The sequence below is a fragment of the Juglans microcarpa x Juglans regia genome, chromosome 1D, assembly GCF_004785595.1.
Source record: "Juglans microcarpa x Juglans regia isolate MS1-56 chromosome 1D, Jm3101_v1.0, whole genome shotgun sequence".
Classification (NCBI taxonomy): Eukaryota; Viridiplantae; Streptophyta; class Magnoliopsida; order Fagales; family Juglandaceae; genus Juglans; species Juglans microcarpa x Juglans regia.
In genome coordinates, this window is record NC_054594.1 from 18,953,718 (window position 1) to 19,012,039 (window position 58,322).

A 58,322-nucleotide genomic window follows, 5' to 3' on the forward strand; every position below is an offset into this window, starting at 1 on the left:
TCTTACAGGACCACTTGGAGATTTCTTCACTTTCTCACGTTTTTTTTCCAAACAAACACGAAAAGCATTCTTCTCTACATACAAGGAAGGGCCATGACACCAAGCTGAACAAAGGATTCCAAGGTGAGGACCTCGTTTTTTTTTTTTTTTTTTCTTCACACTACTCACACCTCACTCGAAAAAATGATAGAATCTCCAAAGAGCTTGAGATTTTCAAAGGACACACACGATTTCAAGGTTATTTCATCTTGGAATAACCGAGGGTTTCCCAAGGAAGGGAGAAGCTGAAACATTGAGGACTTACATCCTCTAGACAATTAGCCAAACACACACACACACACTACTCACATGTTCGTGACCTAGCCATGGTCACATGAACTTAAAGGGTTTCCATGTTCAAAAATCCGAGAGCCGAAAGGTTGAGGTATTTCTAACAACAAGTGATGAATCCTAGAAACCTCACACACTCATGCACACAGATTAGGGTTCAAAACCCTTGTTCTAACAAGTTATACTTCCGTTTACAGCTTGCTAGTGCTTTCGTGATGGATTTTTGTAAGTAAACACTAAACTTAGGTTGGTTAACATGTATATATATTTGCATAAATCTTTTCTTTGTTAATGTACTTTTGATTGTTATCTATGCTTTACTTGGTTGAATACTTTATTGTGATTTTGGATAAGATCATTATAAAGGCTATATGTTTCGGATCCATGTTAAAAATGTCATGATTCAAATGCACATGTTTTGGTTTTGCTGATATTTCATGTGTCATGAAGATTCGGTTATTGCAAGGTTAAGTGTTTCGGATTCATGTGATCTTGTCATGATTTTATGCTTTGATTCACCCTTGCCATGACTTTTATCTATTATACTTCAAGTTTGGAACATGTTAAATTGAGATTTCTCCATGTTAATATGCCTTTGATGTTTTGGCCAAGTCATGTTCTTCTATGTTCATGAAGTTGTTTTGATATTTCATGTGTCCTATGTTATCATGCCATGATTTGAATATGTTATACTTAATTATCTCATGCACAGCATTTCATGTGTCACATGTCAAGTGTAAGAAGAGTATGTCTTAAGTCTCATGTCATATGCATTTGGGTAAATGGTCTTTAAAAACAAAATTGTCTGAAAATATTTTATCATGACCCCAATTGCTAGGATGGGAGAATGTCCTGGTGGAACTCTCTTGTCCACTCTAGAGTGCTTAAAAATAGAGTGGTAATCCCTGGGTCCACAAAGAACGTCGACATGCCTCAAATGGATATTTTTGAAAAGAATGTCTGAGCGAGGTAGCATCTAATGCTAGTAGGTGTCATGACTAAGGCAAACACCTAGATGAAATACTGTCATGTTATAATGATTATTAATAAGACGTATTCACCATGGTGTATGGATCATTGGTGGTGCGATAACTAGCAGGAACACACGGTGCTTAGGGGAGTCGTGTTGTGTCCACCATGTATTATAAAAACAAGGCAATAAGCAGGAACACGCAGTGCTTAGGATACAAAATGTCAACCGACTCATTTCTGTGGTACTGCAGCTCATTGACGAGCTGAATAAATTAAGGAATTAGGACAAATATTGATTTTTGGAGGAAAGAAAAAAGCCCGACTAGTTGTGAGAAAAAAAAAAAGGGACCGTTTTCCTATGCCAGTAAATATGTTTTGGATTTCTAATGAATTAAGGCCTTCGGTGATCGATCCCTTTGTTTTGGAAAAAAATGTTTTGTTGGATACCCATGTTTTGGGAGATAATGAACATATTTTTCGTTTGGTACTTTTGACATAAATGTTATGTTAAATGCAATGTTTGGGTTATGCTTAGTCTTATGGTACCATGTGCTAAGGCAATTTCTTTAGGCGTTGCCTAGTTTCATACGAATTTTATATTTTCTGCTGCATTATTTATTGCATACTACTAGTATACATAGAAGCATTGCATCTTACCTGTCATGTACTTGTGTTGCATGTCTCAGCATTTCAGTCACTATCCAATCCTAAGTGGGGGCTCGGGGCACAACATTAATTCTATTTGGCTACCAAGAAAATAAAAAAAGGGCCAGAAAGTGATGGAAGATTAAAAGGTAACGACCCTTCTAAATTATAGACCGTGTTCTTTAGCTCAACTTTTTGAACTCAAAACCTATTTTTTATTTTCTTTTCGGTCGCGCTTTTATTCCTTTGATTCCTTATAAACCAAACAGACCATATCTCTAAAAAATGTGTCTTTGCGGCTCCCAAATTTTGTAGTGTTTTGCAGCATGGTGTTAAAAGGTATAGTAGAGAATTTTGTAGGACTTGAATGATGAGATATAGATATTTATATATATATGAAATTGAGCCCAAAAAAGATGCTTTCTTTGTTTTCCAGTAAAAACTCGATTTTTTTTCCTGTTTCAATCTTATATCACAATTTAGTTTTTTATTATTTGAGTACTATGTTCCATATGGTTTAAAGCAACTCATGGCTAAAGAATCTCCCATCTATAGACTAAAAAATAGTACTAAAATAATTTGTGATCATATGGTTGTTTTCATTCATCATATCTAATCTCTCTAATAGATATAGTATGCAGTTTTTAGTAATTATGTTCAAGTATTGGAAATCTTAAGTCATAAAGTAGGATAAAAAAAAGTTTTCATTCAAGATAGGCTTTAATTAGACAAAATTATGTACCTTCTTTATACCATGAAATTATGAATAAATGGGGCAAAATCACAAGTTCATTTATTTTATACACACACAAGGTTGCATCTCAGGCTTCCTCTTCTCTGCAACAAATATTTGAATCATCTACTTACAGGTAACTGCTTTATACCAAATCAATACTATTTGGTTCAACTTTACGCAGATGCTGTAGTTATCTGGGTTAAATACTATGCATGTTTTTAAATATCGGATCATTAATGAAAGTTTAAACCTTTTTTCAGGATGTTTTTAATGTTTTCTCCTTATTTTGTTTTGTTGGCTTTTTGGAATGTTGTTGTTTTTACCTCCTTTTATTTTTCCTGCTTCTTAGCTAGTCTTATTGTACCCCTGCAATTTCAGTGATGATGAATACCCAAATGTCGACTAGGATAGTCTTGGCTTTTGCATGATGCGTACTGATTACATGTACATGACGAAATGCACTAAAGGAGAGTGTTTTGAACAAGGACAGCTTAGTCGATATGGAAACATTGAGCTGAGCCCTATTGCTGGAGTTCTAAATTATGGGCAAGTATGCTGCAGTTGATGTTTGCTTCAAAATTTAATTGTATGTAAACAAAGGATGTCTTGTTTGATTGTTTTTATTTTTCAAAAAAAGGGTTTTATTTCGTTGAATTTAGGAACTTTGAGGGTAGCTTTGTTTTACCCTTCACTTCTGTAACCTAAAGGAAACTTATAATCAAGTGAAAAATCTGACTATGGACTGTTTGAAGGCACAAAAGCATACAGGAGTGAAGATGGACGCCTTCTTCTCTTTCATCCAGACCAAAATGTAATTAAAATGAAAATGGGGGCTGAAAGAATGTGCATGCCATCACCCTCCATTGTCTTGAAGCAAACTGCCATAGCCAACAGGTGTTGGGTGATCTCTCTTTGTCTTGAAGAAAATGCCCAAGACTTATGCTGCATTGAAACTTCTATTATTTTTTAAGTTACTTCGGTCAGTGGAAGTTAAACATATTTTTAAAGATATGAATTTGCGACATTGAACACAAACACAGGTTCCTCCTGCGGGGAAATGGTCTCTGTATTTCAAGGTGGTGATATATACACATATCTTGCTTTTTTCTTTTGGCTTAAATTGATGCTTAATTTTTGCTTCTATTAATGATAGAATTGATGAAGTCCATTTCTTTGGTGTCTTGGAAATGAGGAATCATAATTCTTGGAGATTTCAAATAATTTGAGTTTCTATTTTTGGCTTGGACCTTTCATCCTTTTTTTTTTTTCGTGATTATTTTTTCTTTCTGAGTGGAGTAAAGATTATAACTTCTATATGCAAGATAGTCATTAATTAATGCATATCTTTCTGGTATTGATTTGCAGCAATTTACATTTTAATTGACAATTTCATAGGAGCTAAGAACTTTAGCAGTGGGGCAACATGGAGGCATGTTTACTCGATTGAAAAAGTGAACTTGAGTAATATGCATAATCTTTTCTTTTTTATTTCATCTTTTCAGTCTTAGTTTCTCTTACATATTTATTTGTGTGCAAACTTTTTAGGGAGTTTCAACCTTTTGTTAAATTCAAACGTGATCATGAGGCCGACACTGTTTTCAATGTTCTTGATCAATTGATGTACAAGGGTGGATATTTGTTCAAGAAAACACCAATAGATTCTTAAGTTGCTAGAGAGTTCAACCATCAGAAAATGAGCTCCTGAATTTTAAACCTTCTATGAATACAAAATCTAATAATTTGGAGTGACTTTCACAGCTTTATGGTGAACAAAAGAAAAAAAAAAGATAATAACAAGAAATAGAGGGCATGGGAAATAAGGCTCCTTATGTTCTGAACAGTTATGAACTATATAATCTTGTTTGCCAGCAAGACAGATACTGGCTTGCCCACTACTCCATGCAAGCTAGAACTCCTTAAGGATGTGCTGGGTAAGAATGGGAGATCCAAATTCTGTACCAGGTGTATGCAAAATGGGATTAGGAAAGGAGAGGAACCCCAAATTTACTTTTGTGGTTAGTATTATAAGATTAATGTTTATTGTCCTATATATATTTTAAAGTTCCTCTTGTTCCTACCATTTTCACAAGTTCTTTATTCTGTAGAAATATTGCCTATTTTTCAATAGAACTCTATGCATGAATTATTTAGAATGGCAATCAACTGTTATCTTTTGTGCACTGAAAACAGTTACTACCTCGGTAAGGTAAATACCGACCGGTACGATACGAAATTTAAAATATTGGCTGGGACACAGTATATATGAACATGTGTGCGTTGCAGCATATTTTTTTTTCCTCTTACTAAATGTGTGATATATAAATGATGAGTTTAAGAATTCAATAAGTTTAAGAAAAATAAAATAAAAAAAAATTAAAAACAAAAAAAAAATGTGATATATAATATATAAGGATGATGAATAGCAAAAATCATATTTTTTGGGGTGGTTTACCTCATTTGCATCATTAAATTAGTTGATCGATCGATCCTATCATGTTTCTTCAACTTTCCTTTACATTAGTGTTAATTAGTAATTCCAATATATAAGATAATGCTTTTTGAAGTTACGCCTTGGTTTTGGGGTTTTCCCCTATTGTATATGGTATATTTCTATGCTAAAAGTGAATGCGATCGAATAATCTCGTTTGGATGGTTTTATCTCATCATTATAATTTTTTCAAATTCTCATATAAAATATAATAAATAATTTAATTTTTTTAAATATCAAAATATAATAAGATTAAGAAAATAATATTCTAATAATATTTTATTCAACTTTTAATTTTCATCTCAACTTACTGTCTAAACGACACCTAAATAAGAATTGAGGTACCGAAAAAACGGTGAGTATTGAAATCTATTGATATTTCTCCTTATTTATAGTAGATAAAATTGCCAGCTAACTTGATTAAAACTAGTCTCTTTTTAGAGTTATATATACAACCGGTTAATGTATAAATTTGCAAAATAAGTCAGAGTGGAGGAAAGAATCATTCTCGACCTACGATGGTGATTCGAACGTCGATACGGTGTTATTGGCGTTCATTCATAAAAATAAATAGTATATAAGCAAATAAAGGATAAATAGATAGATACAAATATTTACGTGGTTCGACATAAAGTTTACATACATAAGTTGTTTTAGGGCGAAATCCACAATTAAGAAAATTTACAATATCTTATGACCTCACATATAACTCAATACAATAAAAAAATTTAGGATTTCGAGAGGTTGAAGATGATGCTTCCCTTGAGAGAAGATTCTTTGGAGTCACTGTGTGTAGTAGATGTTGTGCCTAGAGAAGTCGTAGAGAATTTTCTTTTTATAGAGGTCTATTTCCTTCTTTGAAATAGTTGTATCCTACTTGTCTTATGTCACTTTCACCTTTTTATATGAGTCAACCTCTTTTATTTATCTTTTCTTTACATTATCTCTTAACATATATATTCTTTTATTATTAGTGATAGGTTTTCATGGGCTAGACTCACTCACTTGTATCCCTAATACCAGGGCCGGCTAGAGGGGTAGGCAACTAAGGTCACTGCCTAAGGCCCCCCACCTTGAGTAGGCCCCCAAATTAAAAGAAGAAAATAATTATTATGACCCTAAGAAATAAATTATAGAAAAAATATTAGTTAGCATAAAAGATGAAAAGTTTTTGCCTAAAATAAAATCAATCTTAAATGGTAAGATTTGGTAAAAAAAAAAAAAAAACCAGTCAATATAAAAGTTTTACTAAAAAAAAAAAAATTTACTGTAAAATTTTTAGACAATAGTAAAATTGGAATAGAAGTAGCAAAATGATGATATATTACTGTTGAATATTTGATAAAATATTATGTTTATTTTGATATTGATGGCCTTATTTGTTTTCAAAATGAAGTATTAAAGGAAGTATATATGGATAAGGGATAATACTCTATGTACAGAAAAATTAGATTCTCTTTCAAATTGTTATAGGACTTTCAGATATTTTTAATCAAAACAATATTAATATTTGTTTTGCATCTCATAAATTTTCAAGAAATTTTATTATTTAATATATAAATATTATTATCATTTTTAAATTAAAGCATCATGTACTTAATAATTGCCTTAGGCCACAAAATATATTGAGCCGCCCCGCCTAATACAATCCGTTTTGTGATTCTTCAAGATAATCAAGGCTAGTGACGAGATTTTTATATATATAGCATTATGTAAAACGAAAAATGTAAGAGCGTGGTTCAATGTTTTGAATACCGTATCGGATGCTGTACTGGTCAAGATATTGGAACGAAATATTTCGGTACCGGTACCATTTCGAAATAGCGTTTCAGGATAACGTTTCGGATAGTCGATATATAAATAAATTATATATAAATACATATATATATATATAAATTATAAATAGTCTAGTCTGAATTGAGGGTTAAAAAATAAGTTTATAGTTTAAAAAAAGGAAAAAAAAAAAGTTTGTAGTTAGCATTAATTAATCGAAATCATTTTTAGATTTTAATTCTATTTCTCTGGTTTTCTCGGTCCGACTTTCCTTTCAAACAAATAATGTGATCATGATTTTCGTTATTTACGATTGGGAAAGATATTCTAACGAGTAATAATTTAGAGAAGTTATTGTAATAGTATATATTTAGTATTCACTATATAATTATTTTTAATTCTCTATTTTTTTATTTTAAATTTAAAAGATATGTAGTTTAGATGATAACACATTATATATACAAAATAGTTACTCTAAACAATAATTTTTATCTATATTTATTCCATTCTAATTCATTTCTTTTCCATTTTAGTGTTTGTATATATCTTATGCATCGGATACACGTGGATGATAATAATTGGCTTCATTGGACGGTGTAGTACGGTCGAGCCAACCTTCCACACAAAAGAATGGCAATGGTACTGATACTGACGATTTGCAAGAGATTTGGTATCAGTTGGTAAAAAACCTTTCCGAAAGTGCATCACGAGATTTGGTATCATAGTTTTTAAGTACAGAGAAACACAAAAAACTGTAAAGCTGACCGATTGGTTTCTCTGTCGTCAAGCACGCATGCACGCATCTTATGGGAATGAGCGATTAAACTGGAGATCAGACTCAGTACAGTACTCTAGCAACCAGTCTCGCCATTTTTTCTATAAATATTCAGTACTCCTAGTTCCCATGGTTTGCTCCAAAGAACACTTGCTTGCCGCCGGCCTACTTCACAATTGAGTTTCGTAGTTATAGTTGCTCTCTGCATATTCTTCAAGTTTGATTCGTTTTCTTTGCTTGAAAATTCTTGTCTATGGCTCTTCCCAATCTATTCCCTCGGCTTCTTAGCGCTGCGGCTGATCCCTCGGATCAAACTAAGTCCGCCTCTAGATTTTCCTTGTCCCCACACCGAAGTCTCTGTCTAAATGGAATTATAACCATTCTCTCTGATGTTCCCAAGAATGTGACCCTCTCAGCTTTCTCTTCATTACCCCATGCAACGTATACAGACTCTCCTCCCCCTCATAATATTCTTGAATCCGTTGAAAGCAAGTCTCAAAACGGGGCCTTCCTTGGTTTATCCGTTGAGGAACCCCATGATCGGATTCTAAACCCTATCGGAAAGCTCCTTGACCGGAAATTTTTGAATATTTTTCGGTTCAAGACCTGGTGGTCGACGATGTGGGTTGGTTCTAATGGATCCGATTTACAGATGGAGACCCAACTGATCCTTTCACAAGTCCCCGAGATGAACTCCTACGCTCTCGTTATCCTTTGATAGAAGGAAGCTTTCGCTCAGCAATTCACCCCGGGGCTAATGGAGACGTGGTGTTATGCGTCGAAAGCGGCACGATGAAAGTGAAGGGCAAGACCTTCTCGTCTTGTGCATATCTGCACGTCGGGGACAACCCTTATGACCTCATGCGGGATGTCTTTGCCGCTGTGCGTGTCCACTTGGGCAAGTTCAGGCTTTTGGAGGAGAAAATTCTGCCAAAAATCGTTGATAAATTCGGATGGTGCTCTTGGGATGCGTTTTATCTGACGGTGGAGCCTGTGGGATTGTGGCATGGCGTTAAGAGCTTTGTGGAGAACGGGTTTCCACCACGGTTTTTGATTATAGATGATGGGTGGCAAAGCATAAACATGGACCATGAGTCTCCCTTAATGGACTCCAAGGATCTATCGGGACTTGGGTCTCAAATGCTTTGCAGGCTCCACAGAATCGAGGAGAATGACAAGTTCGCAAAGTACCAGGCGGGTGCTATATATGCTAAAGCCCGATGCACCAACATTTGATCAGGAAAAACATGACAAAATGTTCAGAGAAATGGTTGCCTCAGGCCCTCAGCAGAGAAAAAATCGAAGCTGAAGATAGAGACTAATGGTGATCATGACCCTGATCATGACGATCACTCGAGCCATGCAGATCAGGGAACCATCATAGAGTATTTAAACGAAGAAGACGGAGTAGAGAGAGGGGGTTTGTAGGCAATGGTGAGTGATCTAAAGACAAAATTCCCTAGCTTGGATGATGTGTATGTGTGGCACGCTCTGTGTGGAGCTTGGGGTGGATTTAGGCCTGGGACAATGACTGGGTTGGATGCCAAAGTGACTTGTGCAAAATTGGCTACAGGGCTCGAGAAGTGCATGTATGATTTGGCAGTGGTTATGATTGTTAAAGGTGGAATTGGGCTTCTGAATCCAGACCAAGCTGCAGACCTGTACGAGTCCATGCACTCATATTTGGCTGATGCTGGTATTTCTGGCGTTAAAGTGGATGTCATCCATGTAAGCGTTTATTATTATAATTTCCAGTACTTTTTTTTTTTTTTAATAAGAAAACAATTCTCATTGATACTAGAAAGTTACAGACATTTTTCAAGCTAATTGGCTTGAGAAATAAAGTCTGGGAAACTATCCCACCACATAGATATGGTTTCAACATTCCATGCATAACGTGCAAGCTTATGAGCTGCCTCATTTACTTCTCTATAAACATGTTGGACTACACATTCCCCAAACATATGTTGTAATTTCCGAATTTCCATCACAAGAGAGTCCAACATCACAGCCGTGTCCCCATCTGCTTGAATAGCTTGGAAAGCCAACAAACAATCATTCTCTATTATTACTTTTTTTTTTCCTATGTTTACACATAGCTGTAATCCTCTGAAAATGGCTGGTAACTCAATAGTTTCATATACTACATTTTCCACTTTACTAGCTGCCCAAACAATCTCACCTGCAGCATTTCGTAGAACCAATTAATACCACACCAGCCCTATTTAGTTCACCAAAAACTGCTCCATCAACATTGAGCTTCAGGAAATCAATAGGAGGGGGTTTCCAACTTAAGAACTCTATAGCCTTTGCTTTTGGAACCTGTTTAATTTCCTTAAACCTTCGTAACAGAGAAAGGGCATTTTCAACCACCTGTTTTGGTTCAATTTGCTCCTTATCATGCATCATTTTATTCCTTCTCCACCAAAATCCCCAGGCTATAGAATAAAACAAAGATAAGTCCCCTGTTTTACCCTCTTTCAGCACTTTCAAAGCAATCTCCATTATAGTCGTGTTCCCTTCCATCATATCCATCATAGGCACATATTATTATAATTTCCAGTACTTATTTGATCATTTGGGGTACAAATTTATTCACACCACAATGTTCAACATCAACTTAATCATCATCATCATCTACTACATGTTATCATTATGTCACGATCTAGTACTCTTTTAGATCTATTTCATAAGTTTCTCCCAAAACGGTCACTAGTACTGTACTGTATGTATGGCAGTACGTGCTAATTTTATCAGTTATATATATATATATATATTGTTGTGAAAAACGATGGCAATAAAGTAAATTCAAACAAGGAAAAAATAAGCAATCACACACGACACAGTATTTACGTGGTTCGGCAAATTGCCTACGTCCACGGGAGCTGCAGAGGATTTGTATTACTTGAGGAATCACAATACAATGTATGTAGAGCGGCTACTGTTCACTCTGATACAGTACAAGTCATAAAATATCAATATATATATATGTTATGCGGCGGAAACCCTAAATTCAGCAGAATTAGTGATGTTCGCTCGAGCAGCGTGTCGAGCCCGCATCGAGCGAACCTGTTTCCCGTAACTGCTCAAGCTATGTGTCGAGCGGCTTCTCAAGCGAAGTTTTCTGACTTCCCTCCGCTCGAGCCATGTGTCGAGCGGCTCCTCAAGCGAAGCTCTCTGACTTCCCTCCGCTCGAGCTGTGTGTCGAGCGGTGTTGAGCGAAGCTCTCTGACTTGCCTTTGCTTGAACGATCTGTCGAGCTATCTTTGAACGAAGCTCTCTGACTTGTATTCGCTCAAGCGGCTAGACGCTCCGCTCGAGCGCCGTGGACCAGACTCCAAATACTCAACAATTCTCCCACTTGGAGACTGGTACACCCACAGTATCGCCCTCTGCCTCAAACATGATATCCTCCACCTCTGCAACTCACAGCTCCTGTCTTCATGCAAGAAGACCAATTGAAGTTGCGCACAACTTCAGTTTCTCAAGTGTAACACCCTTTGTCAACATATCAGCAGGGTTCTTACTTCCACAAATTTTCTCAAGTAGCAATTGTTCATCATCTAACAATGATCGTATAAAGTGATACCTGATTTGAACGTGCTTAGTCCTGGAATGAAATGCTGGGTTCTTGGCAAGGAATATGGCACTCTGACTGTCACTGTAGAGAATGCCCTTCTGATTCTTTTTACCCAATTCCTCCAAGAAGCCCTGTATCCAAACCATCTCCTTTGCAGCTTCTGAAACTGCAATATACTCAGCTTCTGTAGTAGACAAAGAAACTATCTTCTGTAGATTGGAACCCCATGAAACTGCAGTACCACCCAGAGTGTAAACAAACCCTGTGGTACTTTTTCTGCTATCAGTATCTCCAGCTAAATCAGCATCAACATAGCCTTGCACCTCTAAGCCCTCTCCTGAGAAACACAAGCACGTTTCTGAGGAGCCTTTTAGGTACCTCAAAATCCACTTCACTGCTTCCCAATGTTGTTTTCCAGGGTTACTCATGTATCTACTCACAACTCCCACTGCATGGACAATATCTGGTCTAGTGCAAACCATAGCATACATAAGTGAACCAATAGCTGAGGCATAAGGGACCTTACTCATATAGTCTTGATCCTCTTCTGACTTTGGTGCCTGATCCTTGCTGAGTCTAAAGTGACTACCCAAGGGTGTGCCAAAGGACTTGGCCTTGTCCATATGGAACCGGTTGAGTACCTTTTTCACATACTCAGCCTGTGAGAGTCTCAACGTGCCTCTGACTCTGTCTCTGACAATTCTCATGTCAAGGATTTACTTTGCAGCTCCTAAATCCTTCATTACAAAATGCTCTGACATCTACTTCTTCAGATTATTGATCTCATCAATATTTGCCCCTGCAATAAGCATGTCATCCACATATAGCAACAAAATAATGTAAGAATTGTCAAACAGCCTGACATAGCAGCAGTGATCTGCCTGACTTCTTATGTACCCTGCACTGCACATGAAACTGTCAAACTTCTTATACCACTATCTAGGAGCTTGTTTCAGGCCATACAAGCTCTTCTTCAGTCTGGAAACTGAACCTTCCTTTCCCTGTACCACAAACTCCTCAGGTTGGTGCATGTAGATGTCTTCTTCAAGATCTCCATGAAGAAAAGCTGTCTTCACATCTAGCTGCTCAAGAAATAGATCTTTAGTAGCAACCATAACCAAAACTAACCTGATGGTTGTGATCTTTACCACAGGTGAAAAGATCTCAGAGTAATCAATGCCCTGTTTTTGCTGAAAGCCTTTTTCAACAAGTCTAGCCTTGTATCTCTTACTGCCATCATGCTCAATTTTTACCCGGTACACCCACTTGTTGTGTAAAGCCTTCTTCCCTGATGGAAGTTCTGTCAACTCCCATGTCTGATTCCCTAATAAGGAATCCATTTCATCCTTCATGGCCAACTCCCACTTGCTAGAATTTTCATCTTACAAGGTTTCTTGATAACTCTGCGGTTCTCCACCATCTGTCAATAGAATATAATTCAAAGTAGGTGAGAAACGCTGTGGAGGATGAATAGTCCTAACTAACTTGCGAACTGCAGCTGTAGGAGTGGACGGCGCTGGATCTGACTGCGGAATAATAGGAATGGGTGCACTGTGCCCACTCTCCCCGTCACTCATTTCCCTACACTGCACTGTGACCTCTGGTAGATCATCCAAACTCACAAAGTCAGACTCCTGAGGAACTGCTTCAGCAACTGTGCTAGACTTGTCCTTGTACATAATCTTCTCATTGAAGATCACATTCCTGCTTCTTATAATCTTCCGACCCTGATCATCCCAGAAACGATAGCCAAATGCCTCGTCTCCATAGCCAATGAAATAACATTTCCTTGACTTAGCCTCAAGCTTACTACGAGCATCAGAATCAATAATAACATAATAAAGATAGCCAAAGATTTTAAGATGAGAAAATTTGACCTCTTTCCCGCTCCAAGCCTCCTCAGGCAATCCACAATCCAATGGAACTGATGGCCCCTTTGTTTATCAAGTATACTGCAATGCTAACTGCATCTGCCCAGAAAGTAGGTGGTAAGCCAGCATGCAGCCTCATGCTTCTAGCACGGTCATTTATGATTCTGTTCATGCGCTCAGCAACTCCATTTTACTGTGGTGTCCTAGGAATGGTCTTCTCCATTCTAATACCCTGAGTAGCACAATACTCCTTGAACCCACTATCAATGTACTCACCACCATTATCAGACCTTAAGCATTTCAACTTCAAGTCTGTCTCTGTTCAACCATGGCTTTCCAAATTTTGAACATATTAAATACATCAGATTTGTGTTTCAGAAAATAGACCCATACCTTCCTACTGTGGTCATCAATGAATGTAACATAGTAACGAGAACCTCCAAGAGATGCTACTGGGGAAGGTCCCCATACATCAGTGTGCACAAGATCTAGTCTCTCTGACTTTAGTGTTCTGCCACTCTTCAAGAAACTGACCTTCTTCTGTTTTCCCATAATGCAACTCTCACACATATTGAGATCAACTGACTTCAGTTCTGGTAGCTTGCCTCTAGACAGAAGTTCTTTCATGCCCTTCCGACTCATATGGCCAAGCCTGCAATGCCACAAATCTACTGTACTCTCTGCAACAGTAGCAGCAATAGTGTTATCCAAACCAGTAGTCATATAAAGTGTACCAGTTTTCTTACCCCGAGCCAGTATCAATGCCCCTTTGGTGACCTTCCAGGTGCTATAAAACACTACTGAATGTCCACAATCATCAAGCTACCCAACAGAAATGAGATTCTTTTTCAACTCAGGAATGTGTCTGACCTTTTGTAAGGTCCATTTGTTCTTGTTAGGAAGAGCAATATCAATATCTCTCATCCCTACAACATTCAAAGCCTCTCTATCAGCCAAATACACCTTTCCAAAATTACCTGTAACATAATTCTGCATTATCTCCCGATGGGAAGATGTATGAAAGGAAGCCCCTGAATCAAGTATCTAGTCATCAACTGGATTATGAACTGCAAGTAATAGTGCATCATGTACTTCTTCAGTTACCACATTAGCACTATCATTCTCGGTCTTCTTTGGATTTCTGCAATTCTTCTTTATATGGCCAGCTTTGCCACAATTCCAACAAGTTGCCTGCTGGCCAGGCCTTGACTTGCTATTGCCCCTGTTCTTTGATTTTGATCTGCCTCTGTTTGAGTTTCTGTCTTGTGCTCTCTCCCTAGAGTCAACATTCAATGCTAAACTCGAACCTAAGGTCTCACCTGAATCTTTCCTGCGCACCTCCTCAGCTAAAATCAAATCACGAATATCATCATATTTCAACTTTGACTTACCGACAGAATTACTAAAAGCCATTCTCATGGCTTCCCAACTATTTGGCAGTGATGCCAATAGTATCAATGCACGTATCTCATCATCAAATTCAATTTCAACAGACGAAAATTGATTTGTGATAGTATTAAAATCATTCAGATGTTGTGCAACAGACGTACCATCTGCCATCTTCAAATTAAATAGCTTTTTCATCAGATGTACCTTGTTATTTGCTGACGGCTTTTCATCTGACAAAGCCGCTATGAGATCCGCAGTCGTCTTCTCCTTGATGACGTTGTGAGCAACGGATCTCGACAGGGTTAATCGGATAACCCCCAGGACCTGTCGATCCAATAGGGTCCAATCAGCAACTGACATGTTGTCCGGCTTCTTCCCCAACAAGATGAAGTTTCTTCCCATAGAGGTAGTCCTCTATCTGCATCCTCCAGTATCCATAATCCGTGCCATCAAACTTCTCGATTCCCGATATCTTCACTTCCTCTCCAGCCATTGTTTTTTCTCAGACCCGAACCTTGGCTCTTGATACTAATTGTTGTGAAAAACGATGGCAATAAAGTAAATTCAAACACGGGAAAAACAAGCAATCACACACGACACAGTATTTACGTGGTTCGGCAAAATGCCTACGTCCACGGGAGCTGCAGAGGATTTGTATTACTTGAGGAATCACAATACAATATATGTAGAGCGGCTACTATTCACTCTGATACAGTACAAGTCATAAAATATCAATATATATATGTTATGCGGCGGAAACCCTAAATTCAGCAGAATTAGTGATGTTCGCTCGAGCGGCGTGTCGAGCCCGCATCGAGCGAACCTGTTTCCCGTAACTGCTCGAGCTATGTGTCGAGCGGCTTCTCAAGCGAAAAAAACTCTTTGACTTCCCTCCGCTCGAGCCATGTGTCGAGCGGCTCCTCAAGCGAAGCTCTCTAACTTCCCTCCACTCGAGCTATGTGTCGAGCGGTGTCGAGCGAAGCTCTCTGACTTGCCTTTGCTTGAGCGATCTGTCAAGCTATCTTTGAGCGAAGCTCTCTGACTTGTATTCGCTCGAGCGGCTAGACGCTCCGCTCAAACGCCGTGGACCAGACTCCAAATACTCAACATGTGTGTGTGTGTGTGGCATCTTTCATATAATGAAAGAGGTTATATGTGTTTTTGGTATTCTCTATTAGGAAACAATGTGTTAGGTCTGTATATGTTTATATATATATATATATATATATATATATATATATATATATATGTCCACTCAATTTTCAACTTTACGGTGCACGTAATTGACACTACATCGGCATCATCATCATAATCATCATCGTCGTCGTCGTCGTCATCGTCATCATGTTGTTTATATTGTGGTTTATTAGTCATAGACAATAAAGTTGATCGTAGATACGATTATCCTTTCGAAATCACCAATACTATATCAATTGACAGAGGATGGGATGCATATTTTTCTTGATTACTGCAGAGTATCGTATCAGGTGAGCACCCTTAATTTCTTACTATTCTTAATGGTATACATAATTTCTAGGTTAAAGATTGAGCTAATTAGAGAGGAGGGGGGAGGTTCTCTGTATAGGGTAAGAGCATTCAATCAGTTTATTTTCTTTGCATAAGGAGGGTGGTAATTTCATATTGCAAAAAGTAAAAAAAAAAAAAAGAAATTAAAGGAGAATATTTCTCTGTTTTTGTTTTCTTATAATCTTAATATTCTAAACAAGCAAACACATACGTATGAATAATAATGCAACCTACGCATTGCTTTTCTGCAATTTTTCCTCCCAAACAGAAGTAATGGGCGGTCAAGTTTACCAGATTGAAGGAGTGCCCAAATCCAAATGTTGTGACTTGAAATTACTATCAGACTGAAAGGCAAAACTACATATCTTAGTTATAATAACAAGATCCATGTATTTTCCCCCTTGTGATCCCTGCTTTTCTTTTTCAACAGACTCTGGAGTATGTGTCTGAGGACCATGGTGGCCGAGTTCAGCTTGCCAAGAGGTACTATGACGGCTTAAGCCGGTCCCTGAAGAAGAATTTTGGGGGAAGTGGGCTTATTGCTAGCATGGAACAGTGTAATGATTTCTTCTTCCTGGCCACAAAGCAGATCTCTATTGGCAGAGTTGGTATGTTCCTAGCAGAAAAAAGCTCGTGTCATAAAATTGGATTCCAGAGGCAATTTGGCCATTAGAAGAAGCCTGCATTTTAAGTGACTTTTCTTCCAATAATTTTCTTCCAAACTCATTAATTCGAGTGTCTTTTGATGTGAGTGCAGGGGATGACTTCTGGTTTGAGGATCCAAATGGGGGATCCCATGGGAGTGCTGGTTACAAGGAGTACACATGATACACTGCAGCTACAACAGCCTTTGGCAGGGGCAATTCATACAGCCTGATTGGGACATGTTCCAATCTGATCATTTATGTGCTGAATTCCATGCTGGTTTTAGGATCAACCAGTCTATGTTAGTGACAAAGTTGGACGCCATAATTTCCATCTCCTGAGGAAGTTGGTTTTACCTGATGGAACCATACTCAAGTGCCAGCATTATGCCCTCCCCACCAGAGATTGCCTCTTTCAGAACCCATTATTCGATGGCAAGACCCTGCTCAAACTCTGGAACCTAAACAAGGTAATTCAAATGCCCACAATTAACATGTAACTAGTAATCATTTAGTGTAAAACTTACCAACATAATGTGAAATGATCAAAATACTTCCTGTTTTAAACTAAATGGATACCACCCATTTCAAATTTGGAGTAAAAGGTTCAATTTTGTAACCTAGGCGTGCAGCCAAGTGAGATATACTAAGTGTAATAATTGCTAATCCTAATCTTGAAAACGACAAAGCTCATTGAACCATATCTCAAACGTTGGATGCAGTATTCTGGGGTGGTTGGAGTATTCAACTGCCAAGGTGCTGGATGGTACCCAAAAGAGCACAAGTGCAAGGCGTACCCACAATTCTACAAGTACATAAATGGGGTGGTGTCTCCAGATGATGTTGAATGGGAGCAGAAAGACTTAACAGCACAGTTCCGGAGCACCGACCAATTTGCTGTCTACCTTCAGAAAGCTGATAATGTTCAAGTGCTGAGATCCAAAGACCAAATTAGCATCACCGTGCAACCTACTTCTTTTGAAATATTCACTTTCTGTCCCGTCCAAAAACTAAATGGGAGAGCTAAATTTGCACCCATCGGCCTTGAAAACATGTTTAACAGTAGAGGGGCAATAGAGTTCTTGGAATATGGAAGCAAAACAGACATCTCTAGCGTGACGATCAAGGTTAAAGGATCAGGAACACTGTTGGCTTACTCAAGTGAGAAGCCTAAGAAGATCACTCTGAATGGAGAAAAGGTGGAATTTGAGTGGTCAACCAATGGAATACTGCGGTTTGCAGTCCCTGGGATTGCTGGGGGCTTATCTGATACCTTCATTTCCATAAGCTGAATTCATATTAACGTCTGCAAAATAAGCTGACTAGGGTTTGGTGTCAGTTGTCTTTGCTTTAGGAATATCTCTAATTCTGTCCTCCACACTTGGGTAAATGTTAAGCGATTGACTGATAAATGAAGTAAATCTCTCTCTCTCTCTCATTAATATACATAATAATCATTAACATGTAACGAGCTAACAGACCAAAAGCAAAATAAAAACCATAGACAGCAATAATTTATTTATGTACCAAAGTGTAGTTAGCCTTTATATAAAGTTGTCATGTACAGTCTGGGTTGGTAAATTATGTACCTTAATCATCTCCAGATTCTCCACCCCAAAACCTACCCCTAGAAAAACATAATGGGTTGGGTCCTAGTTCTTCATGGATCAATATTTTTCTATAATTTCTTATTTCAGATATTTTTTTATAATTCAGGGAGACAGAACGTAAATATGGTATTAAATACAGTACGATTCATGAATTACGTTCTGTCTCTCTCCAAAATATAAAAAATATTTAGAGAATAAAAATTATAGAGTATATTGATCCAATTCTCCCCTTGTTTAAGGTGATGCTATACAGAAATCAAATCCCAATTATGTCCCCCTCTCTCTCACACTGACACAGAGCATTGCGAACGAGCACCCCTTTCGAGAAAACTTCTTTCCGGTCGCATCCGCTTTGATTTTTCCACGCCTCTTCAATCCCAAGATCTTCGTTATTCCCCCGAGGACTTTCTTTGCAATCCCAACACCGCGCTGCAAATTCGCAACCTCTTGAGCTTTCGACGGCGGCGGCGGCGTTTGGATTTCCACCTTCAACCGTTCGACGAAATTCCCCACTGAAGCCCCGACCCTATGAAAAGCAGTAACGAGCTCGGGGTAAAGCTTCTGCACTGACGCTTTGAATCTGTCCGACACATCGATGCTCGTTGACGACGAAGACGACGATGACGATGACCCAAAATCTCCATAGTACCCAACTCTCACGGTACCAGTTCTATAAGCATTACAAGCCCTTACTATCCTATCCCCAAGGTCCCTAAAATGCCTGGCCACAAATTCCTCGAAATTCCTCGGTGGCCTTCGGAGCAAAAAGAGCATTGTCTTGCACGATAAGATGAACACGTCCTCGTTATACGCCTGCGACTTCTTTTCCCAGATAGATCGACCCAGCATCCCGTTACCCGGTTCGTTAAAATATGGTTTTTCGTTGAGAACCAGCGCTTGGATGGAGAGCAAGACCTGGAGCACAGTGGACTCAGACGGGTTCCACTTCTCGCTCTTCTTACCGGCCCAGGTGTTGAGCAGGGACAAGCACACCCGCCCGTTGGCGTACAGATTCGGGTTGAGCCTCATCCCGTACGAACGGTAATGAACCTGGGGCGGTCGAGCCGGGTAATCGGGTGGGAAGGCGAGGTCGAAGAAGAAGAGCCCATCGTGGTACGGTGTGCCGGAGGCGCCGACGATCACGGCTCTGAGCAAATCGATGCGCTTTTCGTAGACACGCACGAAGATCGACTCCGGGAGGTTCTTCTCTAGGATCCTCCACTCCTGCACGATCTTCTTGTGCGTCTTACTGTTCTCATTGACGAAGCAATCTCCGGCGTCCTTTTTGGGTCGGTTCAGGAGGAAGTAGGAGTGATCGGACTGATCCGAGACGACGTCGAATCGGCTGAAAGATGCGCCCGTCACTTCAATCTCGCCGTTCTCAGACATTGGGCATGCGTTTCGAGTGTTTTTCTTGTTTGGATAGTTTAGTTAGGAGATTTTAAGAAAGAAAAACCTTTCACATCATTAACTATTTACTATCTCATAACACATTCTCACATCCTAAAAAAAATATTTTAATATCTTAAAAAAAATAGAATACATAAATATAAAAATTAATAATAACTGATACATAAATTTTTTTTTTAAAAATTATTTTTTTATGACTCAAGTTAAGTACAGTGATAAGAGTTCTGTTGTTAAACTGAATAATACTTTATACAATTATAAATTTTATAAATGTTGGATAGCTTTTTTAAAAAAGTAAAATTTATTATTAAAAGATTTAAGAGTTCTGTTGTTAAACTGAGTAATACTTAGTACAATTATAAATTTTATAAATGTTGGATAGCTTTTTTAAAAAAGTAAAATTTATTATTAAAAAATTAATTAATTTTTTTACTTAAATATCAAATTTATTAACTTTTTAAAAAGAAGTACACGGTATTTACATACTTTATAACTATAAATATCATTTTTTTAATTTAAAATAATTAAAATAATTATATGAAATAATTTAATTTAAAAATAAATTTTAAATTGCAAATAAAATTTAAAATGTTATATATTTACTCGAGAATAGAATAACTCAAGATCTTCCGAATGATTAGAAAATTAACGGTGATCCAAGGGCTAGCTCGAAGGCCTCATGTGTGAGCGGATGTTTTGAAGGGCGTGTGCTATGGTTCCGTATAATTGCTTTCCAAATTAGAATATTTTCATATTGATCCAAAGAATATGAGTATTATAATAAGAGAATAAAAGAACACTTTCATTTGGTAGCTTAATTATTTGGATTTGGGTTAAAAAACGAGAGAGTTGCTTGGATATGAATTTGGGAGATTATACAAGCGCTTTGATAGATAATATCACTTCAACGCAGTTAAATAAGAGTACGTAAAGATGTAATAAATAACATTTGAATACAAGTTGGGTTTAAATATAGAGAAATTTTATTTGTAATATTGATTAGGGTACTGTGTGTGCCATCCTATTGATAAATATGGATAAAAAGAAAAAAATCATCATTTTAAAAAAGATATTATTATAATTTTAAATTTTTTTTAAACACTACTGTATGAACCTACATGAGCTGTCTCTATTTAAGAAATGTATGTAGATTAACTCTTAAATATACAATTTCTGTGCAAGTATTTTATAAAAAAATGAATATATATTATCATAAAATATGTGAAAAACTCAATAGTTAATAAAATAAAGATTTTATTAAACTATAACAGATTACAAATGGGTATCTAATCACTCACAAAGCAGCTTTACATTTAGAGAGACGAGAAGACCAGCAACCTTTTTTTTTTTTTTTTTGAAATCAACATAACACTGCCAATATAAAATATCACTCTTTACAAAGTTTTTCCAGCAACACACATTTATATGCTCTCTTAACAATGAAATAGCTAATATAATTTAGCAAACTGATGTGTAGTCAAGTTTGTCTCTCTGTAATTGAATGGCACTTTCCGTCCCAATCTGTACTTCAGCAGTCTTAATATCATGAATCAAAGAACTCGAGAGCTTTCATGTGAAGAGTTGATTGCATTAATAATTTTTTGGCAGTTAAGTAATGTTACGCAGTTGTGAAGTGTACAAACGTCGTGTAATCATTTCAAAAAATAATAAGATTTACTATTAAAAAGTTAATTTTTTTTTATCTGGGTCTCACTTATATTCATTTTTTTAAAAGTGATTACGCGACATTTACACACTCACAACTGCAATTATCATTTCTCCCTTCAAAAACAACCTTTGAGAAGCTAGATATATCTATGCTCTTCTCAACGCCAATGCTTCTGCAACTACTGCAAGTTGTAATTTAGCATCTATGTTGCAGCACAGTACTGAAGCGTGGACTTCTCCGCATCTCTAATTAATTAGTTGGTAGAGTAGGTTTAAGGAAGCAGGTAGATCATTAGGCATATAATTACTGACTTCTAATTGTATAAATATATTTAAAATTTAAACTCATTTATTATTTTCAATAGCAACATGATATGAGTTTAATATGAATGCAATTCATGTATCTATTGTCATGTATAGTTTTTTTTTTTTTTTTTTTTTTTTTTTTTTTGGTCTTAAATATTCTTTTTCATGCAGAAGATGAGTAAGGTTAGATTATAAAGTAAGAAAAATGAGGTTTACCATCAGTTACTACTTACCAATAAAAAATACATTTTAGAATTATAAAATGATTTTTATAGTACTGTTTTGTCATTCTTTTTTATTTTTTTTTATTATATATTAATTAAGTTGTGAAAGGATTGGACACGAGTTGGTGGAGTATCATTATTCATAAAGTAACGGTAGCAATAATTAGTGATTTTTCATAATTTTAGTACAAAATTGCTCATTTCTCTCACAATGTTTTATCTTTCAACCAAATAAAGTATAGAATTTAGATTTTATCCCTTTAACTTTTCTATCATTCTTGCTAAAAAAAAAAAATCTTTCATATATATACATATCCAATTCTTTCATATTTTCATTAATTGATATATGCAACATATGCCAAAAAAATTATACAGTTTTGAATTGGGAAAATGATGGATACAACCGTCTGATGCAACCGGCTTGCAACCGGCGTGTCCATGTCATCTATAATGTATTTTTTTTCATTTTCTACTTCCTCTCTCCCAACCCGTTTCGTTCCCAACTTCCTCTCTCTCTCCTTAAAAATTTCATTTCTCCCTCCCTCCCTCTCCCTCCCTACATCTCCGTCATACCTCTCCCTCTCCATTTTGTTTTCTCCTCCCACTTACTCTCAATATCTTAACCCTAAATCCATTCCCCTCCTAGCTTTCAACTGTCTCCCCTCCATCTCTTCGTCTTCAGCTGTCCCACGAAATCGAATCTCCATCATCGTCATCCTCGCCTTCATCATCGTGTTCATCGTCATCATCAGAGAAGAATGAACAAGAACACCATCATTTAAGACAACATGAGAGAGTACCCAAAACTTTTAATGATAGAAAGATCTTGAATTTCAAGTCAAATAGTTGTCTATCTCTCAGATTTGCAAGAAAATGATGAACACGATGATGACGATTAATTTGGTTCTTTTTTAATACTAATTTCTCTTTTTCTTTTTTTCTTTAGCTGTGATGTATGGATACCAGTTGCCTACTCAAAAAGGCATAAAAAAATTATAATATGATGTATTATCCTCCTATTTGTTGACAACAAAATCGATCGACTCAGTGTCCGGTAGTTTGCTTTTGCTCGGCAATCCAGATTTCAGAAACGATATATGCATTTCTTAACCTGCTTTTGCAGAGGTGTGAAATCTGAAATTTGCAAAAGGAAAAGCAAGTGTGAAATCTGTGATTATTTCTTAACTTGCAAAAGCAAAAGCAAGTGAAATATAGACAACTACAAAAGCAAGTGTGAAATCTGTAGTAAGATTCTGAAATCTAGTTTCTAGGTTTTTCTTTTTTTCTTTTTTTTTTTTAATATATAAGCTTATGCCACGTCAGTCAACGATTACCCGGCGGTTTCCCACTGCAGGTTGTATGTAAAAGGACTGTTTGAATTGTCTCAAAATGCTATGAGTCTATTTAGCGATTAGGGGTGGCAATTGTGTTTTCGGATCGTGTTCGTGTCGTGTCAAGTCATGAACATTGGACTATATGGGTCAATCCGAACCCAATCCGTTAATCTAAACATGTCAAACTTTTAAATCCTAACCTAACCCATTTACATAATGGGTCATGTCGTGTCGTGTCACCCGTTTTGACCCGTTTAATAATAATTAGAAATATGTTAACTTGAAACGACTCATTTAAACCCATTTGTTTCATATAAATGAGTTGAACTAAAATGCATCACATTTGACCTGATCAATATCAATATCTTAAAATATATATATATAAATATTTTTCAAATTTTAACATATAATAAAACTAATATAACAAACCATACAATAACAAATATGAGCATAGATCTAAAATTACAATTCCAACAATAAAAAAAAGTAAAAACATAAGCATACTAAGAAATACCAACATTACAACTTAATAATAATAAAATTTTAATTTTGAAATAAATTCTGAACGGGTCAAAACAAGTTGATTCCGTGTTAAGTAGATTAACTCATTATTGACCCGTTTATAATCGTGTATTAACATGTTAACTCGTTGACCCGAACCCGTTAATATCAAACTCAAATCTATTAATTTTGTGTCGTGTTCATATTGGATTTACGGGTCGTGTCATATATTTTCATCCCTAATTTAGACAGTCTTAATTACTCTGATTAAACTAGTTTTGTGGTCGAATAAAAAGATGCACACTAAAATTAAATTGATTTTTTATCGATTTAATTTGAGCAAATCTAAATCGAATCGTTTTTCCAAACCACAATATGAGGCTAAAAGTAGTTTAAAAAAAAAAAAATTGCTACATGTATGTATGTATAATTCTTGCAAATCAAATTTCTCATCACCAGGGGATTGTATGCTACTCCATTTTATTTTTCATATAACTTACTATGTATGATTAGTGAAACATGATGATGGAGTTACTGTGAAAATGATCTATCAGCTCGATCGCAAAGCCAACATACAAAGGTAATTACTTAATTAATTAAAGAGAAAAACTTTAAACTGTCCATTTATTCTTCTCCAAATAACATCCCTCCAATGAAAAAATATCACGTATGAGCCCCATTTTATCAACACTGTAACCACACCACAAACTAATATTCACGGGAACAAAATTGGATCCCACTAGAAATCCTTCTCCCCCCCCCCTCCCCCTCCCCTCCCCCTCCCCCTCCCTTCTCCAGGCAATATCCTTGTTTCGTGGACCCTCCTCCCTCCCCCCCCCTTGCAACCACCTCGCACTGGCGGCGAGCCCTCCCCCCACCCCCTCTCGAGCCGAACCCCTCAGACCCCCCCCCCCCCCGGAGGCGAACCCTTGCGGCCCTCCTCCCCCCACCTCTTGCAACCAAGCCCTCCCATGGACACTGGCATTGTCTAATTCCTACCCTCACACCAGTGTTGTCCCTCCACCTCTCTCTGCGAAAACTAAAAATCTCTCAGTCAGGACGTGATTGCGCTCTTCACTCTCTTAGCTGACGACCGGCCACCAATCATGAAGGCCAATGGTGATGTTATTTCTTATAAATTGAATTTGTGATAATGGATTTTTTAATACTATGATTTTTTGTTCAAAACAAATGTTGATCTGAATTTGATTTGTGATTATTTGATTCATGTTTGGGTCTGTGATCTGAGTTGGTTTGTGTAAAAATCCAACTCCATAAAAGCCAAAGCACTGGTTTTTTGTTGAAAGCAAATGATTATATGAAATTGGATGTTTGAATTGGGTCTGTGATTACTATAATGCATGTTTGGGTATGGCGGCGATGGACACTACTAAGAGGGCCTTGGCGATGGACACTACTGAGGCAAAAACGTTGCTTTGGATGGTGATGAAACTTGACTGCTGTGGACGACAGTGAAACTTGACTGCTAAGGACAATGGTGAAACTTCACGGCTGTGGGCTCAAAGAGGGAACAATGTAAGTGTTGGGAACTAGACAATGAAGAAAGACAATGAACTTTTGTAATTATCGGGTGCTTTGGTTTTATGTTCTTTAGTGTAGACTCTGACATGGCGCCCTTTGATTGGGGGATGTTAAATGCCCAAAACTAGCTAGACCGTTTTAAAGAGGAACTGTTAATTAAAACGTAATTAATTAGAAGATTAAACCTAACTAAAAACCTAATTTGAGCTTCAACATGACATGATCAATTAGTTGTATGCATATATGCCTCTTTAATGTGGCATTAATAATTAAATAAACAACAAATTAGCAACTTGTTTGGACTCTACGTTTGGAAACATAATTATTCTTAGATATTCTCATATTATTTTATTACTATTCATTATTATTTCAGTATTATTTATTAACTATTTTATTATTATTAACATATATTCTAAAATATTCTTAATATCTAAACGCACTAAGCTTTTGACCTATATTGAGTTTTGTCTTGATCAGTAAAAGAAATATGTAGATGTATATTAATTATTTTTGAGCTGTGGCGCCCAAACAAGGTAGATGCAAGTACGCACGATGTATTTGAATTATTTTATTATTGTTAGATCTATTTTATAATAAAAATAATTTAATAAATTATATTAGTTTGTAAGATTATTTTTATATAATTATTTTGCAGCTAAAATATATTTCTTTTAATAAATTATCTTATGATTTTCACAAGTACGCACTAATTTATTGAATACTTAGATTTCGTTTGGATAGTGAGGTGAGATGAGATGAGGTGGTTTTAGATAAAATAAAATATTGTTAAAATATTATTTGTTAATATTATTATTGTTTTAGAATTTGAAAAAGTTGAATTGTTTATTATATTTTGTATATGTAGATATAAAAGCTTGGGTAGGACTAGGTGACTAAGTTGATAAGTTTTGATAGGATTATGTGACTAAAATGATAAAGTTTATCCTATCATTAATTTTGTAATTTTGGATGAATGTAAATTATTTAATGACTTTATCTATAATAATATTAAGTTTATCCAAGAGGTATTAGAGGTTGTTTAGATATGTCATAATTGGAAAAATCGAGTTCCAAGAAATCTGCACTTATCCAGAAAAGAGGTTGATCTGAAATCTGTTACTACAGTAAAAAGTTATTGCAAAATGTCAGTATTCCATCAGGAGACGACTTCACGACCATCAGTAGAGTCTTACTGCAGATCAAATTCGTACTAGACTCATTCCGTCAGTAGAGTCCTACTACAGATCAAACTCCTATTAGATTTGTTCCATTAGCAGAATCCTACTGCAATTGGAATTAATTTTCAGATTATTTATTTAAGGGATCCTATTGGTTAGGATCAGTAGAGATTCAGATCTGTATTTTTTCTACAACACTTTCCAGTGCATATTTTGATGAGAAAATTCATTGGAGAATTTTCATATTGTTTCTCTCAGATAGTGATACTTGAGTGTGAGAAGTGTTTTATCTCTCTTTTTTAGTACGTGCATACTCCGTGTCGGAGTTGAGGTGATCGAGTTCAACCGCTGGAGTTCCAGAAGAAAAGTCAATATTTGAAGATTGTCAGAGGTTCTGGCTGCTACTGTGATAGAAGACAAATTGGTCTTTTGTCTTGTCAAGTAATAGTGTCAATTGACAAATATTTTGTAATTGAGTTTTACTTGTAATTGATTTTCAAATAATAAAATTGATTTTTTTAGGTTTGGGTGCCCCGTAGGGTTTTACCTTTAAAGAGTTATTTAAAGGGTTTCCTTTCGATACCAATCTTGGTGTGACACAGTTCGTTTATTTTATGTATTTGATTGTTTATCAAATTAACTGCATGCTTGACGAATAACTAATTTGTTGAGTGAACTGGTAGATATTCCCACTACGTTACAGGGATACTTGGGTAATTTTAATTGGCATCAGAGTGTGATTCACTCATCCAAGTGTGATCCGTGTCCTTGTAGATCATGTTATCGTCATTATATGTCCCGTCACACTTTGATGAGGAAAACTATGCTTATTGGAAAGTTCATATGAGGGTTTTCCTAAAGTATTTAGATGAATGTGTGTGTGACATTAATTGATAGGACTACTTGCATGTTCTTCTATTCATTGCATTTCATTTTATTAGTCTAGGACATGCATTTTATTTTTCTGTTTTTAATTTATGTTTCTGGTTTCTGTTTTTAAATAAATAAAATAATATAAAAAATTTTCTGATTTGTTTTTAATTTTTTGGGACGTGCATGCTTGATATGTCAAAGTTTTGAGCACATGTGTTCTCGCAAAATAAATTTTTGAACTTATGCATCTCTCTACTTTGTGCAGTTCATTTTGTGCATACTAACCCTTTGGGTCATCTTTGACAAAATTCATTTACAAAGTATTGTGAAAAACTTATGTGTATGCACCTTATAATTAAGTTTCATATTTATTATTGAGATGCTCACCATAAAGAGAGTCTATGCCTTGAATTGACTAATACTAGTTGAACCTAGTACAATAATAAAGAGATCTTCCCTTGCCAAACACAAATAGTTTATCCATATAGAAAAAGTCGGTGTTATATCATTGCGGAAAAAAATAAACACCATACCCAGATCTATCCCTTAAATCCTTATAGAAAGAATCGTGGCTCAAATCATTGTGGAAAAAGATGAGCAATAAAAATGAACATGAAAAGAGTTGTGCAAATTTAATGTTTGGAGTGGATACTCATGCAGTTAATCCCTAGCATAAAATTTGACTTTTAAGGTAAGTGACAAACTTTTGAAAGCATCTATAAGAAGAAAATGCTCATGAATAATATTATCAAAAATATATTAAAAAGAAAAAGAAATAAAGAGTTACTTTTCTATAAAAGTTTGCTCTCTCACACACTCACATGAATTTTGACATTGATGATCTTATGAGGTGTGAACATCCATGGTGATTGTTGCAAATAAGATGGTGTACTCTATTGAATTTTTTTTTTTGTGAGTGACATTATGTTTTGAACTAAGATGCATCTAGGCATGTTACTTGCCCCATTGCTTATATATATAAAAATAAAAGTTTTTGTTAAAAGTTTTTATTATTATTTATTTATTTTGGTTTATATAAAATAAATATGAAAATATAAAATATATTGAGGTATGAATCAATGTTGGGATTATTCATGTCGGTTTTAAACTAATGCCTACCAAATGGTTGTTTTTATGTCTCAACCAAGCTACTTCATTCATTTTGCCATGATTTTATTTGCATCCATACTCATACATCAGGTCTATTTAATCCATGAAAACTTGAGACACATGAGAGTTGTTCATCATGTCTTTCTTAGTGTCTTCATCTCGACTCGCATAAGTGGTATTTATTATCTTATGAGCTTGTCAGATTAGTGACAAAAAGGGAAAAATTTAAATGTGTTGTTGAGGGGAGTTGAACGAGCTGAGGGAGAGTTGAATGAATAAGTTGAAAAAAAAAAAAGGAAAGATTGAGGGGGAGTAGCAGAATACTGAGGGGGAGAACTAATTATTGAATATGGTTATTGATGATGACTAGAACACTATTTTAGTAGGTTTAGATTACGTTTAACTTTTGATTTTGTTGAGACTAATTTTAAAAAATGTTCTATGTCATTTCTTCTCATTACTGTATTAATATTTTTTTCACGAGGTCTTGGTCTGCTGGTTGTTTTTGTCTCAGGTACACACTACATTCATCAAGTTGATTTTGTCACCAATCCGCCAAAGGGGGAGATTGTAGATGCAAGATATTTCTCAAGTTGACTTTGTCACCAATCCGCCAAAGGGGGAGATTGTAGATGTAAAAGTTTGGCTTGGACTAGGTGACTAAGTTGATAAGTTTTGATAGTATTTTGTGACTAAAATGATAAAGTTTATCCTATCATTAAGTTGGTAATTTTGAATGAATATAAATTATTTAATGACATTATCTATAACAATATTAAATTTATCTAAAAAGTATTAGAGGTTGTTTAGATAAGGCATAAGTAAGAAAATTGAGTCCCAAGGAATTTGCACTTATCTAGAGAATAGGTTGATCTGAAATATGTTACTACAATGAAGAGTAATCGCAAAATGTCAGCATTCCGTCAGGAGACAACTTGGCTACCGTCAGTAGAGTCCTACTACAGATCAAATTCCTACCAAACTCATTCCGTCAACAGAGTCTTACTGCAGATCAAACTCCTATAAGATTTGTTCTGTCAGTAAAATCTTACTGCAATTGGAATTGATTTTCAGATTTGTTTATTTAAGGAGTCCTATTGGTTAGGATCAGTAGAGATTCAGATCTGTATATTTTTTAGAGCACTTTCCAGTGCATATTTTGGTGAGAAAATTAATTGGAGGATTTTCATACTATTTCTCTCAGAGAGTGGTACTTGAGTGTATTTTCTAGTATTTTATCTTTCTTTTTGAGTGCGTGCATACTCCGTGTCAGAGTTGAGATGATCGAGTTTAGCCATTGGAGTTTCAAGAGAAAAGTCAATGTTTGAAGATCGTCAAAGGTTCTGGTTGCTACTACGGTAGAAGAGAAATGGGTTATTTGTCTGCTCAAGTAAGAGTGTCCATTGACAAATGTTTTGTAATTGAATTTTACTTGTAATTGATTTTCAAATAATAAAATTGATTTTTTTGGATTTGGCTGTCCCGTAGGGTTTTACCTTTAAAGAGTTATTTAAAGGGTTTCCCTTCGATACCAATCTTGATGTTACGTATTTCATTTATTTTATGTATTTGATTATTTATCAAATTAATTGCATGTTTGACGACTAACTAATTTGTTGAGTGAATTAGTAAATATTTTTGCTACGTTACATGGATACTTGGGTAATTTCAATTTAAAAAGATTATAATAATAAAATGAGATGAGATCAAATAAGATGAAACTGTTTTTATATCCAAACGAGACCTTATTACAATCATGGAGTGGCCTAATGGCACCAAGAGGGGTGGGCGGCTCAGGTGGGCTAGCTTATCTTCTTTGATATAGAGTTGGCACTACTGGTACTGATTTTGGGATCCAAATTGGGTCCCGTTCATCTTTTTTTTTTTTTTTTTTTTTTTTTTTTTTTTTTTTCTCATATATTTTTTTAACAACCTTAAATATTTTTTTTAAACAATTCGCAACATTATTAAAATATACTTTATTAATTATTAAGTAAAAAAAAAAGGTCGAGACGCACTATTGGGACCCACCATGGATGGGTTTACCATTTCTCTTGATATAGTGTTTCAATGTTTTTTTTTTAATAATTTTTTGTGTTTTAAAGATTTTAATTTTATTTATTAAGGTTTTGTTTTCAATTTTTTTAATTTCATTTTTTTGAATTTTTCAATGTTTTCTAAGTTTTTTTTTTTATTGTTGATCTTCTAACATTTATAACTTTATTTCATTTTTTAAATATTTTTCTATTTAGTTGTTTTTAATTTATTTTAATTTTTTACCATTCATCTTGACGTGGCATATTGCTATTTATGCATTTTTAGAATTTTGAAAGGTTGATTCTACGTATTATGATATGTGAAAAAATTCTAATCATCATTCTCACACCACAAAACATAAATAATTTTTTATTTTTTTATTTTTATTTTTTTTACCAAATATGTAATGTATGGATGATAAGTAAAAGAACTCAATAAGTAGCAAAGTTCTTGTGAATTTATTATATTAAAAAAAGGGTTGTGAATTTTATTTTATAAAATCTTTTTATGAACCAACAATTTCTCAAAAAGAATTATGTAGACACAGTTATTTTACCATTTTACACAACTCTTACGCATATTATTATCTTTTTTTAGTTTTTTGAATTTGATAAGTTAAAATTTAAAAATTAATAATATTTTCTTAAAGAGTTAATTAAAAATTATAAAATAATTGCGTGTAAAAATTAAAGCGCGGCACTACTCTTATCGCTAGAGCTACCGTTGGAGCTCCTGCTAATAGTTTTGAATTTTTTTAATATTTTTTTATATGTATTCTTTTAATATATTTAAATATTTTTTAAAAAAATAAAAAAAATTTATAATATTATTAAAAAATATTTAATTAATTATTAAGTAAATAATAATAATAAAATAAAAAATATACAACGGTAAAAATTAGTAGTAAAATTAAATGGTAAGAATATTATTTTTCAAAAACAGCATGAAATGTCTCTTTGCTGTTTTTGCTCTTCAAATGTCAACCTTGATGTCCTTTTCGACAAGGCATCCAAATGAAGAGACAGGTACTTAATGCTGTTTTTACTCATGTATTCCACCGCCACAAATATATATATATATATATATATATATATATATAAATCCTAAAAAGAGGGTCATGGGTCAAGTGTCAATCAGTTATGCAGGCCAATCCTCCAAAAAAGAAAAAAAAAAAAAAAAGTTGACGAAAAATTAATTTCGGGTGCTCCATTCTTATAAACGCATTAAACCATGAAGACTTTCACGAACTTTAATTGGATATCACGTGGCCATAGAACATACGTACTTAAAAACATATTTATTTTCTAATCGGTTTGTATTCACAATTTATATTAATTTATCTCAATTTATCTCATTATTATTTATTATTATTTAATAATTTTAATTTATAAATTTTATTATTATTCACAATACATCTCCATTTATTTTAACTCATTTTTAAATCTAAACCATACATAATCCGGACGGAATTGTTGACCCAATTTTTGGATGCTCGCAAAAGTGTTTATTCAAACCCCAAAACCGTGAAATTATATATATATATATATATGCTCCGTCAATTACGGGCATTGAATGCAAAAGTGATCAATGTAGGTTTGAGATGAGAGCTTGGATTCTATCAATTAAATCTATGAGAGGAGCATACGGCCATATTTCCACGGGTTGGTTGGAACAACTGGAATTGGGCAGTGTGCAAATACAATATTTAAATATGAGTAATGATACACAATATTCTTTACTGCATTTTTCACAATATATAATATAAAATGAAGATATTTTTATAAAATTGTGTTATTTTTATAAAATATTTTACAATAATATCTCTCAATTTTAAATGTTGTTGTGAAATATATTGTAAAAAATATTATATATTTATCAATTTTTTTAAATATAGAGTAACGGAGAAATAATTTGTATAAACTCCAAATAAATAAGTACTACACAAGTCTTTATAAAAGAGTAGACTATATTTTAAAAAAATCTAAAAAAATTTATTATATCCTATAATTTATATATATATATATATATAAATTTAAAAAATTTATATATATATATATCCAAATTATATATATATATTTATAATATTTTATTCAAATTTTTCTCACATTTCTCATAATATCTTAATTTTTTTCTTACTATTTACAAACCATCTCATCTACTATTATGTCATTAATATATATGGGAAAGTTGGAGATTGTCATTAATATTCTTTGATGAAAAATCTTATTTTCAAGTTTGTGGGTAGTGCACACCTATTAAAGTACTTACATGACATAATTTGATTTAAAAGATAAAAATTAAGATTTGAATCTCATAAATCAAATCTTACTATTTAAATGATTTATCTGAAGATCAAAATGCGTATGTGTAATTAATATTGAATAGCATTTGTTATTTCTTCATTTTTTCTCTCCAGACCAAAAGCCTTCCTATCGCCTAAGCCATGATTCACCTCCGTTCACTAGGTGGAGGGGTGTTGGAGCTTCGGCTCCTCCCACCTCCCCCTGGCCAGCCACGACTTCCGTTTAGCTTTGTATTTTCTGGTTTTTCCTTTTAGTTTTCACCCCATAGCACCAAAATATGCCGATCTTGGATTCACACGTGCCCCACCACCAACCTCTCAGACGCCGATCTACCAAAAGGCGGAAGAAATTCGAATGTCTCATGCGCGACTTATTCCGCACTTGAGATTCATGCGCCACAGCGCCTCAGATAGCCTCCTGCCACCATGCGCGGCATCCTCGAGACCGCTGCATTGGATCTTCCAGATTTGACATACATTTCCACTCCAAGTGTGGCGTGTGCAGGTCACTCGAAACCATCGCCTGTGATGGCCCTTCGCCGGCTATTCGGCACTGTTTCTGGTTACTATCCTATATTCCCACTTTTCCTAACCAATGATCAAGTGAAAGTGAATGTGAAAGTCTCTTCCAGCCAGTCCAGACTAACAAGATGCAGCAAGCTGCAATATTATAATCTGTTTATCAGACTATATTAAAACCGCTTCAAGCGGCTTCCCTTGGTGGAAAATGAGTGGGAGCTAAACTTTTGTCTCTAGATCCATTTTTTCTTATTTTGGTGATGTATATGTTAGTTTTAGGAAGACTATAGGAGACTCCCACCTCATTAGAACTTGTATCCTATAATCTACTAGTTTATCTATGAATATTTTACTTGTTGAGAAAAAATAAATAAATATTGAATAGCATCTGAATCATCAATCTTGTGTCTAGAGTACTACTGTTACAGACATTAAAAATATTATAATTAAATACAAATAAGAAATCTATGCTTGATCAATCATCAACAGATCGAACCGAAAGATATTCATTTATCATTGAGCAAGGAAGTTTAATAACTCATGCTCGAGTATCTCTTCTCTGCCAAAAAGGCCTTTCCCTACTTAGTAATTACTCAAAAAACAAGAAAACTGTCTCTCCTCATTCCTTTATTCTTCCTAATTGAATTGAATTGAATAGACCACTAGCAGCTACTTGCAGAAGATCTGTCAAGAGGTGTTCATTTTGATCCCATTTGAGTTATTTTCTAGTTTCTTACCGCCCTTATTCAGTCCCAAAATGCTCTTCAAATAGACAATAATCTCGCAAGATTCTCCAAGTTTCTTCTTTTCAATGACCCTTTTTTGTTTTAAACCGATATTTTCAATCTCATCCCCAAACTCTTCGATAAGATCATTCTGTAGATTAGAAGCTCCATTCTTTGCGAAGCCCACTAAAAGATCCTTGTAAAGCTTGTCCATAGACTTCTTAAACCTGTCTGATGCTTGGATCTCACTCATACAAATTGGCCTATTTTCATCACGGTAGAGACCGACCCTCACATGACCATCCTGGAAAGCCTTACAAGCACTTAGAATGGAGTTTGCACGCTCACAGAAATGCCCAACAACGAAAGCCTCAAAATTCCTGGGTGGGTTTTGAAGCAAGAACAGCATTGTCTTGCACGACAACAAGAAAGCATCTTCATTGTAAGTTTCCCAAGACCCAGAAAGCTTGAATCCGGGCTCATTGTAGTAAGGTTTGTCATTTAGCACAATCCCTTGGAGTGAAACCAGAACCTGAAGAACCGTAGAGACAGAAGGGTTCCACTTCTCATTCTCGGTGCCAAACCAGGTGTTCAACAAGCTCAGGCAAACAGCACCACCACTGTACAAATTTGGATTCAATCTGAGACCGTGAGAGTGGTAATATACGAGAGGAGGCCGATTTGGATAATCGCAAGGGAATGCAAAATCGAAGAAGAAAAGGCCGTCGTGGTAGGGAGTTTCTCGAGCACCGATGATGGCTGCCCGGAGGAGGTCAACCCGTCCAGCGTAGACACGTACATAGATAGATTCTGGGAGATCCTTCTCAAGAATCCTCCAATCTTGCATGATCTTCTTGTATAGAGCGCCATTTCCAGTGCTGGTGAAGCAAGCTCTCTTGTACGCTGCATGCTTTGAATTGGCGAAGTAATGGTCGGAGCAATCATTGACGACATCAAATTGTCTGAACTTAGCCTCTTCATCATGAATCGCGTGATCATTTTCCTGCAATGCTGAAATATTCCACTGTCCAAAATCAGATCAGATCAGAGAGAGATAAAAAGAATTTTCCCCTGAGGTAGATAAAAACACGAGAAAGATCGCTTAGAAGTTTGAGGCAAAAATTATGGGATCTGCATGGGAATTAGAAGTCCTCGATCTCACTGTAGGAAGATCAGATGTTGCTTGCAATGAAACAAGCACAGTACATGATCCAGACCAATAAGCCATTCTTCGCCACGTACGCAAGGAAAATAACCATGTGACCGCGGCCCCGGGGGGGGGGGGGGAGCCACAACGTTTCGGTTGGAGTGTTATAGTGACTGTGTTATAGTGACTGTGTAATTATTTATATCAGCCTATAACCACAACACACTATATACTGAGTTTAAAATATATATATATATATATTATGTAAGGTGTGCAGAGAGTGCGGCTGATTCTCTAGTGACTCTATAGCAAATATTAAGTAGGATAATGCAGTGTGCTGCCCAACTTTGACATTTCCTTTACAATGAAGTGAGCCATTTTATTTTATTATTTTATATTTTTTTAACATATTTAAATATTTTTAAAAAATAAAAAATATACTAATAGTCAATTCCTTAATTAATAATTAAAAAAAATTAAATGAACGAGTGGTTAAAATGTTGGAGCATAGTAGCATTATTCTATTAAGTAATCACTAAAGGTAGGCACAAAACTTTGGTGGTTCTGACTCCGACTTTATCACAAAATCTGAAGTTTGGAGTCGGAGTTCTTCTAGAAAAAATGGTCGGAGTCGGAGTCGATATAGGCTCCAAACTCCGAACTCCGACTCCGATATTTATACTTAATATAATTGATATTGTAATATAAATAATAGGCAGTTAGTTGGGTGGCCTAACGATTGAGACACTATTTTGCAACCCTTCTGACTCGCATTCGAGCCCCTTCTCCCAACGCGCGCGAACGAGAGTCATGTTTTGCAAACTTTTTTTAAGAAAAGGAGGAAACAACGCCGATTTCTCATTCTATATATTTTCATCTTAAAACCCTAGTTCTTCCTCCTATGTATTTCCTTAGCCGACATTGTTTTCTCTCTTCCTCTGTTTTCTCTCTTCTCCTCGGTCGATAATCGGGATCCAAAACTGGGGAGTCCCCTTTCTTCGTTCACGTGCCAAGGAGTCCCTCCATTCACGTTTTGGATAGCTATTCGAGTCCTCGCACTGGATTGGAATCTGAAACCCCAGAATGCGAAAATCCTTAGTAGCAAGGTAGTTACAAGAATGAGGAAGCAGGGCGCTTGGGCGTTGGCGATTCAGAAGAAGCAGTGGCCGCTGATGATTCTAGCACTGTTTTCAGTTTCCACTACAAAGGTTTTCTTCATGAGAACATCGTTCGATTCTTGCACCACCAGTACCACTAGTTTTAGAGCATTCTCGAAATGCATTTTAGCTAATATCAGGACTATGAGTTTGAGCTTGCCTATTCTATTCAAATCTAATCTCGGATCCATTTATTCTCTATATAATAATAAAATGTTATTAATTTAATAATTTTTTTATTTAATTTATTTTTATCACATTTTTTAATTCTACCAATTAAATGTTAATAATAATTATATTTTAATTAAATTAATAATTAATATTATTATTGAGGTGAAAACTCACTGTACCATTTACATAAAGGAAAATACTATCCCACATAAAGGTTTTACGGAAAGTTTTTACCGAATTGCATTTTAATTTTTTTAAACTTAATGATTAAAAAGATGTTTTTAAATGAATTTGTGATTTTTTAAAAAAATATTTAAATACTTTAAAAATATGTTTGAAAAAAAAGTAAAAAAATAAAAAAAGATTCCTCTGTGGACATAGCATTTTCCTTATATAAAAAAGGATTTTGACTCTTTTCACGAACATAACGAGAAACGAGTCTTTCGAAAATAGTGTGTTATATACCAGATTTATAAAAAACATAACCCTCGTTGTCTATTTAATCTGATCATAAGGCAAAGATATATTAACAATGAAGTGTTCTAGGCCTCATCCATGGACCCTGACCCACCTAATTTAATTGCTTCAATTCGGATATCATGATGCATCCAGTTGAAGTCCTTCATTCATCCTTTCCTTCTATCGTCCTACGTGTGAAATACAGGAAGGTAAAAAAATGTAATCAACTTTTAAATAAAATATAAATTTTATTTTATAAAAAAGTAATATTAGATACAGTTATAAAATATACAAGTCTCGAACACTCTTTTTTAAAAAATTGGTAAGATTTATCATTAAAAAATTAATTTTTTCATATAAATATCAAATTTAATTTATTTTTTTTAAAAAGACTGCGAGAGGGACTTACACAATATAGAATTACGAATATCAGTTTCTTTGTAAGATTTGGCTTACGCTACTTTGAATTTTCACAGAAATCTAAAAGAAATATACTTTATAAGCTTTTCTTTAAAATTATGATTGTCTTAGAATTATAGGTATTTAAGGGATTGTTTTGAATTCTTTTGGGCACAACAACAATATTTTTATTAAGAAAAATTTTATTCATAAGTTTCACACACCACGCATCATATTTTTTATTATTTTTTTAATTATTTTTTTATAAAATGTATAGTATATGAATAATAAATAGAAGAATTTAATTATTTTAAAAAGAATAAAATAAAAAAAATTATAATATGTCGTGTGTGGTCTTATAAATAACCAAACTCTTTTATTAAAGGATTTTTTTTTTTTTTTAGAAAATATCTTTAGATTCGCCCTGCATATATATCTGCTAATTAATTTTGTAGGACAAAAGAGAGTTAATAAGCAGCTGTTTTCCTTGCAGGTCAATCACGCAAACAACACCGTAGATAGGAAAAAAAAAAAAAAAAGAAACAAAAGCAAAAGAAATTTAAAAGAAAAAGAAAAAGAAAAGAGAAGAGAAGAGAAGAGAAAACGATTATGCAGATAACAGCCAGCCGTACCAAGCACGTACATACATCCTTTGGTTCTGAATATCTCTACGAAGAAAGTAGTTCAAAGATGTTCACTTTCATCCACCATCAGATTCACACTTTTCCAAGTATAAAAATGCCTAGAGCTCCAAACTTGCAAAGTTTTAGAACCCAAAGGATAAAGATAACGATAATACAGAGCATTTCAGCAGACTTCGGGAAGAGATCAGAATAATGGTGCCTGAAATGATAGGATGAAAGAGACGTACGTACCTGAATCCATTTTTGTCCTCCGACTTGTCGCTGTATTACCGGAGGAGCATTTTATAGAGGGATGAAGTGAAACCTTTCCACAACGATTTTAACGAAATACTGGTAAGTGGGATTCTTGCTCTCAAAGACAAAGTCCTACTCCATCAACACTCAAGGCCACCTTTTTCTGGGTTTGGGTTCGGGTTCATAAATTTGTTTGGTATATTAGACAAATAATATTTATACAAACCTCAAACCCCAGAAGTCATTGAATATCCAGTTGAGGATGTGTACATTTTTTTGTTGGTCGTTGGGCGTTTTCAACTTCCCAATTTAAGTGAGCCCAACGCTCTAAAGGTAGAATCTTTTGGTCCAAATATTCTAAAATATTAATAAATTCATAATTGTTATAGCTATCAAATATGAGTAATGTTATATATAATTAGTTAGTGTAGTTATTTTAAAAAAGAATAATATTTATTATTAAAAAATTAATTTTTTTTATATAAATTTTATATTTATTAATTTTTTTTAAATAATTACGTAATACTTATACATTCGATTTCAAATATTATTTTTTATAAAATATTGAATGGATAATTGAAAATTAACCAATCATTGGCTCGTATTAATCTTTATTATTTATTTATTAATTTATACGTGAATGGGATCACTACTAACACCTCACCTACTACAATATGTCATACGGCACTCGGCGTACGTATCATCTCCCAACTACCAATAAAGTACGTGGCTCTCAAAAAAAAAAAAAAAAAAAGGCTCTGCAAAACTACAACATTAGTGTTTTAATACTTTGTTTTGCTGCTTCCTCTATAATTACAATGTCACAACCAAATTCGTCACAAATTGAAGTTTACAATTGGACCCAACATTTATTGATATAAAAACACATGTTCATGTTGTTTAGAATTTGGAGGAAGGGGGGAGGAAAAATTGCCATTAGCCATTAGAGCTGGACTTCACCATTATTACCCTGATAGCATTCTACAGCTGATATGCAGAATTTCTACCTAAAAGAGAGGCAGTGGGTGTTATTTTTGCGACAGAGGTCGGGTACATGGGTAAATTCTACATCTTTGAAGAAGGTTTCTTTGAACTCCGGCCTGCTATGAATTTCTGCATCTTCTTGAACTGTTCTTTGGTCATTCCATCGTAATACTCATGAGCCCTCTCCTGAAAATAGCATTAACAATGCACATGATTGAGTAGAATATGGTGGGAGAAACAAGAAAATTGGAGGCCTAATTCTTAACGGATTCTACATTCCAACCAGTCATCAAACACAGAAGACAGGCAAACATATTGTAAATATTATTCAACGAACTCATACAATCTATCACAGAAAGCAGTACTTAGTAGACGCGTGTAATGACTTGTTTACAGCTCATATAGATGCTGAGTTTTATGAGTTGTGTAATTTAAGTCTTACCTGCTCTGTGAGATCCAGGCAGAGAATGGTCACATACTTCAATCAAATACTTCTAGCTTAGCTAAAAACGAATTCCAAGCTCAATAAGCTTTTGTTTAATTCGTACAATGGTTGTTCAGACCATTTAAAATAATGCGAATTTGAGATGCTCTCAAAGATCATAGACAGAGAAAGTGAGGTTACAAGAAATCTGTAGATCACAGGCATAAAATGTGATGTTACAAGAAACTTGAAGATCACAGGCATAAAATGTGATGTTACAAGAAACTTGAAGATCACAGGCATAAAATGTGATGTTACAAGAAACTTGAGCTCTGTACATTCCATCTCTAAGTTTGATATACTAAAATTACAACAATCATAGGAGAACAAAGCCATATTTAGGTTTATGTTCCGAAAGGATTGGTCAATGTTACAATTGACCTCATGGAATCATTATAAACTGCAAGAAGTTTTCCCTCCCAACCAATGTGTTATCTCATTCAGCATTGTTCTATTCCTAATTTGGAGTATTACAAAAAACTCATTTAATTTTAGACCCCACAACAACAATAAAGTGATGACACAAAAAAGATGAGCCATGCAATTCATCTATAAAGTGCATTAATTTTAGAACCCATAAAGCGATCTTACGAGAAACATGAGCTTTTAAAATACATATACAGAAATTATGCAAGTAATTAAGTATATGCTTCAAAAGACAGTAAATGAAGACAACAGGCCATCTGGAAATTCATGTAAAAGTCTCCTACTACGGAAAAAAAAAAAAAGCAAAAGATCTTAAACTGCAAAAACAGATTGACAGGATGGAAGAAAAAAGGTAACAAGGAACAAAATGGAAACAGAATCCATAAACACACCAGGAGGCTAGGTCGGAGCAGACTGCCACTACCAAAGTCAAACTGAATTGTTAATTTTATACTATAAAAAAAAAAAAAAAATCACCTTTTCCAGTGCAAGGGCGTGACCCAAGTCCAGCTTGAGGCCATCATTTATGACTGACTTATACCTCAACACCAAGTCCTGATTATTTTTCACAATGGCTACAGCAATTTCTCTGGCTTTTTTCAACAATTCACCTTCTTCAACAACATAGTTGACGAAGCCCAACCTCTCAGCTATTTCGGCAGTTAGTGGCACGGCTGCTAAAGAAACTTCACGCGCTTTGTTGGGACCAATTATGCGTGAAAGCTTCTGAGAGAGACCCCAAGAAGGAAATATTCCAAACCTGAGAGGAAAAAAAATTTATTTGAAACACGTGTGAAGAGTGAAAGTCCTAAAAACAGGCATCATTCTGCCGCCTAAGCAAAATCGACCGAAGTCCAGAGGGAAAATATCAACTCTATGAAGCAGCCAATAAACAATATCTTCTAAACTGCAAATCCAATGCAAAATCATGGATTCGACCCTTCAGGTTATCTAAATTCTAACCACTGGTTTCACTTAAATGGCTTGTTTAGGAAGATGAATGGAGGAGGAAACTAAACCCAAAAACATTTGGGCAAATGGTTTGTGCCCAACAATTATAATTTACAACAGTCATCATGCCTGCTGATACTGTCTGAAGTGTTGTATTTAACTCCTCACAGAGAATATTGCGACGGCTCTGATTCCGCCACGCAGTATACAACTTCATGACATATAAACATCTTCTAAAAGTGATATATACGCAATGAAAATATTGTTTAGACACTATAATTGAGTCCAACAGATTAAAAAAAGTAAATTTCATTCAGAAATGAACAAAGTTTACAAACCGGATAGGGATAAAAAACTGAGCTACAAACCTAGCGTGCGTGTCCATAAACTTGGCTCCCTTAGCAGCGACCAGAATATCACAAGCGAGCGCGATCTCGAACCCGGCGGTGACGGCGAACCCTCCGATGGCTCCGATTATGGGCTTCCGGCAACGCTCCATCTGGGCCACCGTGTCGGACTCCAAGTCCTTCACGTCGCCCTTGAACACGTCCTCTGCCGCGGTCAGGTCCACACCCGAGCAGAAAGCCCGACCGGACCCGGACAGGACTATCACCCGGATCGACTCGTCCCGGTCCAGGGCCTTGAAGGCCTGGGCCAGGTCCGTCATCATAGACTTGGTCAACGAGTTCAGCGACTTCGGCCGGTTGATGGTTACGAACGCGATCCCTCCCGGCTCCCGGTTCACAAGGATCAGTTTTTCCGGTGCAGACCGGTCCATTTTGTTCCCTTCAGATTTGGGGAGAACTGAGCTGGGTTTGTTTCGGTTTGGCTGTTGGGTTAGCGTTAGGGTTAAAGGGATGTGATCCAGTGTGCGTGACGGTGCCTTGATTTGCGTGAAACCTTATCGATGACGTGTGATTCAGTTACGTGGGGACTACCTCATCGTCGTTTATTCATACGGCAGGGTTCGTGTCAGCCATTCACAGCCTAGAATATACAAACGTTATGTCGTTTTAGCAGTTTGAGTTCAACACTTGCATGCGAGTTGAAAAATTATTTCCCAGTCTCTGCATACGTGTTTCACATCACCAATTATACGGATAACTTATAACAAATAAGATAGCAGCATTGGGTGCCTAGAAGTACTCCAATGTTTAAGTTAGAGAAATATTTTCAATATATATACGAATGAATCCTTATGTGTTGCCTCTAAATATTATTTATAGGAGTATCAAGATGTTGATAACAACTAACTCCAAAGTCATATTAGATAACTCTTGAATAAATATGTATGATAGCTCTCCTTATCCATTGGAGATGTTATCTATTTTTTATGTTATTCACCTTGTGGTTAAAGATTTAATCTTTGGGCTTGCAGTGCTGATCCAACTCCTGAGGTCTCAAACTTGGGCCTTCCAACGCATGAGCTTATTTTTCCCAAGATCCTAAATATCCATTCTAGTTACTCCGCTAATTGCTTTCATGCCTGCATGTGGAAAATTCATCAATTTGTGTCTACACCCTACCCTGCTAGTTTCGATACTAACTAAGGTGGGGATAACGAAAAATCTTTTCGTTATGTTAAAAACGTGGCCCACATCATCCGTAATTGTTCCCGTACTTTACTTTATTATTTTCTTTTTATTCAAATAACAAACAACAGTGCTATAACCCTTTCGTCTTCCTACGAATTCCTCATCATTTCCCCTCTTTCCCACTTTTCTTCTATCATCTTCTTGCATCATTTGCATCATTTCCTCTGCTTGCTTCATTCTCCAGTTTCAAACACTCACTACCTTTCACCATCTTGATCTCGTTTCTTCCCATTTCTTCAACAATGACTCAACGTGGCTCTTCCCGTGTTCCAAACCGTGCCTCCGCCCAAACCCCATATGAGATTTCTCCCCATTTTAGGCCCGAATCCTCTGACGGTCAAACTTTACCCTTCTTTGAAGGGTTCCAGTGGTGCTCCAAACTTGTCGCCTGAGACTTGGCAAGGTTGAGGAGTTCGTATCGTATCCTCGACAGCGTGGTTCTCGCTCTTCCAAGGGAAGGGCGCTATTGATGAGGAAGGCTTCTCGGGGAAGTTTCTCTCCCCGTTTGCACCCTAACACATGGTTTGCACTTTCCATTTATCCACCCCATTTGCGATGTCCTTGATTTCCTTCAATTGGCCCCTGCCTAACTTCATTCGCACACTTAGCGCGTACTTTTGTGTTCATGCGTGGTGTTCCGTATTGTTATGGACCCCTGGGGGATATGTACCCAAATTTGACTGCTTGCGAGTTCCTGTCTTTCTATTCTGTGAAAGGACTATCAGGTAACATTTGAAATTTTTGTGTTCATGTGCAACGTTTGGCAGCATTCAAAAGCCGCCATTTGAATGCTAAACAATGGCAAAAGAAACTTTTCCTTATTTTTGGTAGTGGCTGGTAATTTCCCTCCCCTGAGATGACCATTCAGGACTTCCTCATTCAAGCTAATAGATCTGACTGACTGAGAATGTTCTCGTGTCGATAGTCCTAAATTGGGCCAAAGATAATGAGGGTGCCCTGTGAACTAAAAAGTTCTTGACTCCCGTTAACATTGATAGATTTCTTGTGATGCCATATCGTTCCCACGTTAAGGGGTGTAAATTAAAGAATGTGACGATGTACTGAGAGGGCGAGGCATTTGCTAATCGCCTTGTTGAAAACGTCGAAGGCGCCATTGACGATGTGAGGCTAGAAGTGGCCATTAACTTTTGTGCCAATCTGATCGAAGGAGGGGAGACACCCTCTACTTCTACTATGCATGTGTCGCCACCTCTGTCTCCTAGGCTTGACGACCTTGATGGGCTTGGATCAGTCTGATGGGCATATCCGCCTCTTGGAGGGTGGCCTCGAGCTCCTTCGCAATGAAGCATCCTAGCTCCGTAGTGAGTTACTTGGCACCAAGTCCCTCATCATGCATAATGGCTTTGCCTTGCAATTGTCGGAGTCTGAACAAGATTTTACTCATGCTATCCCGCTTGAGTAAAGAGTTGGATTCCTCTCAATTGCAACAATGTTTGGAGTGTGCTCAGGCGTTGGATTCTTTTGAGGAGAGCCACAGGCAACTTGTCATTGAGCTTTCAAATTTGAAGGCCTCGTATGAAGAAGCTCTTAGGCAATTTGGCCTTATAGTGTCAGAAATGGAGGGGTCCTACCAGGATCTATGAGGTAGGTTTGCCGCCTACAAGAACGGTCCTAGAAGAAGTTGACGCCAAGCAGAGCAAACTGAACCAAATCATGCTACACTTGGACACAAAAGTGAAGGAGCAAAAGCAACAACTGTTGGAAGTGGAATCAGAATTAGCCGCTTCCAAGGGTGAGGTGCCCCGTGCGCTCCCACAACTGATGGCTGCCAGGGTCATTAGGGATCAGACCTTTGGATATAGATATTGAGCTGGTGTTGCTCGCTTGCGATCTCACTTGCTGGCCAATCCTCAAATTGACTTGAGGCATTTAGACGTCGACTCCTTCAGACCCGATGAGGTTTCATGCTAGTTTGTGGTCGCATTGGGGCACAATACTATGCATGACGCCTTCCTTCCTGCTTTTTCACCCTCAAAACCTCCAACGGCTCTACCTTCATGAAGACTTCGCTTATTTTTACCTTCTTCCTTGTTTCAAACAATATTTTGGAAGATTGTAATGATAACTCTTTGTTGTTTTTTGCTTCTATAATGGTGGCTCATGTTTTAGCCTCATTTTGTATAGTCGGTATATGGCTTCCTTTTAGCATTCTTTTTGCAATGCTAGTGTTTGGTTTGCCTTTGTTTTGCGATATTAACTTTGACCTCAGCGCCCATTGGCTCCATGGTGAGTCTTTGGATTCGACTTTGGTGGCTAAGTAAGAGGGTCATGGGGCCTTTTAACCTCTCCGCCCGTTGATTGCACCGCGAGTCTTTGGACTTGACTTTGGTGGCTAAGTTAGGGATCGTGGGGTCATTTGACCTACACACCCATTGATTGCACTGCGAGTCTTTGGACTCGACTTTGATGGGTAAGTAAGGGTGTCGTGGGGTCCTTTGAGCTCCACACCTGTTGAGTGCACAATCTTTGGACTCGATTTTGGTGGCTAAGTTGGAGGGTTGTGGGGTCCTTTGACATCCACACCTATTGATTACACCGCGAGTCTTTGGACTCGACTTTGGTGGCTAAGTAAGGGAGTCATAGGGTCCTTTGATCTTTATGCCCATTGAGTGCATCGCAAGTCTTTGAACTCGACTTTGGTGGCTAAGTAAGGGGGTCGTGGGGTCTTTTACCTTCCATGCTCGTTGATTGCACTGTGAGTCTTTGGATTCAACGTTGATGGCTAAGTAAGGGAGTCATGGGATCCTTTGACCTCCACAACAGTTTAGTGCACCGCGAGTTTTTGAAATCGACTTTGGTGTCTAAGTAAGGGGTCGTGGAGTCTTTTTCAGTAGTGATGTAATTTTTCTGGGCATCATTCAAGGTTCTACTGACATAATAAATCACAATAGGTCGATTATCCACACGCTGCCCCAAAACAGCACCCACCGCATAATCACTTGCATCAGTCATAATTTCAAATGGAATGTCCCACTACGGGGGTTGCATAATGGGGGCGGGGGTAAGCGATTCTTTAAGAGTATCAAAAGTTTTTTGGCACTTATCAGTCCAAACAAACTCAATATTATTTTGTAAAAGAGTGCACAAAGGTTTTACGATAGAACTGAACTCTTGAATAAAATGCCTATAAAAGCCAGCATGGCCAATAAAAGAACGAATATCTTTAACAGTCTTAGGGATAGGAAATTTATATTTAATTCAATTGTTGCCTTGTCGACCTTTATACCTTCAGAAGAAACAATATGTCCCAAGACAATGCCCTGAGTAACCATAAATTGACATTTCTCCCAATTAAGTAAAATATTTTTTTTCCTCACATCTCCGGAGAATACATGCCAAATTATGCAAACAAATCTATCAAAAGATTTTCCAAAATCAAAGAAGTCATCCATGAATATTTCACAAATATTCTCAATCATGTCAAAAAAATATTCATCATGCTTATCTGAAAGGTGGCTGGAGAATTACATAAACCAAAAGACATTCTGGTAAAAGTAAATGTGCCAAAAGGACAGGTGAAAGTAGTTTTCTCCTGATCCTCAAACGCTACAGCAATTTGATAATAACCAGAGTATCCATCCAAGAAGTAATAAAATGCATTACTAGCTACTCTTTCTAAAATTTGATCCAAGAATGGTAAAGGAAAATGATCATTCCTACTAGTTAAATTAAGTTTTTTATAATTAATGCACATTCTCCAGCCAGTAACCATTCTTGTTGGAATCAACTCATTTTTATCATTTTTACAACAGTTAAACCATATTTTTTTGGTACCACTTGAGTTGGACTTACACATTTACTGTCTGAGAAGGGGTAAATGATACCCATTGCGAGCAGTTTAAGCACTTCCTCTTTGATAACTTCCTTCATGGTAGGATTGAGCCTACGTTGAGCATCACGAATCGGTCTAGCATCAACTTCAAAATGGATTTTGTGGGTACAAATAGCAGCATTTATACATTTGATGTCGACTATTATCTAACCAATTGCACCTTGATGCTTTTTTAAGACTTCAATCAACTGGGTTTCATCCTTCTGATTTAACTTTGAGGAAATCACCACTGGGAAAATACTATCTTCAGGACGAAGAAACACATACTTTAAATATTGAGGAAGTGATTTTAGTTCCAACTGGAGAACTTCTTCCTATGAAGATTTAAGTATGTTTGGTGGTGGTAGAGTTTCAAACTATGGTTACCATCTTGCGCTTGAAAATTGTACTTCAAGTGGTAAAGAAGAATCTGCAAAACAGTTCAAAAATTCAAGGATATTTTGATCAACATGGTCAGTTTTTTCATCAAATAAAAATTCATGTGTTTGAAAAATGGAATCATCATCAGAGAAAGGACAAGTTGAGCAAATAAATTATGTTAGTGTCAAACTTTCTACAACATTCAAATCACTTGTGTCATCAAAATATGCTGGCATCTTGCAAGTATTGAAAATGTTCAACTCAAATTCTATGTTTCCAAAAGTAAGCTTCAGAATTTCACTTTTGCAAATAACCAAAACATTTCCATTGAGTAATAAAATTTGTCCACATGGACCAGCACATCCTCTACAATACCCCTCGGTATCTTAACTGATCTGTTAGCCAACTGTAACATGATGGAGGTCTTTTTCAACTCACTTAATCCCAACTACTCATACACTGTGAACGGTAGCAAGTTCACACTACTTCTCAAATCAAGTAAAGCTCTCTCAATGCGTGACTCACCAATCATAATGAAAATGTTGGGAGAGTCGGGATCTCCGAACTTTTAAAGAGTCTCGCTCAATATCAATACATTGACTTACTCCGTTAGGAAATCTTTCTTCTCTACATTCAACTTTCTCTTCACTGTGCACAAGTCTTTCAGAAATTTTGCATATGAAGGAACTTGATGTATGGCATCCAATAGTGAAATATTAATCTTTACTTGCTTGAAGATCTTCTGAATCTCAGTGTGGTATTTGTTCCTTTAGCCAGCTGCCAATCTCTGAGGATAGGGAACTATAGGTTGGTACCCCTTATTAGTTTCAGCATCTACACTCACATGCTTTTTCAACTCTGGTCTCACTACTTCTAGATCTTTTTCAGCTTCATCAGTCTCTGTTGCATCTTTAGGTGTAGGCGCAACTACCTGTCTGTCAATGATCATTTCTGGTTGAGGAATTTCCTTTCCACTTCTCAAAGTAAGAATAGTCTTCGTTGTCTCAATAACATCCCCTGAAACATTATGTACATGTTGTGCTTGTTGCCGGTATACTTGAGGATTAGGATGGGGCTGTGGCGAAAATTTCCCTCTCTCTAGAGTGCTCATCTTATTAATGGTGCCCGCAAGTCATTTATGGCCTGAGTGTTCTAATTGTTTGTGGTGGCCTGAATATGCATGAATTGCTGAAGTGTATTGGCCATCTGTGCCATACTGTCATCTAGAGACTTCTTCGCAAATGATTGAGGCTGAGAACTCTGTGCAGCTATATGAAGCTGAAATCCTGGAGGTGCTACAAAAGGATAGCTCTAAGAACTCTGATATGATTGATATTGGTGCTGAGGAGCAGTCTGATGAAATGGCTGTTGAGAAGGTGGCAGTGACCGGCCAGGCTGATCATTTTTCCATGAGGGATTTGGGTGATTTCTCTACTCCGGATTATATGTATTGGAGAAATGCTGATTTTGTGCTCTGTTTACCCAGTTCGCTTGTTGCATTTGCTCAGACCCATTCTCCTGAAATACTGGCACAATTGGGCAGTCTTGGGTTTTGTGGTTTGAATCAGCACATAATTAGCACGCCTCTACTGTTTTCACGTCCTTCACTTTTTCCATCTCCATGACCTCTAATCTTCTAGTCAATGCAACTATTTGGGTTTGAATGTCAATGTCCTCCTTAATCTCATATTTGCCCCCACCAGTAATAGTCCTTAGTGGTTGTGTTGTCAATGAAACTCGATTAGTCCGAGTGCTCCATTGTTGTGAGCTCTCAGCAAGATAGTAAAAAAATAGCAATGTTTCATCAGGTTCCTTGCTAAAAAATTCTCCATTGCACATAGTTTGAACAAACTGCTTGCATTCTGGAGTAAGACTAGTGTAAAAATAATTCACCAGCCTCCAGGATTCAAAACCGTGATGTGGACATATGTTCACCAAATCCTTAAACCTTTCCCAGCTGGCCTGGAATGTCTCGTTAGATTTCTGATTGAACTGGCTGATCTGCTCTTGTAAATATTGAGTTCTCTGAAAAGAATTTTTTTTTTATAAGAACTCACGCTGCATATTAGGCCAACTAGAGATAGAATTAGGTCTCAAAGAATTAAACCAAAATTTTGATTTATCCTTTAAAGAGAAAGGAAATAAACGAAATCTAATAAATTCATCAGTAGTGGCTCTATTGATAAAAGTAGTGTAGGCCAACTCAAAATCTGTCAAGTGCTGATAAGGACTCTCAGAATCCATCTCGTGGAACTGAGGTATCATTGATATCATGCCATGTTTAATAGAAAAATTAGGTACATCATCAGGTAAAATAATGCATAATGGTGCAGTGGTGCGAGTGGGCTGCAAATAATCCCTAAGAGTGTGTGGTGCAAGTGCAACCATGGTTTGTTCAATTTCAATGTCCTCGTTTGTAGAAAAAAAAAAGAAGAGCTATATATCTTTGGGTTGTGTATACTACTCTCAGTGCTCGATGTAACTCTAACCAACCTATTTGAATTGTCTCTCATCCATAACATGAAATATCAGTCCAAATAGCATATGTAAGGTTCAAGTGACTGAGTAGTAGGTGACAACTGAAATGTGTAATCAGAGATAAGATAATGAAAGAAACATTTGAAATAAAAATAAAAATAAAAATAAAAATAACGAGTTTAAATTTACGTTAAGCAACTATTCCCCGGCAACGGCTTCAAAAACTTGACTTACTAAAAAATGAGTAGCACAAAGGCTATCCCAAGTGCAAGAGGGTGTCGTGTAATAATTAGAAATAAAATTCCTAGATCGTCTTATCGGAAAAAGTTATTTAAAATCAAACTCATGTAAAAGGTAAAAATATTCACAAAAAGAAAATAAAAGTGGTGATATGTGCAATGAGCGGTAGTGTGCAACGGAAATGAAAAGGGCACTAGTCATGTACTAGATTCATCTTTTTGAATTTTTGAATCTCGAAATGAAATGTAAAAGACTAACAAATTGAAATTAACAATCAAGGAATCAATTAAGTTAAACAATCTTAATTAATCTGAAAATTAAACAATAAAACTGAAATTATTTAAGTCCTAATTAAGTTTTAATTAATCTAATATGCAATGAAACTAAGAGATTAATAAAACTAAGTTAAGAATTAAATTAGATTAGAAAATAATTGACAAAATACGAGCTGAAAATTGAAAAGTCCTAAAATCAAGATTCTAATGTTCATCCTTATATTCAAATTACAAATTCTCAAAATCAATCCATAGCATTTATAATCACTATTAAATGAAAGTTTAAAAGAGTAAGAAAAATAACAACATTAAAGAAAATAAATAGTAAAATAAATAGCAAATAAATTGCCCAAACTTCTAAGCCAAAAATATAAAAAATACTCCATAAATTTTAAACTGAAATTAAATAAAAGTTAGGGAATGAAAAAATGCAAGTTAAATGAATGGAGATGGAGGTGGTAAGCAGTGGAGGAGAAGGCTGGAGATGTAGTTGGACCCCAAAGGAGTTTTTCAAGCCACGACGTTACTCTACGTGCGTGTTGCGTCCGAATGAAAATCAAAGAATTCAAAACTCCATTTTTTACATCCCCAACCAAAGTGAAAGTAAAGAAATAAAACCCTGCCACGTCCTTAGGTTCTTTTTCGAAAAAGCCCCCCTTTTTTTTTTCTTTTCTTCATTTTTTGTGCGGCATGCTTGAGTTTTGTTTCTTTTTCCTTTCCCGTGTGTGTTGCCCAGCGTGCATGTGTGGTTTTTGATAAACCCAAAACAAAAAACCTGCTACTTATTTTTACTTTTATATTTTATCACGCTTTGCATTTCTTGGCCTGAAAAAGAAAATAAAAGAAAATAAAATAATAAAAGAAAATAAAATAAAAATGAAGAATAGAATATAAAAAAATATGTTGTACATGTGAATAAATATTGCTCAATTAAATCACAAGTTATAAAAATTAAGCATTAACTATGCTATAAGTCAATTTAAATCACAACTCGGATTTATGCATCATAACCATTTTTCTATCTAAAACCAATAATAATGTAATGAAATAAATAAAATATATTAGTTTTGCATGTATAAAATATGCAATAATTCAGCTCAATCACGTGGTAATTGGCATGTGAAAATCACGTTGAAGTTTATGACGATCCCACGGACGAAGCCATTGTTAAGGACGTGTTTCACACTACCAACTACATGGACAACCTGCAACGAATAAGATGGCAGTACTTAGTGCCTGAGAGTACTCTAATGCTTAAGTTAGAGAAATGTTCTCAGTATATGTATACGAATGAATCCCAACGTGTTACCTCCAGGTATTATTTATAGGAGTATGAAGATGTTGATAACAACTAACTCCATATTTCATCTTAGATAACTCTCGAATAAATCAGCGGGATAACTCTCCTGATCCATCAGAGATGTTATCTAGTCTTTATGTTATTCACCACGTGGTTAAAGATCCAATCTCTATGCTTGTAGTGCTGATCCAACTCCTAGCTATCAAACTTGGGCCTTCCAACGCATGGGCTTATTTGCCCCAAGGCCCTAAATATCCCATCCAGTATCCAACAAGAGCGAGCTGAAAAACTAATTTCCATTGTTTGCAACCAACAATAGAAAGGTGAGAAATTATCAAAAATTATTCCTAGCATAAAATATATATCTAGTGTCTACAAAACGATCAAATAATAACTCCAGTCGGCACATAATCAAAATTTAGTCACAAACTCAACTATGGTGTATACTCTTGCTGACCAAGTCTAGTGATCATTTGAGCAAGCCTAATTTCTCTTATGCTCTTAATATTTACATACATGTGTCTAACTGACCATAAATATGTCGTGATCAGTTTTGTCTACAGGCGGAGAGTCTGGGAAGGGAAGGGAAAGAGGGGGGGGGGGGGGAGGATCTGCTTAAGAGAAAAGAAAAATAATTTAATTGATATTGTACACCACATCAGTTTGTTAGATTCCTTTGGATGCTAATATTTCTGATAAAAAAAACTTATAATCCTAATCCTTTTGCACCTGCATGCAGGCAAAATGCCCACCCATCTCCTCACCCATTCTAATTAGTTGAGTTGGTTGGATTGTTTATTTGCCATGTAGCTCACCCATGGCAATAACAATGGTACGCAACATAGCCAGAAATTTTTTCCTTGGAGGCAAAACATAGTAATAGTGATAAGACACTTGTCTCTCCTCTCTCCCATCTCTCAGATCCCGCACCCCTCTCATCTCTACTGATCCTAAGCCTAACTGTTCCAAGGCTGAAGCTTTGGGTTCATTAGAAGCCTCCCCAAGCTCCCTCAAGGTTGGGTTCTTCCTTTTGAGTGCAGCAGATGGACGCCAACCTCAAGGTTGGGTTCTTTCTTCTGGAAATGTGATGCACACTAAAGAAAATGAAAGCTAAATCAATACTTGATCCTCCAGTTCAAGGTTGAGTTTTCTTTTTCACTAAGAGATATACCCATGTTTTTTATTTCTTTTTCAAACCAGTGTTTTACATATTGGAGAATGATCTGCAGCAGTCCATAAAGAAGGGAAAGGAGATACTCTTCAGTGAGGAAGAATGAAATTTCTGTTTGTATTCTGTTTTTAGGAACCTTATATTTCTGTTAGTATTTTGTCTTTTCCTTTTTTGCTGAGTTGTATAGAAGGAGCATTAGAGTCTTTACATTAATGGTAGGTTGTTAGCAGATTCTTTGGCAATTGTATAAAGCAACACGAATTGTAACCTTTCCTTTTTCATATAAGACAAACTACAGAGAACTTTTTCTCTATTTTCTGGGTTCTTCCTCTTCGAGCTTCTTCTCCATTTTACTTTCTTATATGGTACCAGAGCTCCCTCGATCCTCAATCCAATGACAACTCCTCCCACGGAAGATGCTCCAAAATCACCAAAAGGGAAGAACTCCAACGATCGTTTCCTCAACTTCTCAGACCCATTTGACCCATTCCGTATTGAGAATGGCGACAACCCAGCGGCTGGACTGGTTTTAGATCTCTTGATTGCTGACAATTATGTTAGTTGGTCGCGTGCCGTTAGCCGAGCTCTTCGTGAGAAGAACAAACTCGGGTTCATCAACGGGACAACTTTCAAACCAGCTGATTTGCAGATCCACTGTTTGAAGCTTGGGAATGGTGTAATGATCTAGTCGTTTCTTGGCTTCAGAACTCTGTAAGTCCTTTTGTGCAATCTAGTCTTGCCTTGGTTGACGATTCCAGGATATTATGGCTAGAACTTAAGGACCGTTTCACTCAACAAAACGGTCCTAGAATTTTTCAACTCAAGCGTAATCTCACTAGTTTGTCACAAGGACAGGACACTGTTAGTGTCTATTTTGGTCACCTGAAGGGTTTATGGGATGAACTTGCTGTGTATGATCCCCTCCCTCATTGTGACTGTGGCAAATTAAAAATCATCCACGATCGATATGATAGAGACTGTGTTATTCAATTTCTCATGGGATTATTCGACTCCTATTCTCACATAAGAGACTAGATCATGCTCCTTGAGCCTTTACCCCCTCTCAACAAAGTTTTCTCTATGATCTAACAACAAGAACACCAACCTCTAATGCTTTCTCCCTCCCTTTCCTCTCATGATCATGATGGCTAAAAACACCTACCATCCTACCAAACTTGCTGCCAAATTTAACAACTCTGGAAGTCATAAATCAAATAGACCCTATTGTTCCCACTGTAAAATTCAAGGCCATTCGTTTGATAACTGTTTTAAGATTGGCTATGTTGACCCTCCTTTGTGTACTTATTGTCATATGACTGGCCACACTGCTGAGAAGTGTTATAAATTGTATGGCTATCCGCCTGGAAAATCCAAGGGATTTGCAGTTGCTGTCAATCAATCTCGAATTAATTCTGATGGTGATCAAGAGGATGCAACAGCTGAAACGATGGCCCTTACCAAGAGCCAATATCATCAACTTCTTGCTCTGCTGCACCCCAAGGACACCAGCTCAGCTATGGCTAACATCTATGTTACTCAGCCCTATTCTTCCCCTTTTTCTCATCATGTCAGCACCTCTAGAGTATTTGGTATGGTCACCTGTTTATCTACACAAACACAACATATTTCTCATCCACACACTTCACCTTGGATTATTGACACAGGTGCAACAGATCACATGATCAGTTGCACCTCCCTTTTCACCACCATTACGGCTATAGTTTCATATATAGTCAAGTTACCTAATGGGGAAGAAGTTCTTGTTACTCATGTTGGGGTAGTGCATTTAATTGAACATTTGATACTGCACAATGTCCTGTGTGTGCCTTCCTTTACTTTCAATTTATTTTTGCCAAACAACTTGCTCACCATTCTTCTTGTTGTCTAATATTCTTCTCCCATTCCTGTTTTCTTCAGGACTTAGCGTCTTGGACAACGATTGGGATGAGCAAAGTGAGAGGTGGTCTATACCACCTGCAAAGAAATTGTGTGTCACCATAGGCTCTGGTTGATGCCTTACCTGCTTTCCTTCAAAAGGATCTGCCCATCTCTAATTCTGCAACTCACATTGATTCTATTTCTAGTTTATGGCATTGTTGCCTTGGACACATCACTTTTTCTAGATTGTCTTTAATCAATGATCCATTGTAACACACCATCTCAATTCACATAATCCAACACCTTGTTCTGTTTGTCCTTTAGCTAAACAACACCGTCTTCCATTCTCACAATCTGAGCATACATCTTTACATGCTTTCGATATTGTTCATTGTGATATTTGGGGCCCTAATTCCACTATTGCTATTAATGGTTCCCGTTTCTTTCTCACCATTGTTGATGAATATTCAAGGACCACTTGGGTCTACATGCTCAAACATAAATCTAATGCAAGGACTTGTATTGAAATATTCTGCAATTTCATTGAAACTCAATTTCAAACCAAAGTTAAGGTGTTAAGGAGTGACAATGGATCTGAGTTTCAAATGAAAGAATTTTTTAATAAAAGAGGTATTTTTCACCAAAGTGGAAGCACCCCAACAAAATGGGATAGTCGAAAGAAAACACCAACACATCATGAATGTAGCTCGAGCTTTAAGGCTTCTATCCAATATTCCTATGGACATTGGAGTGATTGTGTTTTAACTGCTGTATATCTTATTAATAGGACTCCAACTCCTTTACTTAACAATAAAACACCATATGAGCAACTCTTTCATACACCACCCAATTACAAACACTTGAGAGTTTTTGGTTGCCTCAGTTATGCCTCGACCTTATCTCATAGAAGGAAGAAATTTGATCCAAGGGGTAGGCAATGTGTGTTTTTGGGATATCCCTTTGGGGTCAAAGGATATAAATTACTCGATTTACTCACTAAGCAGATTTTTATATCCCGAGATGTTATTTTCCATGAGACACTTTTTCCATTTCATACAAGCAATCCTAGCTCAGATTTCATCAAATTCCCTTCCCCTCCATTACATTATCTTCCTTCTACTTCCTCTTTTCACCAACAGGATCCTACTCCACTTCAGGATTTTCATCCTATTTCTGCTCCATCCCCTCCATTACATTCTCCTCCTTCTACTTCCTCTTTTCACCCGCAGGATCCTCTTACACTTCAGGATATTCATCCCATTTCTGCTCCATCCCTTCCCGAGGAGCTCAACTCTTCTCCTCATAATTTTTCTTCCCCTCATTCTGAGTCTTCACCACCTGCACTTCTTCCTACTACAGCTGCCTCATCTCCAATTTCCACTCATCCTCCCCTTCCTTGCAAGTCCACCAGAACTAGGAGTGCACCCAAATATTTGCAGGATTATCATTGTCAATAGACAACTCTCACTCATCCCATCAAATTGTTGGACCAGAAGCTAATGCCTTCCTCAGGTACTTTCTTTCCCATTGCACACACACTATCTTATAATACATTTTCTCATCCATATCAAGCATTTTCTGATGCCATTTCCACTTACATTGAACCCCAAACATATAAACAAGCCATCAGAGACCCGAGTTGGTGTCAAGCTATGGATACTGAGCTGGTTGCTTTGGAGGCTAATCAGACATGGGAAGTTACTGATTTACCACCTGGTAAGGTGCCTATCGACTGTAAGTATGTTTATAAAATTAAATACAACTCGAATGGGACTGTTGAGAGATTAAAGGCTCGGTTAGTAGCAAAAGGCTACACTCAACTTGAGGGGGTGGATTATCAAGAGACTTTTTCTCCCATTGCCAAATTGGTAATCGTGAGGTGTCTCTCGGCCCTTGCATCCATCAAAGGCTGGCATTTACATCAATTTGATGTAAATAATGCCTTTTTGCATAGGGACTTAGATGAAGACATTTACATGAATAAACCTCCCGGCTACAAGAAAGGATCACCTACCCAAGTTTGTAAATTGCTTAAGAATTTGTATGGGCTCAAACAAGCATCAAGGCAGTGGTATTCTAAATTTTCCACTTCCTTACTTGAATTTGGTTTTTCTCAATCCAAGGTTGATTATAGCCTTTTCACTAAAGAGACACAAGGTTGTTTTCTAGCTCTACTCGTGTATGTTGATGATATCATTGTGGCAAGTAATGATCTAAATTCTGTAAATGCCTTGAAAACTTTTCTGCATAGCAAGTTTAAAATAAAGGATCTTGGCTCCTTAAGGTATTTTCTTGGTATAGAAGTTGCAAGATCATCTAAAGGCATTCATTTGTGCCAAAGGAAATACACTTTGGACAGTTTGGCAGATTCGGGCACTTTGGGCAGCAAACCAACTAAAGTTCCTATGGATCAAAATCTCAAGCTCACTAAGTCCATAGGAACCCCTTTACCAGATCCTAGTATCTACAGAAGGTTAATTGGTCGACTTTTGTATCTCACTATATCTCGGCTTGATATTTGTTATAGTATCCAGACCTTAGGCCAATTCATGGCTACCCCCATTGATGCACATTTGTTGGCAGCTCAGAAAGTCCTTAGGTACCTCAAGGGTGCCCCTGGACAGGGCCTTCTTCTCTCTAATTCTTCTTCATTTTAGCTTGACGCCTATTGTGATTCGGATTGGGCATCATGTCCAGATACCAGGAGATCCGTGACTGGGTATTGCATATTTCTTGGCTCTTCTTTGATCTCTTGGAAGTCCAAGAAATAATCAGTTGTTTCTCGTTCATCAGCTGGGGCAGAGTATCGTTCGATAATAGCCACCTGCTCTGAGTTAACTTGGCTAAGGTTCATTTTATCTGCACTCCAAGTTTCACATCCTCAAGCTGCCTTACTTCATTGTGATAACCAAGCTGCCCTTCACATAGCTGACAACCCTGTCTTCCACGAGAGAACCAAATACATCGAGCTTGACTGCCACTTAATTCGACATAAGATCCTAGAGGGCAGTATCTGTACCTGCCATATTGCTAGTTCTCATCAGCTAGCTGACATCCTCACCAAGGCTTTGCCTTCGACAGTCCTCAACCACCACTTATCCAAGATGGGAGTTGTAAACCTTTACTCTCCATCTTCCGCCGGGGGGGGGGGGGGTATTGGAGAATGATCTACATTAATCCATAAATAAAGGAAAGGAGATACTCGTCAGTGAGGAATGAAATTTCTGTTTGTATTCTATTTTTAGGAACCTTATATTTCTGTTAGTATTTTGTCTTTTCCTTTTTTGCTGAGTTGTATAGAAGGGGCATTAGAGTCTTTACAGTAATGGTAGGTTGTTAGCAGATTCTTTGGCAATTGTATAAAGCAACACGAATTGTAATCTTTCCTTTTTCATATAAGGCAAACTACAAAGAACTTTTTCTCTATTTTTTGGGTTCTTCCCCTTCGAGCTTCTTCTCCAATTTACTTTCTTACATTACATTTCAAACATGAAAGTTTGGATACATTCATGATCTATAAATCTGAAAATGAAAAAGATTACACATATAAGCATCCAAAATCTTAGTTCATTCCCACCATGAAGAATATCCAAAACTCTCTCAACTCGGTCTTACTGGGTGGAAAGGATTTTGACAGTCAGTTCACTCCATGGCCTTGAAGGTCTCGCCGAATCATTCAATCTGGAAGAGATTTCTTTGATTCTTTCCGTGTGAGGGGCTGAATCGATTTGGGTTTAGTAAGTGGAGAGGGGGGCGTTGCCGCAGTTTGTGGTCTGTTATTTGTGGATTTTCGTCGAGAGAAGGGGAGGGTCAACGGCGGTGTAAGGGTTTTGAGGATTTGTATAGCTTGAACGGAGTTTTCTGCATCCGATCGTGGGCGGCGGACTTGGTGGCGGTGCAAAGATACCCAGATGGCGCTGCCCCAATAACGATTTTTGCCTCTTTTGCGTATTGTATTTTTTCCTACGTGTCACTATCCATGTCACTATCTCAATGGAGGACTGCTATTCTATCTAAAACAGCCCGAACGTTTGGCAATGCTTCTCT

The 58,322-nt window shown here is 36.4% G+C and overlaps 3 protein-coding genes and 1 pseudogene across 6 annotated transcripts; 1 reads left to right on the top strand and 3 right to left on the bottom strand.

Annotated features, from left to right (window-relative positions):
* The first annotated feature begins 7,658 nt into the window (after positions 1–7,658).
* Positions 7,659–18,022, top strand: LOC121237700 (annotated as a pseudogene).
* A 197-nt stretch (positions 18,023–18,219) lies between these two features.
* On the bottom strand, positions 18,220–19,927 carry LOC121238482 (putative ubiquitin-conjugating enzyme E2 38). Its single transcript, XM_041135365.1, has one exon. The coding sequence runs from the start codon at positions 19,727–19,729 to the stop codon at positions 18,608–18,610; it is 1,122 nt and encodes a 373-aa protein (XP_040991299.1). The 5' UTR covers positions 19,730–19,927; the 3' UTR covers positions 18,220–18,607.
* A 13,824-nt stretch (positions 19,928–33,751) lies between these two features.
* Positions 33,752–38,474, bottom strand: LOC121238490 (probable ubiquitin-conjugating enzyme E2 25). Of its 3 annotated transcripts, XM_041135378.1 has the most exons (3): positions 38,278–38,473; positions 37,116–37,191; positions 33,752–35,080 (listed from the first exon to the last, which is right to left on the bottom strand). In XM_041135378.1, the coding sequence occupies exons 2-3, from the start codon at positions 37,168–37,170 to the stop codon at positions 34,032–34,034; spliced, it is 1,104 nt and encodes a 367-aa protein (XP_040991312.1). In that variant the 5' UTR covers positions 37,171–37,191; positions 38,278–38,473; the 3' UTR covers positions 33,752–34,031. The 3 variants fall into 3 exon arrangements, with proteins under 3 accessions (XP_040991312.1, XP_040991329.1, XP_040991320.1); XM_041135395.1 differs by lacking the exon at positions 37,116–37,191 and having other exon boundaries at positions 33,752–35,093; positions 38,278–38,474; XM_041135386.1 differs by lacking the exon at positions 37,116–37,191 and having other exon boundaries at positions 38,278–38,471.
* Positions 38,475–39,058: 584 nt separating this feature from the next.
* LOC121238505 (probable enoyl-CoA hydratase 1, peroxisomal) lies at positions 39,059–42,037 on the bottom strand. Of its 2 annotated transcripts, none has more exons than XR_005935135.1 (3): positions 41,494–41,994; positions 39,975–40,934; positions 39,059–39,896 (listed from the first exon to the last, which is right to left on the bottom strand). XR_005935135.1 is itself a non-coding variant. In XM_041135408.1 (3 exons), exons 1-3 carry the CDS (start codon positions 41,901–41,903, stop codon positions 39,346–39,348), a joined length of 798 nt encoding a protein of 265 aa, XP_040991342.1. In that variant the 5' UTR covers positions 41,904–42,037; the 3' UTR covers positions 39,059–39,345. The 2 variants fall into 2 exon arrangements, 1 of the variants encoding a protein (XP_040991342.1); XM_041135408.1 differs by having other exon boundaries at positions 39,059–39,450; positions 40,652–40,934; positions 41,494–42,037.
* Between the last annotated feature and the right edge of the window lie 16,285 nt (positions 42,038–58,322).

Coding starts and splice junctions, on each gene's coding strand:
- LOC121238505 (XM_041135408.1), bottom strand. CDS start 41,903: ATGGACCGGTCTGCACCGGAAAAACTGATCCTTGTGAACCGGGAGCCG. Junction 40,935..41,493: donor TTTATGGACACGCACGCTAG/GTTTGTAGCTCA, acceptor TTTTCCTCTCAG/GTTTGGAATATTTCCTTCTT. Junction 39,451..40,651: donor ACGCCCTTGCACTGGAAAAG/GTGATTTTTTTT, acceptor TGCTATTTTCAG/GAGAGGGCTCATGAGTATTA.
- LOC121238482 (XM_041135365.1), bottom strand. CDS start 19,729: ATGTCTGAGAACGGCGAGATTGAAGTGACGGGCGCATCTTTCAGCCGA.
- LOC121238490 (XM_041135378.1), bottom strand. CDS start 37,170: ATGAAGGACTTCAACTGGATGCATCATGATATCCGAATTGAAGCAATT. Junction 35,081..37,115: donor AATTGAAGCAATTAAATTAG/GTGGGTCAGGGT, acceptor GGAATATTTCAG/CATTGCAGGAAAATGATCAC.